Source organism: Dermacentor andersoni, chromosome 11 (genome assembly GCF_023375885.2).
Source record: "Dermacentor andersoni chromosome 11, qqDerAnde1_hic_scaffold, whole genome shotgun sequence".
Lineage (NCBI taxonomy): Eukaryota > Metazoa > Arthropoda > Arachnida > Ixodida > Ixodidae > Dermacentor > Dermacentor andersoni.
Window position 1 is genome coordinate 49,097,488 of NC_092824.1, and position 58,945 is coordinate 49,156,432.

The following is a 58,945-nucleotide window of genomic DNA, read 5'->3' on the forward strand; positions in this document are numbered from 1 at the left end:
CCTTTCCTATTATTCCGCTGATAAGACGAACTGCTGATAAGACGAACAAATTTTCACGGTCCTTCGGGTTCCTCTTAAAGGCAGTCTACTATAAAAAAAATTCCTTTTCGCCGTATCTGAACTCCATGTCGCCTTCTCTTCATTTGGAAACAGAAAAACTACTCGGCATTCGCTCTCGTCTGGGCTACCGCTGTTCGAATATACTATTCGGAAATTTGACCATTCGAACGAACTTTCTTTTATAATTTCGTAACGCAGGGGGCCACGATGTGCACGACTTTCCCGGCTTCTCGACGCTCACAGAACTCGAAAAGCAAAGCGTAAACGCACACATCTGAACGCGCGTACACGCTGACGCAGCCCGAGCACTGTCTTGTTTTCCGTGGATCGTCCTTGCAGCACACAGTATGTAAGGTCAGTTTTGGGGACCGAAACGGCGTCGTTGTACTTGGGGACTGACGCAACGATAAGTTGATCCCGCCGTATGGCTCTGTCTTCTTCCTCGGCATCAGCGTCGAGTCCGTCCGTCCATCCGTCAGTTCAACGTCCGCGTCGCATCACGCGGCGGAATACGCAACACGCAGCTGCGGGAGCGCGGAAATAAAATTAAGTCGGGAACCGCTGACCCTATTGCGGTGGCGGCGAACAGAAGGGACGAACAGTTGCATTCACGTGAAGGCGGCAGTCGGAGGTGCCAGCATAACTGCGCTGACGGTGGTTGCCACGTTCTGGTTCTCAGGTCGCCTTTCTCGTACTGCAGCCGGTCTTCGAACCTGCCCGGCTGCGGTAGATCGAAAGGAGTAGGACGGAATGACTCTCAGCGTCATCAAGCGCTGGGGAATCGGAATTGAAAGGGTTCGATCCGGGTTCACTCCGCCCAGGCCGTTCCTGGCGTCAATCTCGACTCTATCGGTGCCTTCCTTGCACCGAGAAAACCTACACGCGTTATGCCCCAATACGTCACACGTCTCAATAATAAAGGAAAGAAGCCCGGAAGATTTGTTTAACCTCGGAGAACTCGCAACACAGTTTCATGCAAAGCTATTACAATGCTAGTAATGCGGCTCACTGAGTCTCCATACTGTGAGCGTGTGCTGTGCTCATGAATGTATAAACCGCGATGTGACTGTCATAATAGTGCATCGAAAATGGGCGCAGATGCACAGACACTGAAGAAAACAACTGCGGCGCTGTCGTCTCTCCAGAGGCGATAAATGAGAAAAGTGAAGAGGACAGCCAGGAATATATATGATTAAAATAAATGCTAAAAGATGTGGAAACAAGACAAAAACGGAAAGCGACACTAGATACTATCATTCGCTTGAGTACGTACACACATTTTGCTTGAACAGAAATTACCGCTGTGTTCTTCACCCATTACTTACCACTGGGCTCCCATTCTTCGTGCCTGTGGCATCCGTAGGGAACGATTTCTCGAAGCGGACAATAATAATTCGCAGGCAATACATTGTTTCATTGGGAGGACGTGTACATCGTCCATTCTGTATTAGTCACTTCCTGTAAATCTAAAAATTTAATTATAATCCGAGGTTTTACGTGCCATAATCAAGATCTGATTATGAGGCACGCCGTAGTGGGGTACTACAAAAACTTGGACCACCTGGGGTTCATTAACATGCACCTAAATTTAAGTGCGCGGGTGTTTTCGCATTTCGCCCCCATTGAAATTCGGCCGCCGTGGCCGGGATGCTATCCCGCTACTTCGTGCTTAGAAGCCCAACACCACGACCGCTAAGCATTGCAGTCTTGATGTCACTCAATCCTACTGAGTATATTCTATAATAATTTTTCATGGGTATCCATGTACTTTACCGGTTCATGTCGTTACTCCTTTACCGGTTGATATCATTATTCCGACCTCACAGTGTTGTAGTGGTGAATGTCGGCAGGTTTTCTTTCCAAGGGAAGCCTATCGGTTCCCAGAAATCCTTAAGCATTGTTTTTGCCACGGTGAAATTTCGGGCGCATTCTTGGTCAGGTGAACCGCAGTCGCTACGGATTTATGCAGAAGATAACGACCAATTAGTAACTATCGGTTTAGTAGGAAAGGGTTTAGTAGGAAACCCTTTCTACGGGTGTCAAGCTACCATTTGTGACGTGCGCACTGTCCAAAATATGGCAGCCAACGTACTGCTAAAGCGCTTATTATTGCTAGGTGAGGGTGCTGCCGTTACTTCAGTGAATTCTTTTTTATCGTATGTTGTCGCACGAAAGCAAGAATAATTCAGTAGCTGCTCAGTATGGCAGCGTTATTACGAATTGCACATTGCGGGAAGGCCACTTAGAGTTCTATATTGCATTCTAGTGTATTTTCACACTGACTAGCATATGCACAAAGGCCCTCCTCATCGTGTTTTGTGTAAATAATTACGAATAATACGAAGGTGCGGCATTTTTCTGGCCGTTTATTTCAAATGAACAAATGAAGTCGCTATGGGAAGTATGGACGGATGATTTCGGTAAGCGGGCCTGTTCGTTCATGCCCATCAATTCCGGTGTAAGTTCTACAACTTCATAACGCAACAGCGGCTTCAAGTTTCGGCAACTGCCAACGTGTAATCTGAAAAGAAGATAGAGAGCGAAAGCTGTGACGTCGCTTGAGCACAACAAACGATGAAGCTGCTTGCGTGCAAGTCTAGGTGTGGAACAAAAGTTGCAGATGTCTCAGCACCGACTACACAGTAAACTCACCATTAATGGAAAAGTGTGTCTACTGAAAGGATTTTACGCGGCATGGCTCCCGTGTTTATTCTCGCTGTTTTTTCACGTCAAGCGTAATGAAACATTTACTTGCACCAACGCATCGCCCGTCCCCATTTCTCTGAAGAATGACGTGCCTTGAACAGATGTTCGCACATTTCAAAGATTTGGGTATACATAAAAGCACCTGGTACATTTCTTGCATGCTAAAGCTTATCAAGAAACTTTCAAGTTTAGGTTTAGGTTTAAGCCCATTACAGGTTTCCCGAGCACAGTCTCCAAGCTCAAGCCGCCTAAAGGCCGCACCACTTTCGTTACGCTGCTGACCCTGGCCAGGCGTATGACGTTCTTGCTAAAATACGCAGTTGATTTCCGCTAATACGACCCTTGCGGGACTGCGAGATCTGGTGGAATCGTTCGAAAGGCCGAGTTAACAAAACAAAGTAGTAAAATGAACAAATTCCGATAATTTTTTATTACTTTATGTAGTCTCTCGTCGTAGATACACTACTTCATCGCAGTACTACAGTAACTGTTCATGCCATCGCCTACCAGTGGCTCACAGACCGCAACACTGTCTTCGGCGTTGTCATCGGCGAAGTATTTCATAATAGACACAAGCGCCATCTCCCAAGCCAATCCGGATTAATAATGTGCTGGAGCAGCTTGGAAGACTCCACCCAAGCTAGAGTAATTCTAAGTGCAGTCGATTACGTGAACGTCGTCAGGAAAAACAAGGAGCACACGGCGCGCCGACAATTAAGGTTGCCTCACGTCTTTGAATATGAAGAAACTAAAGCGTCGTGTGCGCCGCGGCAGGAACCTCGCTTCACCCGGGACCACCTGACGAAAACTTTGGAAGCGTCCTCACTCACGAACGGGTCACTGCGAAGCGCATTGGGTCGTGCAGGCAACCTCGCGATAACAAACTTGCAATTACGTGTGCTTCCGTTTTCTATGTGGAAACGCAATGTTTTAAAAAAATGAAATGTGAGTACATGTACGTATCATCGCATATTGCATATCGTCGTCATAGCCTTAGTCCAGTTACTGCAGCCTCCGGAACTTACTGCTCTTTTAGACGCCCTCCACGACCCTTCCGCGACCCAGCTGCACAACATACTGCGGCCATAGTTTTCTGAAAAAGAAACTACTACAGGGAAGTTTGGTGCTAGTGTCTACGGAACCTGCAAGCGTGGCGGTTCAGTCAGCAGGGGAATGATGAATCTCTCTAAACTTCGTACTTATGGCCTGACGATGGTAGTGACTTTTCAAGTAGATCATTTTGTCAACGAAATCGCGGGTTATAGGTGTTACAGTTTCTCTACTATCATGCATTTCCACCGAGCTGTATTGCCTTCTGCGTCTATAAATATATTATTGCTTCAAGATGACCCAAACAAAGGCAAATAGGCCTCTCAGATAAGAACGTTTAAGTCTACAAGCACAAATATCACACAAATTTATGTATTCGACTATTATTATCACAGTAGCTTAGCAATCGCAGCGCATTAGTTTCAGATAGGAAACTGTATAATCAACACCGCTGATGGCCGCTCTCCTGTCGGGACACTGCGAACCTTCTATGAGGAAATAGCAAGCAACTTCTTTTGCATGGATTTTGCTTGCTTACCAAATAACTTACCCTATTTCGACGGCAGGACCTTCTAAGTCAAAATGATGTCAACGCTGGCGAACTTGGCAATGGAGGGTTTTCTGAACCGCGTCCTGCTGCTGGAGGAGTCACGCATTTTATTTTCTCTAGCAAGTCTTTATATGCAGATGTCAGGTCTTCGCTGGCCTGAAACGACAAGTTCAATCCCTTAATCAGCCAGTTCTGCTATAGCACACTTCTATTGCTACACTGCTATGGAGTTCAGGAAAGAGCCAGCCAACGTTGTATGGAACGTTGTATGGCCACAGGCGAGTCTATGCGTAGACACACACACGCAAAAAGAACAACTTTGTGTTCGAGATGTACTGTACGTGCGTGTTCAATGATACATATTGGGCAAAAATAGGGTATGTCCTTGACCTCAAGCTGCATGCGCTTGCGTTAAGTATGAATAGGTTTTTTCTTTCCTAGTGCTTCTTTTACTATGCCATAGGGAAGGCCGTTCTCAAAAAAAAAGTACGGTGTAATTACTGTTACTAGAGAACGTGTTGTCACTATTACGTGAATTCATTTCCTTCATTTCGTCATCATCAGGTGCGAACGCTCTCGGCAGCCGAGAACGCACTGTTATTTCTAATGTCTACAAGAAGCTCCTGGCTCGGCGCGCGGTAGTTTGTAGGGGTTTTCATGCCGCAAGAGAGCCCTACAGAAAGTTGAGAGGATAGCGACCAGTTCCATTACAGGCAGTTTCCCATCAGGTGGGTGTTCTGACGTAACCAGCAGTTCCACTGCTAGGTATGTGGGCGCGTTTCTGAAAATCTGCAGTTGCCTACAGGGCGAAGCGAGCGCAACCTGCGTTTCGGGAGCGTTCTGGGTGCAAACCGAGCAGGACGTGACCGCAGTCGAGCGGACCCTCCCAATTACACAAGCTTCCTTTTTACAGTGGGGCTGTTAGGACCTCGCTGGGTTTCTCTTGACGTCCGCAGCTTTGCCGAGCTGGGGAGAGACCTGAGAGAGAGGGGGAAAGCAGAGTATAAAAATAGCGTCATGCAGCATAGCGACACGGCGAAGGTGGGTGGTGCCTAGCGGGGGAGAAGGAGCGGCGCGGTGGAGACAAAGGTGGTGTGGCGTCATTGCTCTCCGATAAAAACCCGCGCGCTCGCTTTGGCGGCCCTCTTTCTCACGGTGGAAAAGAAATGCGTGGCTCTGCTATCGCAGGCACCCGAGACCAGCGGATCTGGGGGAAGCCCAGCAAAAGTTAGACTATGTGTGCGGTTTGGCACTAATTTACTGGCCTTCTCCCAGCTTCGGTGGCCTCTGGTGTTTGCGATAGCAGAGCCACGCATTGTTTATTGCGATATCAATTACATGGATGACAAACACAGTTGTCACGACAAATACAGCGCCTACCGTCTGCTTTTTTTTTTTTTTTGTCATAACACGGGCACCGGTGAATCACAGCTCACCTGAGCAAAAGGCTGGAGTTTCTTCACCAGGCCATTCAGCCTTGCGGGAGGCAATTTGGCATGCACATGCCACAGCAAGCGCATCAAATGCTTCGCAGTGATCCTCGTAGTCTGTAAAAGACGGCATACGCGACGAGGGAATAAAAAAATAAGACCGTTCGAGAATTCAAGATTTTGAATGCAAATCGAAGTCTTCTATGTTCGATTTGTATTCGGATTTGCCAATTCATTATTTGCAATGTTCGAATATTCATTTCAGTTCGACAATACAGGGTAAGAGACTGAAAAAGAAGAAAGGCAGGGAGATTACCCAGGTTGCACCTGGTTTGCTACCCTACATATTGTTGCCACACAACAGGCGCTTGCGAGACACGACGCAAGGGAAGACGAAGACGCGGGCATCTGGGCTTGGCACGAGATGGTTACCATCTTGGTCTCCGGTTGCTCTGCTCTTGTAAATGCATTGTAGTTACTTTGTATCTCTCTGCGCGTAACAATATTACACAATAAGACCGCTTACCGATGCACTGCCAGAAAGCAAATTGCAAGTAGTGATTGTTCCAAATGATACTGCGGCAGGGTTAACCGCGGCTGCTGTAGACAGGCCCCACTTCTTGAGCGGAACCACGAGTAGCTGATTTGCTCTCAATAGCTCCTCAATACACTTGCCCCGCCTCCAGTCAGCGCAAGAAATTGTTTCTCCTATTTATGAAAAGTAATCTGTTATTCGGGCGACCGCCCCTTGTCAGCTTTCTCCAAAACGATCTGCAGCGACGTAGCGTTGCAAGTGTAACCGCGTTACGTGTACAAAATCAAGTGAACAAGTCCACCTTCTTTTGTCTAACGGACACCACGCGGCCTTCATATTTCGCATCATATAGAAATATTTTAAAAAATATCTGTATTAGACTTGAAATCCGTGGGTCACTTACACCGAGTACTCGACTTTGATATTTGATTTGGTTCGGAAATCTCGTCATCCGGAAACTCCCCTTGTAAATATCGTATTCAGCATATATCTACACAAGTAGATGGGACTTATCAAAGGCATCGGCTGCTGCTCTACACTGATATGCAATTAAATGAAGTTCACGTAAACATCCCATAATTTTATGCAAGGCCTTCTAAAACTGAATTCCGACATCGCGTTTGTCTTGGGAACCGACACGCTGCCTTATGCGGTACAAAATAAAAAACAGCGTTGAGGCAGTTCAAACAAATAAAGCAAGCCCAAAGACGCCGCGGTGTTGGTTTTTAGCGGTGCCCGAAATCTCACATATTTGAGGATATTATATCGAAATACCACTTTCTTTCTTTGTCATTTGAGTATATTTTTAATCGTCTAATAGAACGTTTTAGCACTGTTTCACTTGGATTTCTGAAAGAGGGGGCAATTACTTGCACGATAAATCGCAGCGTCCAGGAAACTGGTTAAGGACACATATTGCATTCGCGAAGCTGAATCCTAGCAGTACAGTGACATCATGTCTACTTAACAGAAATCATCAGAACCAGCTCCATATTCTACATACATACATACCCCCCCAGAACATCCTAAGAGATTCATTGGCGTTACAGTTAACATTGTCGCGAGCTGCTCGAGAATAGGCTTTGCATAAAATGTTAATTCGAGCGCCAATGTATATTTCGTGGATAGAGGTATTTCACCTGATCGGCGGAAATGTGATAAGGGGGGGCTTGTAAGTACGTCGTGTAACCGTGACGTCGTTCAGCCTTCAATCACGCCGTGTACGAGGCGGTGGCTCGCTATAGTATTTCCATTTATATAATTTCAATGCTAGTTTTCCGGCAAAGTGAAAGCGAACGCTGTGATGTGCTGCGTACATGGGGGTCCTCGACTGGAAAAGTTAGACCGCAGGAATCCGTGAGAACATTAACTGAGATGATACGAGCGCTTGGTAAGCAACTCGGGTATCTGCCGCAAGAGAACGCGCACTACAGAAGCGGTGCTCACTACATTTCGGGCGAGAGATCACGTAAAATACATCGTATGCTCGTGACGTCACATCCGCTGCTGTCGTCTGCTTTCGCTACCTTCCGCCATCTTGGGCTACCTTATCAACAGGCGCGCGCATAGGCCTATAGGTTCCCCGATATAGCGCTGCCGTAAACCGTAAGTTGCGGAGTATCGTTGAATGACGTGCATACGGTATCAACTCTCTATCAACTGTCGGTATCAACTGTCTATCGAAGAACCAGCAACGCAGCCTGCGTCAAAGTCACGAAGCGGCCGTGTACAGGGTCCTGCATATTTCGCCGTGTACATTCTAAAGAAAAAAAGAACGGTTCTGCGCTCACTGCGGCACTGTTCTTGCTGAAATTTTGCTAAATGATCGCATTTTTGGAGTCTACATCGTTTAGCATAAACCTCGGCACAGTTATTTGCCTGGTTATTAAAATAAAAAAGTGCAAATTTGCCCGCCGCTGAAACCGAGCTGCTGCTGCCGCGACAGCGCAAGCGTAAACTTGTGATAAACTTGTGTCGCCACCTGCCGGCAGCTGCAGAAAACAGCATTTCCGGGAGGGCTGCCGCATGTTGCCGGCTGCACAACACCACACAAAAACAAAATAATCAGTAGCTATTGCCTACTGAAAGGGACACAACGCCCCTCCACCCGCTTTAAAACAACACACACAAGAAACTAGGTCATAAATTGACATTGCTGACTCTTAGAGATCATGACGTCACAGTGGGTGCCTGCACGTGCTTCCCGGGCGACCTGGCCACATTCACATTCATCCAAGTGACGTTTCTGCACCTCACGTCTCTTACAATCTTGTAATCGCATACACACCGCGACGCACTTGCGTACGCTCAACACAGCTCGAGCTTCCTTTTCGATACCTCCAGAGTGAGCGAAGTCCGTCTGTAATGCCACAAAGAAATGCGCGGCCGATGGTGAGATCAAACCTCCGTCTTCAAACTCGGTGGCCCAATGCTCCAACCATTAGGTCACGATCGCCCATATGCGTCTCTCGTGCCGAAGTCGCTCATTCGAAAGTTAAGGCTCGTGCCTCGCGTGTCAGTTTCTCACATTCTTCTCTCGTGGCGTTTTTGGGACCCTGCGTTAGGCTGCACTAAATGTGACTGAAGCTCGCCTTGAATGCTATCGCATTAAAACTGAGCAAGAGAGAGAACAAATGCACAGCGTTCACCCGTTCACGACGCTGCACTGGATGAGGGAAGTCGGGGCAAAAAAAAATTTAACGGGAAGACGAGAAAACACACAGGGGGTGGCAGGCACAGCCACAAAAGGACCATGCGCCCAATATATCCGGCGTACCTCGGCGTGCCTGTTGCCTTTCAGAGCGCTGCTTCTCAAGCCCCGGAGGAAGAAGTCATCGAAAATGACCATGCAGAAGTCCTCCCTGGCAAAGTGGTCAGCCATTTGAGTCAAGTGGCCAACCAGCGTGTGCAGGAACGGGTCCCGGTAAGCACGCCGGCCTTCGGCCGTGGCCAGGGTGCCCAGCACACGCAGCAGGCCCGTTCGGTCACGCTGACGAGCTGCGCGAACGCACGCGCCCGCGACTGTTGGCTGGGCAACTTCGACAACGTGACCAGGAGCTCAGGACAGTGGCCCTTCGGCCACCTGTCGAACTTCGACCCGAATGCGACAGCGTTAAGTCAACGGGCAACGTTTTCAAATAATCATGCTTTATACGATCGGCCGTATTTCAGCGACATTACGTTATCAACGTCGAGAAGGTAATGCCTTCTAATAACATGCGAATTTGCGGCACTTATTCGTAACTCCTCTGCAGCGCTGTGGCAGCATTTTGGCCGCCAGTAAGTGCACAGATGGAGGCATTCAAACAGTAGCGTTAACGAACCAAACACCATAACCGGAGAGGCTAAACTGTAGCAGCTGAACTGGGGAGGTATTCTGCAAGAGTCCATCTGGTGGACATGTCCATGTCGTCTGCTACTGCAGTGCTGGTTGGTTGTGACGCCTGGCTGCTGCGGACACGCAGCGCAGCCCAGCCAATCAGAACTTCAACAGCAGAGACGAAATGGACATGTCCACTCGGTGGACTCTTACATAATACCTCCCCAGTAATATCTTGCGCATTATCTACAGGTCACATTATTCAAGCCTCAACGTACAACACACAATTCATTGTATGATAAGAGGAGTAGCATTCTGGTATGAACTCTGTGAAGGAAAATCTCGCAATTCTGCGTTTCTGTTCGAATTGACCGGCTTTCATGATAGAACACGCGTACATTAACAACACAAATTGACCAAGAATCCGTAATGACAAACATAAATGTGGAATTACATAAACCAAGATACATGTGTACTAACCAACGTGCAAAACGTAGAACACTGCGAGCACACTGGCCATAGCATTCCCCTGAACGTACGCCTGAAACGTATCAGGAACTGGTCCCGAGTAATCAGTATTGGCGTTGGCTGACCCCTGATCATCCTGAGATTTCGTGCGGGAGTCCAGCTTTCGTAGCTGAAACATTAAAAGTAAAAAAAAATAGAATTAGAACAAACGCCATTGTTAGAAACTGTTTAAATTGTCGGTAAATAGTATGCCTACTGATACGATCTAGACCGGGTGAGGTGGGTCTTCAGCGCAGGAATCAGGAAACGACGACGAAGCCAGGCATCGAGATGATGATAAAAAAATTAAAAAAATTGTATTCACCTCATTGGTACATTGTTGTGATTCTCATCCAAGTCTCCAGCAGTTCTCATTAACGTGGGGGCCAGGGTGGCTTTAAATCGTTCCTGGCAGTCTTGTGGTCGTCGACGTCTTCGTAGGGAGCCTATGGAAGTAGGTTCTACTGTGGACGACCTCCTGCTCTTAAGGTTTTATTTCCGCCGTCCTTCGCTCCGTGTCAGCTCGGGGTATAAAATGGTTGACACTGTTTCTGAGAAGAGGGCAATTATGTTGACATGGAGGACGCCTGCTTGAACGCTTCTCACACTTGACAGGTCAAGCGTATACGGGGGCCATGAAGGCCTTAATTACCCCTTGCGGTCTGATGGTCATCGTTGCCTTCTTGGAGAGCCTGTGGAAGTAGGTTCTACCGTGGACGACCTCCTGCTCTTAAGGTTTTATTTCCGCCGTCCTTCGCTCCGTGTCAGCTCCGGGTATAAAATGGTTGACACTGTTTCTGAGAAGAGGGCAATTATGTTGACATGAGGACGCCTGCTTGAACGCTTCTCACACTTGACAGGTCAAGCGTATACGGGGGCCATGAAGGCCTTAATTACCCCTTGCGGTCTGGTGGTCATCGTTGCCTTCTTGGAGAGCCTGTGCAAGTAGGTTCTACCGTGGACGACCTCCTGCTCTTAAGGTTTTATTTCCGCCGTCCTTCGCTCCGTGTCAGCTCAGGGTATAAAATGGTTGACACTGTTTCTGAGAAGAGGGCAATTATGTTGACATGGAGGACGCCTGCTTGAACGCTTCTCACACTTGACAGGTCAAGCGTATACGGGGGCCATGAAGGCCTTAATTACCCCTTGCGGTCTGATGGTCATCGTTGCCTTCTTGGAGAGCCTGTGGAAGTAGGTTCTGCCGTCGGCGACGTCCTGCCCTTGGGGTTTTCTTTCCGTCGTCCTTCCCTCCATATCAGCTCCGGGAATAAAAGGGGTTGACATTGTTTTGGAGAAGAGGGTAATTATGTTGACATGGGGACGCCCGCTTGAATGCTTCTCACATTTGACAGGTCGAGGTCCAGGCATACCGAACAGCCTTTTCTGGGACGAGGGAAATCATCTTGACGTGGGAACGTACGCCTGAATGTCTCTAACTCTTGACAGGTCGATCATAAGAATATCTAGCCCACTAGAATGGCGCGTAAAGGTATACTGCAAGTTTAAAAAGATACTATACAATCAACATCTCGTCTATCGAAATGTACAACGACGGGTTCCCATCCCTGTCAATCAGTTTTCCCCCAGCAGTTGAACCAATTCAAGTCCAATAGTAACGCCTAGCAATAGCACAGTTACATCCAGGCATGCTCGTTTGCTTTAAAGGTCTTGACACTGCTGGTCGCAAGGCTAAAGCATTACATACTTTCGACATTGACGTAGTAGTATCCGCAGAACTAGTACATCATACTTTTGTCTTTGCTTCGAGTTGTTGATAAATTCGACTTCGCCCTGCCATCTGCTAGCCGCCTGGTTAGGTCAGATGGTAGAGCGGCTGGCCCGGAGACGCGGTGGGTGGTCCAAGGTCCAAGCCCCCGACCAGGACGAATTTTTCTACAACCGTGACGCTTTTCCTTCGAGGAACCCGTATGGGTTTCCTTTGTAGCACTTAGCTACGTTTGGTTGGATGTCTCATTTTGCCTTTATTAATTACCTTTAACATACCACTTTTAGAGCGAAGCTTTCTTTGCGAGCTCTGCCGGACTTTCTTTGCCGTGGCTACTTGGTGCTACGTACTGTCTTACCGAATAGGTCATGCCTAAAAAAAAGTTAAAATTACCTGACGGCGCGGCGGTCAGGCACGGCCTGCCCATCCCGACGTGGGAGCGGCCCGCAACGGCTCCTCCCTCGTAAGAGGGTTTCGGAGTCGCTCCTCAGGATCCGAATAAAGTTCATCGCCTGCCTGCCCGGCCGATGGTGAGATCGAAACTCGGTTCCCACAGCACCGCAGCCCCGATGCCCTAACCAATGAAGCCACAATCAGCTGTACACTTCAATCGTGCTAACGCCGACCAGATCTCTTGAGGCGATAACTGCGCGTGTCACGTAACGCGTGCCACAGGTGCGCGACGGAACGTGCGCCCGGGCCAGCTTCCCTCACCCCAAAGACGCAGGAACGAAACGGACAAATTTGTAGCATTTGAGTAGTCTAGGGTTCGACGAAAAGTTGGCCTGGTCAGGCGTAATTCATTGAGAGTCACCTTCACCACAACCAATACCTCTTTCAGGGACATCAAGAAGCTCCTTCTTTTCATTTCTACCCGGCGACGGGTGTCTCTTTTCCATGTGCCGGCACATCAGGGCGTCGAAGGTGGCGGACTTCCTCGCTAACTCCGCCGCCTCCCATGGTGTTTCTCGGTTCCTCATTGCCACTCCCTCATCCATAAAATCAAAGTTACGTGCCTGTTCCTTCGCCCAGTGAAATGTTCACTGGACGCGAGAGAACAGCGACACTGGACTCTTTAAGTGAATAAAAAGCGTCACTTGCATTCCCCCTTTCTTCCCACCGAAAAGACCCATTGTTCACCTCATCATCGCTCATGGCCGCTTCCATTTCTATTATTTCCGCTTTCATCTTTTATCTCACAGTAACTGTGCCTGTGGCAATCCTTGTACACACTTGCTCCATTATTTCAACGATTGTCCTCTTACTTCTCACGTTGCTAACCTCCTTAAAGATAATCACCCCACTACCGTAACACCTGATCTTTACCGCTCCCTTCTTACCGATCAAAGAAAGCGGGCACTTCTCATTCGTCTTTATCGCGTCATTTCTTCGTTCACTTTCCCGGACTCCTCCTAATATTTTTCTTCAACCATCCCTTATTTCTTCGTCGGTTTCCTTCCTCCCTCCTTTTTCCCTGTTTCCATTCCATATCCCTCACACCTAGCCCTTCGCCTTTCGCTTTATAGTGCCCTTAGTTATGCCAACTAAGGTGGAGTTCGTCTCCGGGGACACTATAGACGGAATGGCTGTTTTCTTGACTCGGCCCTTTAGTTTTTCCTCCATTCCCTGTCTGTAAACATTGCTAAATGCCCAAGATACACCAACTGAACCTGCTTGCCACCACTTTCAGGTCTCTTGCAGATCTTCAGTCGAGCTTCAGTCAAGCGGACTGCACTATGCTTCTGATACCTGACGTAAAGTCACACCCACCGGAGACCTCCGGTCACATGTACGAGAAGCACGCCATCCCACGAGCGTTCAAAAGCATACCCCTGCGTTTTGTCTAGAGGAACCTACTACACGCCAGTACGTCTCCAGGGTTGTGCAGCCCGGCCTACCCAAAGCTCTGCTCCAGATGCCCGGCATCCTGCTGGACCTGCAGGCCTCCTCTGGCCCTACCCTCTTCTGCCGTCCTAATTCTTTCTTCTTTCCTTTCCCTTTCCTTTGCTGTTTTTTCCTCATGTTCGGTGACTTAATAAAGAATTGGACGAATCCCGAGACGTCACACGCCACTTACTGCAGACAGGTATTCCGACATTCATTCCTGTCCCCTACTTGTAATTATATACATTTTCTGTCGGCTTACCACGTTTTTTTTTTTTTTCAGCCATTGGCTTTTCCTCAAATTATATTTCGGGTTTCAAGCCCTCTTCATTTAATTTTGATTGGCTTAAACCTGCTATACCTTGGTAGTGCGGGTTTCCCTCATTTTTATTTAGGCTATTTTTTCAATCTGAGGGGCTCAAAAATACGTCGTTAGGAGAGAGAGAAACAATCTTATTTGCCAATGCAAGGTTGGACGTTAGGTCAGGTAGGCCTAGTGTGGCTCCCAGGGGGAGCGACGTCTCGGGCCCACGAGACGAGTGCCACTTGTGTTTTCTTGTCTGCTCTTGTCAGCAGCTGGTTCCAACCCTCCTCGGAGGGAGCTGGCAGTAATGATTGTGGGGGAGGGTTACCCTCGCATACACAGAGAATGTGTTCCCGAGTGGCGAACACTCCCTGGTCGCACTTAGTACAGATGGGGCCGTAATCCACGCCAGTGATTAAATAAAGCCTAGAATCACTGAGAACAGAATGGGTCTGCAGTCTGCGTTGAAGTTCAACGCGGTCAATTGACCAAACCTGAAGAAAGGTCCGACGTTTCTGAACTGCGCATGGCGTTCCTTGTGAAGTCGGTGAACAAAAGGAAACTCGCGCGCGGTTCCGAAACGTCGGTTCTTTCTTCAGACTTGGCTCAGTTTACCGTGATAAAAATTCAGCATTTGAATAACCACTTCACGAGAGCTTCGCTTCACGTAGATTCCAAGATGTCCATTGCATATGCGTAATTTTTTTTGAAATTTCGGAATCCATTTTACCTTTCGCTTATGTCTAGAAACACTTAATTATTTTTGTGCGGTTAATTTTGTCCACTGTATCTTTTTTTACGTTTGCCTAACATCGCATACATAATAATAATTTTGTGCCTTCTTATTAACACTCCTTTACGGTAATATGTAACACCGCTCCTTTGTGCGAGCTCTCTTGACAGGGTAGAACTGATTAAATAAACAATCGTATCCATTTTTACTTATCATTAAAGTTCACGTTGTACTACTACTACTGCGACGTGTTTCTATAAAGATAATTGGCGTACTGGTACGTCTCGAAGTATGTTGCGCATGGGAAACTTCGATAAGAACAATGCACAGAGTATTTCTCACCTGATCATCAACCATGAGGCACATGAGAGATGGCAGAAACTTTGTGACGAGCTGCACGTCCTGCATCAAACACGCCACGTACAAACAAAATGATCGTGATTATAGCGAAACCTATGTCAAGAACACGCCTATACCACCTACAGCATCTTTCTTATCTGAGCTTCAAAATGTCGGCGACAAAGACTAGCAACACGGAAATTTCGACCCGCCCAAAATTGTCTGCTAGTCTGCTTCTAAGGAGAAGTCTTAGTCTTCGTTATTCGATTCGTATACCATTCAGAAATTTGGCATTCAATATGCTCCAGTATACTAATATCTTTATAGCAATAATGCGGACGTTCGAAGTGCATCGGCGATCACGCGCTTCGAGTGGTCTCGAGTGACCAAGTAAGCACAGCGGCGGCCTCGTGGTTGAACATCCGCCTCGTATGCGGGATGCACAAGGATGACCCGTGGCCAGGTGCAACGGTTCCTTGTGGAAGATCGCTTCGTGGTAGCTGGTCCTATAAAAATGTCTAGGCTTGGTCTCTTGACCCCAACCCAACTCTTCCCCAACCGCAGACGACCTTGTCGTAGAAGATCCGCTACGACTTCGGGAGGCAGAATGGAGCCGTCACCGGGTGCCTACCGGCAAAATAAAACACAAGTGTAATCGCGGCCAGATCCGTGGCTCTCGCGGAACCTCAACGCTTATAGCAGGGTGCGTCTCCAAAACCGGATAGCATCCCAAATTAATAGGTGCTTTGGGTTTCCACATGAAAAATTGCCGCAATCGGATCCGAGCAGGGCTCTGTTATGGCCACAGGGTCCGGCCGGGATTCGTATGGCACGGTATCCTTACCTGTTGTTCACCCCTAAAGAAAGCCGAGAGTCGAGCCGGAACACGCCTGTGCTTCGCTTGGATAACCCGTATATTACCGACAGGCGACGACCTTCACGCAGCTCAAGCCTACGCTCCTACACGAGGCTAGAGCGTATACTAGAAATATTCTAGTACACTGTAACGGAGCCACAGCTGCGGCTACTCATCTGCGCAGTCGCCACGCTCCGTCGCAAACACCGGAGTGCAGGGCGCATGCACGGCCTAGACCGACGAGCTCGCTCGGCTCAATCGCTGTGCGTCGAAGGTCATGTGATCTACTGCGGGATCGACGGATAGCATGTGAGAGCGAGCGAGAAGGCTGGTGTGGCTTGATGCGCGCCGTCTTCTCGCGCGCCATACGTTGGAGGTTACGCGATCTTCCGTGGGTGCTAAGGTAATAAGAGAGAGAGAGAAAGCTCTTTATTGAGAGAGCAGAGTAAATCAAGTATGCATGCTAACAAAGGCGCGCGTTGGCATTGTACCGACGATAAAACTTAAGCTGCAACAGATATTTATCGACCAACAGTATTGCTGGCAAGTGAGGCAGTATCGATTTACGCAGATGAATAAACTGCATCTCTTCTACGTAGACGGCCAAACATAACGATCTGACTGATCCGAACGACGTGATACAGGCGTGTAAGCGCGGAATTAGAAAAAAAAGAAAACCTACCAATAAATTATAAGCACCTAGGACAATATCGCTTCACATGAACAAACTAACTAGCTGTCGATTTACGAGATACAACGCTTTGCCAGATGCATTACTTGCTGAATTAGTCTCGCGTATCTCGCTTCACCTATTCGACAGATGAACTCTTGCGGGTGCGAGTTGTTATTTCGTACATGTATATGCCGCTCTTTAAAATTTGTCGCCAGGATTTAACCCCGGTCGAGCCTCTCTAAAAGCAGCCGTGCTTTTTATTCCTGTGATGGTACACGAAGAGCAGAACCTAACCCCCAAGGGCACGAAGAAACCACCGGATTCTCTCACACAGTGCATGAAACCTCAAACTAAAAACAAAGAACAAGCGCTATTGCGCAAAGCTACTATAAAAAAAAGAAAGCGATATTCCGCGGCAGTATGATGAAAAACCAAATACGCGACGGTGCTGAAGCAGACGCTCCGGCACGTGATCCAACTTTACATGTCATTCCGGTGTTGCCAGCAGGTGGCGCCGCCGTGTGTTCTCACCCCCCCCCCCCTCCGATGCTGTTCCATTTAAAATTCTCAATTTGCGCTCGTTCCGCGGACCTCAGCTCACCAGCTTCGGCTCCGTGTAGTTCTCGGTGTTCAACATCGTCCACGCCTCCATGCCCAGAGCCAGCATGCGCAGCAATAGCACCAAAACATGGTTGTCCTGCGCACGTTGAATGCATCAGCTCTCCAATACGTAAAAAATAATAAAAAGAGTGCATCGTGACAAAAAAAATTATGCATAGTGTGTGTGTGTGTGTGTGTGTGTTTTTTCGCAGCATACGTATGCAGCCGTATACATAGAAATCACAGTATAAAATTTCAATTCTCCATACATGCGAAGGAATGTTGGCGCATATTTCCGTTTAGAGAGAATTCCAGTCCCGCGGAGAAGTACGGATGTCCGCATTTCTGCCCAAAAACACCCAGGTAGTGTGATGCGAAGCGAGGAAAGCGATATAATATTCCATTGTCACTTGGCTTCAAAGACAACGGTTGCGGACAACAGCAGTCGCCTGGACCTCTTAACTGTTTGACACCACATGTGCACTGAGTAAATTTAAGCCTGAGAAGTGCAGGTTGATACGCGAGGCTTTTTACACACTGAAAGTCGATAACTTCTAGAAGCTGATTGATCCGGAAATGACGGAATCAAGACTGGGCCAACGCCAGACACTGTGTAATAAAATGTGCGGATATTGTGGCGCCTATCCTGACACGAGAGCAGGACAGATATATATTTCCTCCCAATGTTTTAATGTGGGTAGTAATGCTTCTGGACCAGGAGGAAGTGCAATCATGATAATTCATATAATGCTCCCGCATTACAGTCCGTCAAGTGCGGCTTACCCTAGAGTGCTTGAATCTTGCCCGGGGTTAGACATCGAGTAGTCGTAGCAGGAAGCGAAGAAGGAGGATGGGGAGGGAAAGATCTCTCACACTCGCTAGTGCGAGTAAATGATCACACAGGTCGAAAATAAGATACATATTTGCACGCATAGCATGTATTTTTGCACTTAATTTGTTTGAAACGATTCGAGAATAATTCGCTTAACGTATGTAGCAACAATTTCGTCGCCTCCGACGTAATTTTCGTGTGTTCTACTCCACAACAACAAGCTCTGTGCAACACGGAAACCCTTCCAGCACGTTATAGTTCACTCGAACGTCACATCATCAAAGCTGAGCGTGTGGGATATGCAAATGGTCCGAATTTGGGGCGCGTTTGTAAGAGGGCAGCTCGTAGTTCTCCGAGTCTGTTGGCATCTATCAGAAATCTGGTGGTTGTTGGCACAACAGGTCGTACATCTCATACTAGTCGGAATCGCGCTGTGTGTCGTCTTCAATGGTGCGTAAGTCTACGGTATCACGTGTCCGCATTTCTGAAACTATCTGTTAGGGCCGCTATCCATCTGCACTGCCGCGAGTGAAGAGTTCATGGTGATGCAGAACAGAGCATGACATCGACCACAGGTGGTTATCAAATGACTCACAATGGGAACCCAGCAGGGTACGAGCTTCTGAAGCAGACGTTATTGTACGTTAGCCGTCCGTGAGCAGCCCTCGCAAAACTTCCTTGAAGCTCCGTTTTGAGACAGTCGCCTATTTAATACAGCATGTAATATCGTATGCTCTGGTGTATTTCCGCGAGACAAGATGCAGTATTGTGGGCTGAAAGTGGGGAAAAAAACTGCTCGTGTTCACTTGACGGGCTCCGAAATCCGCTCGCAATTTCACAGCGAAAATTCCCTTCATGCAATGCTCGCTTCTGAAACTCCGCTGAAGGTATTGTGTAGACACGCGAATCAATACACATGAATCGAACAATACAAACACATGGAGTTCGAAATAGTCTGCAGTTACTCACCCTCGGCATGCCTTCGACGTTAATGAGGTGGGTCACGCTCTTCAGAGCTGACTGGCCAAGAAAGTTGATAGCGTACGGGTCACACAGCGTCATGGCGAGGTCGCTGAAATTTTTTAAAGATTTCGTTGCTATATGCAATTTTTCCTTGTGTTGTTGTTATGTGAATTCCTTGTATTTGATCAAAGTGGTTTAAACACGGTCGAGGAAACAGCTTTCCCAATACCCGGACTACATTGAGATGCAACGAATTATTGACTCTAGAGTGACCTCTGAACATACTCAAACATATCTTGTTCGCGCTAGTAGACGCCGAGTATCGTAACATGACTTGCCACGTGCGCTCAACCGTAGAGTAAACGCATGCACCGTCCTATATGTACACAGTGTTCACTGCACACGATCCTGTAAGAATCGTGTACAGTGGTTAATCTAGTATGTTCACGACCAGTGGTGTGAAGCAGAAAGTGGAAACTAGAGCGCTCGTCACTGCTAAAAACGCTTATATATATATATATATATATATATATATATATATATATATATATTGGTGTGTGTGTGTCGTGCCCTCTAGACAACAGATGCAGATCTCCAAGATCATGCTCCCGCGGGTTCCATGCAGCCGTGTTGCAAGAGCAGGAAACAGGTCATGAACGACGGGTTTTGGACACCCACTGATTGGCTCCGCCACGGGATAAATTTACGCTGCCCTGCAGCCCAACGCCTTTGGCGCGCTAACAAGGTCCACATTTCCTGCACCATTTCCGAATGCTGCGCCTGAAATATCTACATTTGGTAACTCATTTTTGCCGCAGTAACAGCACCACCTCACGAAAGGAAAAGTAAATTGATCGTTTCAGCCATGGCCTACAATATCAAAAAAGAAAGAAGAGGAGACCGCCACTCGATCTCGGAAGCCATGTTTGATCTCGTTTGACTAGCGAGCGGTGATCTCGAAACCCACACAAACGCCTCATCCTTAAACCGTTGTTTCACGGGTAACACAACGCGCGGCGACTCTGAAGCGCGAGTGGGCCAGGCCGTAGAGTTTCCTACAATAATTACTAGAGAGAACTCTGGTGCTGCAATCGTTCAGCCCCCATGGCAATGATGGAAAGTACGTGCATTTGTCCAATCTTTATGCTTGTTGATTCATGCGTTCTTGTGACTTGGCTTATTGCGCTTTATCTTCCTTCACTGTCCCGAATCCCAGAGCAACCAACACTTTCCGAAGTGAAGCAGGCGCTGCGAACACGCACAATCGCTACTAACTGCAACGGTCCATCTTGCCGAAGTGGCCCAATCAAAACGCACCAAGCGTCTCGAGGCACTGGCCTGTCCGCAACAAATTCATGACGACGTTTTATGACGCTTGCCACTGCATGTGTCCGTGGCGTGACGGTTTCAATATCTGGCATCTGTGTTAGAGGCTCTCTGTTCGAATCATTTATTACGCAATATTTTGTTCAAAATGACGAGTTTAGAAAGTCGCGTAGCCGTTTGCAGCCAGAAAGACGAAGTTTAGCCAAGTCCATGTACCTCGCGTAATTCCCATGCAAGCTGAACCGCTTCCATTGCAGCGCCCTGTAGACACTACCGCCAGAGTCCCCTCTACAATTATTGCATGAAACCCTATGGGCCGGGCGACACAGAGGGATAGTTTATGCCATTGCATATAAGCACAAGTGGCTCATGTCACGCGGCCTCAGAGACAGTGCCTGAACACGCCTCAAGCGCAGAAGTCGATTCGAGAGAGCCACATTGCGTACCACAGTTTAAGTAAGCTGCGCAGTGGACACCAGAGCGGCTCTAATGGCGGACACGTACCACAGGAGTTCTTCTTGCCCGCGTTTGACCTCCAGGATGGCCTGAAGCTCTCGAGACCTCTTGGCATCCATGCTCTTCTCCCGGATGCAGGCATCGAGGCACCAGGCGAACTTGTGGGAACGGTCTATAGCCGTGATTTCCTGGATCTGCATTCGGGGTATAACTTTCCCTCTGCGTCGGTTACGTCAGAAACAGAAGCTCGCGTGCAAAACTCTATAGCCAGGGGAAATGTGGCCCGTACTTTCTCGAACTCGTCGAATGGAAAACACGATTTATTAAGTTGGAACGGCGCCACTAAATTTGCGGCGATATGCTAGGTGCTCTACTAGTTTCTGTATCAAACCTTCCTTTGCAGCCGTACGGGACAAGTTTGATGAGAATGCCAACGTATTCGGTCGCGCATATCGGGAATGGCTGTCCCGAAACTGGTACTGGGCTCTAAATTACCTCTAAATGTATATGCCTTGCGAACTCACCCGTTCGAATTCCTAAATTGCTATATCTCCGCCTGAAGCGTGCGTTTAAAAGGTAACCAGCGGATTCTCGATAACAAGTCAAACGTCCACTCTTTTCGTTACGAAATAACGCTCGTCTCTTCGAGTAATCTAGCCTACCGAGTAAATTTGTGTGCAATCTCCCACAGCCAACATGTGGGTAAACTGTGTTTAGATTTTTTTTATTCGGCAGAATCACTTAGGATTACTTATGTATGGGTACGCGAAAGCGTATTATATCGTTTGCAGAGCTCAGAACTCACGAACGCGCTTATCTAATGTGCTCGTGACGTGGCGCCACCTCCTCCCCATTGGCTGCGCCATCACGTGCCCAATGACGCACGCACTAGGCCACACCTTCAGACGCTTCTCGGCCTTCTGGGCTTTAGAACGCTGCCCCTCAGACGAGAATAAGTCTTATCAGACACCACCGACATCGCTGGCGTCATGTGACTGCGACGCGGACCTCCACGGAGATCCCCTCTGGCGCCTGCTTCCACGGAACCACCAGTCTGCTGCCGCTCGGCACGCCACCTGCCAAGCCGTAGAGCAATCCGCGACGTGAAGTGCGCAATGACGCACGCACTAGGCCCACATTTAGTCAACCAGAACCGCGGAGCCGCCATAGCGTACGGGATACGAGGTCGTTATTCATCCCGGGTTGAATTGCCGACCCAACCAAAATGTCCTGTTTTTTTTTTTTTTTTCAAGGACATTATTTCGTTTATAGAAACCGCTTTGAGAAATTTCGAAGAAATCCGAGCATATGTTTACGGGTTTTTTACTATTTTGCTGTCGGCCATTTCCGGTACCATCTTTCGGTCACGGCGACTACGATGACTTTTCCCGTGATGGGGCATATAATGCGCTCCCGTTATTAATCTAGAAACATTTTTTGGTAATTTATGTTACCGAAAAACTACGCCTACAATCACGCCACTTATAAACGACTTGTATTGGCCGGGCTGGTGGACGCAGTACTAGCTATATATACTATGCCATGCAGCTTTGAACAAAGCTGCGCGACGATACGAAGTAATATAGGGTGCTATACATTCACTGACACGCAAACAGGAACACGCGAGGCACAGTTCGTGATGCGCCGGGTCGAAGAAATCGACTCCAGCAATCGCCCTGCCTATATGTTTTCTTCCACTGCCTTTACCGCACTTTCAAAGCGCGCGAAATCAGCGCGGCACTCGTGTACCTAACGCCCCCCTGAACACAACGACGTGAAACCGCCCCTCACGCCAATTCGTCAAGGACAGCGCTCCAAGGTGCCATTCCAGGAACCAGGGCAATGCCGGTTCATGAGCCGACTGCGGAATGACCCGCAATCATTATTGCACTTGCACGCGGTGGTTTAGCGTACCCAAATGCGATGCCCAGTAATGTAATGTCCAGTAATACTGCTGTTATAAACATGTGCCCTTTTGTGAGGCTTTAAATCGAGCCTACACTGTTCATGATTTCCTTCGGTGCCCATGTGGTGCTGAAACAGCCTGTGTTTTTCAGGGCATTTCTAACTCGTTAGCTTTACTTGGCTCGTTGCTCAATTGCTTGGTTTTTGTATCACTGAATGCGTATCCGTAATAAGCCTACTACTGAAACTTTCTGGCGATATCGAAGAAAACCCAGGATCTAAGGATAGTATGCTTGAGCAGCTCATGCTGTCTCAAAAAGAACTACTTGAGAAAGTGACTGAAATTAGAGATAAGCAGGCAGCATCAGAGGCTTTCCTCTCGCAGGTTGACAGCAGACTTCAAGCTATTGAAAAAAAAAGCTTGAATCCTTAGACGATGTTCATAAGCATCTTTCGGTGCTTGATTGTGCTGTAAGTAAATTTGATGGTGAGATGGGCAAGTTGGCTAAAAAAATTGATGATATAGAAAACCACTCAAGGCGAAATAACCTTATAATTAGGGGTATAGCAGAAGAAGACAAAGAAACAGACGAAGATCTTATGCGCAAAGTAAATTCTGACATTTTTGAGCAAATACTGAAAGTGAAGTTGAACTCGATTGAACGTATCCACAGGCTTGGTAAGAAGATAGACGGAAGAAACAGGCCGGTTATTTTGCGCTTCGCTGATTTCAGGGAAAAAAAGAAGGTACTGAGCAATTGTTCGAAGCTTAGGGGAACACAGTTTAATGTCCAGGAAGATTTTTCTATGAGAGTTAATAGCGCGGGCAAAGGCCTGTGGAACTCGGCACTCGAGGAAAGAAAGAGGGGTGCTAAATTTAAGCTCATATTTGATAACATAAAAATTAATAACACCGTATACGCTTGGGATGACGTAAATCATAAACGGTACGCGTGCTCGGATCCTTCAATAAGCAGGGATGCGTGACTTCAACCAAACGACCTTGCATGTTTAAAGACCATAAATCTTAACGCCCGCAGCATACTGAATAAATTAGATGTGTTAGAAAGTATTCTACTCGAGCGTGAGCCAGATATTGTTGGCATTACGTAAACACGGCTCTGCGATGACATTTCTGATGCTGAGGTTACTCCCTGCGGTTACACTCTTTTGAGAAAGGACCGATGCAGTAGACGAGGGGGCGTAGGATTACTTGTAAAAAATTCCATTACGTACACAGTATTGCCGGATTTCAGAAATATCGAAGCTCTATGGATTAAAGTAAAGCTTTCAAACCGTTCACTTTGCATAGGTGTATTTTACAGACCTCCTGGCTCAACCGACAGCGTAATGGGAAACCTTAGAGCATTTATGGAAGCAAGTCTTTGCCACACAGATAATATATGCTTGATTGGTGACTTTAATTTACCTGGAATCAATTAGGTAACAATGGATCCAGGCTCATCTTAACCTCGATCCTGTGAAGAACTGCTTAATTTGACCTTCTGCTTTAATTTATCCCAGATTGTCTCAGAACATACTAGGGTGTGTGCGGCTACTTCCTCAATCCTAGATCTTGTATTTCTTTCTGGGTGGTTACATCCCTATCTTTCCAGCTGCTCGGTTGAGGATGGAATGTCTGACCACAAAATGGTTATCACATGCTTTAGGCTTGATGCAAGGATCTCGGAGGACCGCTTGCGAAAGTTGATCCCGAATTTTAAAGATGCTAATGATGTATGCATATTAGATCACCTTGCCTTATCAGTTGAAGACTTCATTACTATGCACCGTTCTGCTGAGAGCATTGACAAACTCTGGGATCATTTTTCCAACGTGGTTCAACGTTGCATAAAGTGCTATGTTCCGCACCGCCTTAAGACCACTGGAAAAAGAAATCCATGGATAACCACCAGAGACAATATTCATGCAAAAAGGAGATTAAAGCGAAGGCGTCAGGTGCTTGGACAGTCTGGTAGCCCACATTCCATTAATGTTACCAAGAATATGAGCCAGGAATTTAAGCAACTTATTAAAGATTCAAAAACTAACTCCTTCAACACTACCTTGCTACCATTCCTCGAAAATGCTCCTAGTAAATTCTGGAGATATGTCAACGCCTCGCCTCGCACTGACTGTAAGGATAATACTTTAGACAGAGCTCAGTCTCTTAACAGTTTTTTTTTTTCTACCGTTTATACTAAAGACGATTGCTCCACACCTAATTTTGACGAAGTTCCCAATCAACCCCCAATGAATGACATTGAAATAAATGAACAGTGTGTATTAAATCTCATATTGAACATAGACAGCAAGAAGAGCCCAGGAGCCGATAACATTCCTAATGAGTTTTTGTATAGATATGCATAGTGAACCGTTAAATACCTCACAGTTATCTATCAATCCTCACTTTCTACTGGCTGCTTCCCATCTGCTTGGAAGTGTGCGAAAATTGTTCCGATTCATAAAAGTGGTAATAAATTGGATGTTAATAACTATAGACCTATTTCATTAATTAGTACATGTGCCAAAATACTAGAACATATTGCATCCAAACAATTATCCGTATACCTCGCTGATTTAAATATCCTAAATCGCTGCCAACATGGTTTCTGTAAGCAGCACTCTACAATAACTCAGTGGGTTGAATTAACATATGATCTCGCAAGTGCCTCGAACGAACGCAAACAAGTAGACATAATATTCCTTGACTTTGCCAAAGCTTTTGATAAAGTTTCCCACCCTAAACTGCTCCTAAAGATTGGTAAAAATTTCAAAAATCCGATGATCACTAAATGGTTTTTATCCTATCTCTCCAACAGAGAACAATACGTTGTGCTTGAAAACTGTCGCTCTGATCCCTCAGGGGTACTATCCGGTGTACCTCAGGGCAGCGTTTTGGGTCCGCTCCTTTTTTTTATTTTTATTAATGATATGCCCAATTATACTACAGTACCCATTCGGCTGTTCGCAGACGATTGTGTCATGTGTAATAAGGTAGAAAAACCCGATGACCAGACTCTTCTTGAAATAAATTTGCAAAAGATTAAAACCTGATGTGACACATTTTTTTTCTTTAATGCAAGGATAAATGCCTCAGGGCATACAAGGGTATGTGATGGGGGTGAATAAGGATGATTAAATGAATGAAATAATGTGACACATGGCAAATGGTATTAAACACAAACAAAACTGTTGTCATGACGGTTACGAGAAAAAATAAACCTCTGTTTTATACGTAGTCCATTGAGAACACTTCCTTAACAAGGGTTTCCGCTCATAAATATATTGTTGTTACTATTGCGTCCGACTTAAGATGGAATGCTCATATCGATGACGCGTGTACCAAATCACGCAATGCACTATGGTCCTTAAGAAGACGCATTCACAGCGCAACTCCTGAAATAAAAATTCTGGCATACAAAACGTTCATTAGACCAATCTTGGAGTACGCCAAAATAATATGGGACCCTTACACGGTAACGAATAAATCTAAACTAGATGAAATTCAACGCATCGCTTTAAGGTTTTTTTTTTACAATAAGTATCGGCGGCATGACTCCCCCTTAGAACTTAACGAAATTGCCAATCTACCCTCTCTAGGATCTAGAACTTTCCTCGAAAGACTAAAATTTATCTTTCTTGTTATTCATGATCTCGCTAGCATAAATAAAAACGATTACTTTATCATCCACCCGGACACCTATTTTAGGCATAGACACTGTATGTACATTCCCCCTCCCTCTGTCTTTATTGATTCTTTTAAATTTAGTTTTTTCCCTAGGGCTATCAATGAATGGAACGGGCTACCAGACACTATAGTGAAACTATCATCAATAGGTGAATTTCAGGAAAAAGTTAAGTCTACATATTTTACATAATTTGTCCCCTGTGACCTTAATTTGTTCATGAGTACACCTCTATAGTGCGTCTTCCAGAAAGTGTTCGTTCGTTAGAATATTTGCTCAACATTGTAGACAGTATTAGAAGTGCAATGTTCCGATCAGACCGTACGTTACTTTTGCTAAGGTCTGGACACACTTTGTATGTCTTTCTAGGCATTACCTATGCATGCCCCTTTGAGTGCCTTCGTGTACAACACACTTTCTTGATCTTGTATACCTAGTTTTCATCTGAAAGAATATTCTTGTACCTAGAAAATCAACATTGATGTATGATGCTCCACTACCCGCCAAGGAATGTAACACTTTGTATGTTCTTTCTGTACTTGTTCCACTCCTGTAATGACCCATTGTGGGTGGACAGTATTAATAAAAATAGTAATTTTTCGCCATTAGCTGTGGCGCGATCCCGAATATTTGCACTCTGCAGGCCCCATCGGTTGCACCGCTGAGTATGTGCCACTCGGCAAGTCGTCAGGCCACTATTTGTGTGTCATCAACGTCAGGCCGTCATCGTCTAGCTGTAGTCGCTCCGCTGTCGTCATCACACGGTCATCATCACGTCATCGTCGTCATACAGTTGTGTCCAGGCCATCGTTGTCATACAGTTGTCACGCCATCAATTAGACGAACCACGATGCAAATTTTGAGACCAGTGGTTGTCCTACAATTGCCGTTATACAATCGACGTCATACAGCCGTCCTCACGCCGTCTTCGTCATATGGCCTTCTTCGTTCATCTCGCTGTCATTTTTTTTGTGATTCCATTGTAATCGTGCTGTCGTCATTCAATCGTGATTGCGCCGGCGTTATCATGTCGGAATTGGAATGCATTACGTAACCGCGCAAACGACAACGGACGAAGAGGAAAACGCACAGGACAAGCGCGGAACTTCAACAACCGGAATTGAAGTTCCGCGCTTGTCCTGTGTGTTTCCTTCTTCGTCCGTTGTCGTATGCGCGGTTACATAATGCATTCCAATATCCACCACTAAGTAGCCCGCCTGTCCCTGGTAAATATGTTGTCATGTCATCGTCGTCGTGGCGTCGTCATCATACTGTCAGTGTCATGCGAGCGCTGTCATACCATCGTTGTGCTGCAGTCGTAACAGTTCCATTGTCATAATTCCAGCTTCATCACCCGATTCTAGTCATAGCGTTGTCGTCAGGCCGTCATCGTTATGTCCTTGTCCTCATCTCATTGTCCTCAAGCCGTCGTTGTCCCGCTGTCCTCGTTACACTGTCTTCAAGATTTCATAATCGTCATTCCGTTGCCATGCCGTCGTCGCCATAGCACACTCGGTTGCGCCAGTACCTGCTTAGAAAGCCGGCCAGTGCTCAAGCGTCGGAGAGGAGCGTAATGGCTCAAACGACAATGCTATAAAACATTGGCCTGGTTTTAACCGACAGGAAAAAATGTTACTGCGCCGCCTGCGAGTAGGAGTTTCTTTCACAAACGCCTACTCATTCCTAATTCGAATGCATTGCAATCACATTGAAATCATCTCCTGTGTGACTGTACCAGATGCGAAGATGAGAGGAGTGCTCTTCGGACAGGCCCTTCGCAGAGGAGGTAGAGTTTTGGGCCCGTGGACTCTTGCGTCTGCTATGTGCAAGGCCACAAAGGCGGTGGCGGGTTTCTTGAAATTTACCAGCCTATGTGACCTTTTGTGACCGACTCAGCGATGAACGCTTGTGTGTGTAACAGTACAAATTGTCAACTTCTTTCTTCTTTCTTCCCTTTCAACCCATTTTCCCCCTTCCCAAGTGCAGGGCAGCCTACCGGGCTCAGCCTGGTTAACCTCCCTGCCTTTCCCCTTATGACTTCTCTCTCTCTCTGAAACATGCTTTACACTGGAATGTCATGTAAAAAAGCGGAACCTTCAGACCCCCAAGCGATTCGGTGAGCTCGAGATCGGGAGCGAAAACGCCAAGCCCACTCCACAGCCCCCGCCCCCTCCCCATAACGCCTAAACATTCGCATTACACACCCGTAACCGTTCTGAGAGTTTGGAGGGCTTGATAACCTGTTGCAGAATGAACACTAGACATTTCTTTTCTTTTTCTTGTTACGTACAAACACGATCCTCCCAGAGATGTCGCCTACACAGGCTCCACCAATAAAGTTAACTAAAACAAATAACAACAAACACAACTCCGCAGAAGGAGCCACCAACCTCCAAGTCGTGCAGCGCCATGAGCAGGTCGACGCGCAGCGTGCAGTAGTGGGCGTTCTGCGTTCGAAGGAACATGTTGCGCGCGAACTGCACAACCATTTTGTACAGAACCAAGCTGCGGTCCACCATCGCCAGGAGGCGCTGCACGACGGCCCCCTGGCGGCGCTGTTTGGGCGTCGGTCCGAAGAATGCGGAGGGCGACTCGCCCGCCACCGAAGCAGCCAGGCCCCCCAGGGCCTCCTCTTTCTCGCTCACGTACTGGGACAGCAGAGGGAGAACTTCGTCCGCGAAGAGGTCCTTGTTGTCGTGCCAGATCTGACGCTTCACCTGCGCGCGAAAGAAATTAAACGGGGGTAATTGAGGCGAGGGAGGAATCCACCTCCCGGATGCAATGACGGTGCACCGCGTGACGACGACAACGATGACGTCACGTCTTCGTCAGGCGGCGAGGCCTTAACAAGAAATGGTGGAGCCTTCCCTCCCGGGCTACGAACACTTCACGAAAGGTCGACGGGAGGGAGAAGTGCTCAGACTTCGGCGCACGTTATCTGCTAGGCAGCGGCGCGCGATCTAGCTGCTCGATGGAGAGACTCGAGAGACACGAGGGAGAGAAGGAGAGGCTCAGCGGACACGACTTCACGGATGGTACTGCCCCTTAGCACCGGCAGCTGTCCCCTGTGCGTGGGTACCTCTCAAGGGTCTGCGAATTCACCTGAAACCGAGGACAAACCCGCTAATCCGCGCCCACGACATCCGCACACCGGTCGGTCCTGACGTTTTCTTCAGCGGCATAGTTAGGAGAACTAGGAGTCCGATTCCTGATTAATAAGAATATAGCTGGTAACATACAGGAATTCTATAGCATTAACGAGAGGGTGGCATGTCTTGTTCTGAAACTTAATAAGAGGTACAAAATGAAGGTTGTACAGGTCTACGCTCCTACATCCAGTCATGATGACCAGGAAGTCGAAAGCTTCTATGAAGACGTGGAATCGGCGATGGGTAGAGTGAGAACAAAATACACTATACTGATGGGCGATTTCAATGCCAAGGTAGGCAAGAAGCAGGCTGGAGACAAGGCAGTGGGGGAATACGGCATAGGCACTAGGAATAGCAGGGGAGAGTTATTAGTAGAGTTTGCGGAACAGTATAATATGCGGATAATGAATACCTTCTTCCGCAAGCGGGATAGCCGAAAGTGGACGTGGAGGAGCCCGAACGGCGAGACTAGAAATGAAATAGACTTCATACTTTACGCTAACCCTGGCATCATACAAGATGTGGACGTGCTCGGTAAGGTGCGCTGCAGTGACCACAGAATGGTAAGAACTCGAATTAGCCTACACTTGAGGAGGGAACGGAATAAACTGGTACATAAGAAGTCGATCAATGAGTTAGCGGTAAGAGTGAAAATAGAGGAATTCCAGATCAAGCTACAGAACAGGTATTCGGCTTTAACTCAGGAAGAGGACCTTAGTGTTGAAGCAATGAACGACAATCTTGTGGGCATCATTAAGGAGTGTGCAATGGAAGTCGGCGGTAGCTCTGTTAGACAGGATACCAGTAAGCTATCGCAGGAGACGAAAGATCTGATCAAGAAACGCCAATGTATGAAAGCCTCTAACCCTACAGCTAGAATAGAACTGGCAGAACTTTCGAAGTTAATCAACAAGCGTAAGACAGCTGACATAAGGAAGTATAATATGGATAAAATTGAACAAGCTCTCAGGAACGGAGGAAGCCTAAAAGCAGAGAAGAAGAAACTAGGAATTGGCAAGAATCAGATGTATGTGTTAAGAGACAAAGCCGGCAAGTCTAGAGGAATTCGAAATCCCACAAGTAACGCCGGAAGAAGTAAGGAAAGCCTTGGGAGCTATGCAAAGGGGGAAGGCAGCTGGGGAGGATCAGGTAACAGCAGATTTGTTGAAGGACGGTGGGCAGATTGTTCTAGAAAAACTGGCCACCCTGTTTACACAATGCCTCATGACCTCGAGCGTACCGGAATCTTGGAAGAACGCTAACAAAATCCTAATCCATAAGAAAGGGGACGCCAAAGACTTGAAAAATTATAGACCGATCAGCTTACTGTCCGTTGCCTACAAAGTATTTACTAAGGTAATTGCAAATAGAATCAGGAACACCTTAGACTTCCGTCAACCAAAGGACCAGGCAGGATTCCGTAAAGGCTACAAGATCATATTCACACTATCAATCAGGTGATAGAAAAATGTGCGGAATATAACCAACCATTATATATAGCTTTCATTGATTATGAGAAAGCGTTTGATTCAGTCGAAACCTCAGCAGTCATGGAGGCATTGCGGAATCAGGGTGTAGACGAGCCGTACGTAAAAATACTGAAAGATATCTATAGCGGCTCCACAGCCACTGTAGTCCTCCATAAAGAAAGCAACAAAATCCCTATAAAGAAAGGCGTCAGGCAGGGAGATACGATATCTCCAATGCTATTCACAGCATGTTTACAGGAGGTATTCAGAGACCTGGATTGGGAAGAATTGGGGATAAGAGTAAATGGAGAATACCTTAGTAACTTGCGCTTCGCTGATGATATTGCCTTGCTTAGTAACTCAGGGGACCAGCTGCAATGCATGCTCACTGACCTGGAGAGGCAGAGCAGAAGGGTGGGACTAAAAATTAATCTGCAGAAAACTAAAGTAATGTTTAACAGTCTCGGAAGGGAACAGCAGTTTACGATAGGTACCGAGGCACTGGAAGTGGTAAGGGAATACATCTACTTAGGACAGGTAGTGACTGCTGATCCGGATCATGAGAGTGAAATAATCAGAAGAATAAGAATGGGCTGGGGTGCATTTGGCAGGCATTCTGAGATCATGAACAGCAGGTTGCCATTATCCCTCAAGAGAAAAGTTTATAACAGCTGTGTCTTACCAGTACTCACGTACGGGGCAGAAACCTGGAGGCTTACGAAAAGGGTTCTACTTAAATTGAGGACGACGCAACGAGCTATGGAAAGAAGAATGATAGGTGTAACATTAAGGGATAAGAAAAGAGCAGATTGGGTGAGGGAACAAACGCGCGTTAATGACATCTTAGTTGAAATCAAGAAAAAGAAATGGGCATGGGCAGGACATGTAATGAGGAGGGAAGATAACCGATGGTCATTAAGGGTTACGGACTGGATTCCGAGGGAAGGGAAGCGTAGAAGGGGGCGACAGAAAGTTAGGTGGGCAGATGAGATTAGGAAGTTTGGTACATGACCGGGGCAGTTGGAGAAGTATGGGAGAGGCCTTTGCCCTGCAGTGGGCGTAACCAGGCTGATGATGATGATGATAAATCGCAGACTAGAATCGCTATAACGCAAAGCTATTCCATTCATATTTTATTCCAATCTCATGACGTCAAAGGATCGCCAACGCAACCACGGGCTGTTACCCGCAGCGTTTTTTAAACAGCCCAGCCAAATGCACTTCTCACTTGTAGGAGACGACCTTCGTTTGGTGTGAAAGCGATTAGCATCGCATACGGCGACAGTTTTTTTTTTTTTTTTTAATCTAACTGGTTGGTAAGACACACCATATCGCGGAGCTGCAGATTAGTTCTTTAAGGAGCAGCTGAATGCACGCACACGGGCGCTCTCTTATTCCGTCTCCATGTAAACGCGGCTTCTGTGGCCGGGAGTCGCACTCGCTACCTAGCGCTCAACAGCATACCGCCATAGACAGAGGAACTATATTTGCTCTTTTTAATAAACCAGAGCTCACTCATACTCAGTCACAAACTGTACCTTTAAATTAAAGGTTCACTAAGGGTCAAACTAACCAAGATCAAACCCAGGCACCTCACCCGGACTTGAACTTACCGGAAATCACACTCAGGTGATCAGTTGAGGCACACAAACTCAGCCTCACTCGGACGCACTGGCACAGACACAGAATCACTGAACCATGAAATCGCGGACTCGACGCCATTTCTCGGTGCACATGCACAGGATGTGCACAGGGCGCATGGTTCACTTGGAATCTCGTGGGCTTAGCCTGGCCCGAATTGTAGGGAGCTCAACAACTAAACTATCGGAGTCACGCGGTTAAAACTTGAACTCTGGCTCGCAATCTTACAACGATTCATAATACGATAAGCTCGAGCATGTACAAAATCATCCTGGCTACAATAGTACAGCAAGTGCAACGCACGTGAAACACTCGATCCCTTTAACCTTACAACGCATATGAACTGACTTCAAGCAATCACTTATCTATCTGTTCCATAAGTTACACCCTATCACAACCAATACCTGCACTCTCTTCTATAGTTTCCCCAGCATTCATATAATAGTGCTTTGAACATGCAGATAAGGCTCTTGTTCCCCACTGCAAAACTGCAGGCGTTTTGGAATTTATTCTATCCCAAAGCCTGCAATGCATGGAACCAGCTAACGCCTACTATCGTGAGTATCTTGAAGCGATGTTTTTTTCTCACACGTTTTAACTAATGTCAATGCGCATGAAGAAATTGACACGACAATCTTGTGTGAATGAATTTCTTTCTTTTTTTACCTACCAGTACCTTGAACTTTTTGCGTAGTATTCTGTATTAGTGTCATGTGATCTTTAACAAAGTATTTTTTGAGCTTTATTAATGTAGGCCCGTGGTCAGAAGTATGAGTACCTGGGATTTACGAAGAAATCGAATATTTTTTTCGGTGCCTTAGCGCGTAACCAGAAAATATAGGCTGCCGTTCAGACTTGGTATTGCAAACATCACAGCCAATTATCAGCTTCATGTGGCCTGGCTGAGTTACCGAGAAACTCAGTTAGCAAGAAACCTGTAAAGGCCCATTCTGTAATTTCCATAGGCCCAATGTGTCTGTGTGCGTCTTTTTTTTAAGACTTTCCTCTGTCCTCTTTCTAACCCATATGTCCCAACTCCAGTGTAGGGTAGCAAACCGGAGGCTAATATCTGGTTAACCTCCCTGCCTTTTCTCTCTCTTTCTCTCTCTCTCTCTCTCTCTCTCTCTCTCTCTCTCTCTCTCTCTCTCTCAAAAGGCCCAAACGGTAAAATACATAAAATGAAAGCTCTGCTTTGTTAGGTCTCGCTCGGTCTCATACTTACGCTCACTTCGATTTGGTTCAGACTCACACTTACGTGGACTCTCACTCAGCCTCCGAAAATGAAAGCTTGGGAAACGCTTACCTGGATGTCGCATTCTTTGTAAAGTGACTTGTCACTGACCAGCAGCTTGATGTACTTCTCGTCCATGGACTTCATATTCTTGAGTATGCACATGACCACTGGACGAAGGGCTGGGTCCTGTCGGAAGGCAAAGATATTTGAAAAATAAGGAAAATCTGCAATATTGGTAAGGTCGTCAACACCGTTCTCTGCGAACATAAGAATTGTAGAAGGTGTTCTTTTTTTGCTGTTGCTATAGCACCTATAATGACACTCGAGGCGCACTTTTATCGTCGGCGTCGCCGTGATGTTCCACATAAAGTCCAAGGGCAATAACACCATCACCACGCGTCGTATGCTATATATGCGAGTAAAAGCACGCGAGGGAAGCCGACGACCGCGGCTCAATGTGGCGCGCGCGGAGGAATAAAGCGAGGAGAAAACGCGCCATCTTTCGTAGCGCGAAAGGCCGTGGAGGGATGGAAGGGAGGGAGGGAGGCGGGCGTACGTCGCACGGCCGCGCGCGCCGTAACTTGAAAGGGATCTGCAGGCGGCTCACACGTTCGTACGCGCCGAGTTCTCGTCGCTCTTGCGTTGAAGCGATAGACCGCACGAAGGTCGCTTCGCTCGCTGCTGCTGCCACGCTTGCTCACACCAGCGTTTTCACAGCTAGTGTCCGCGCTCATAGAGTGTGATGTATTCATGTTTGCTTATGCGCGCTGACACCATGCATGGTATTTCAGTTAGTAAGCGAATGTTTCCAAGTGTATACAGCCGATAAAACTGACTAAATGACTTCGTGTACTGAGTCGCCTACTGATTTGCTATCTCAATCGATGCTTCGCCTTTATCCGCAAAACTATAGCGCGACTGGCCGCTAGAGGCACTTTGCGTGTATTCGCGGGCTACTTTCACGCTCGGAAATACACTTTTATGCAGCACGTATTGGTCAACAGAAAGCTGTATCGGGAGTTTTTGACGTAGCTCTAAAATTTTCTCATTAACACTTCTCATCAAATTATCCTACTTGAGGTGTTGATTAATTAATTAAGACTACCTATGTAAATAGGCGGAATGCAAAAAATAATCTGAGCATTTACAAGCTATGGCAAACAACATTACCTTGATTCTGTCCAGCTGAGTGGCATTTGCATATTTTTTAATCTCGATGCATGGTAGTTGGGACACCCTTTACATGGAACATCACATGAAGGCGAAAATTCGCCTGGAATGTTCATATACTCTCCGTCACAACAAACAAATGCCTCAGTGCATCCACCGTCGTCTCCCTCTGTCTCTACAACGTCCCTGAGACTGTGCTTTTGCCCTTCAATTTCCTCGACTGTTTATAGCCTTCACTTCGCTTTCATAAAGGGAAAAACATGGTGCGCTACAGAAGTGACAGTGTTCATTGAACTTTGATCGAAGCCCTAACAGCAGCCCCAGAAACAGATTTGTACATGTTACAGAAAAACAGTAATCGATTACGATTACTTCATTCAAAATGTAATTGATTACAGTTACCAATTACAGCCTCATGAAAGTAACTAAGCAATTACTCAAAAGTAATCAATTGGTTTAATTTCCACCCTAAATCGATTACCATTGCACAAATACAGTACATATAGAACGAGCTGGACCAGCTCTTTCAATGCGTTTTCCTCAGCCCTTCACACGTTATTTATCTTCTATAAAGGTATTGCTTTTCCAAATCTTCAATAGGTAATCTCTCCGTGTCCTATTGTGAAGACATCTGCAGAGACATTGAAAGCTCGCTCGATGCGCGCGCTGCAGAGAATGGCTGTGCTGTAACGCGCGAACACCTCCCTCGCAAGTTTGGGTTTGGTAATACACCAGCATGGTTATTTAAGACAGGACGTGTCGATTCAACTGTACTGCATGCGAAGAGACAGAAGAGACAGGTCTTGCTCAAAATACCAAGAAGAAAGGGACGCTCTCCTCGAGAACCTGCAAAAGGAAGAACCTTCCTTATTCGAACCACGCAGCGCTTTGCGTGCCAAGAAAGGTCAGTTATAGCTCGCAAAGGAGCTTCTTGCATTCTTAAGAGACTTGTTTGATGAGCGTGTGGTGATGTGCCGTGGTAACATTGCAAGAGACTCTCGCGCAGAGCAGTTGCCAGCCTCAATCGCCACGCTCACCCTGCTTGTAGCTACAACTCACCACCACATGATTCCGGTTAATGAATGCCGCGATGCTCGCGGTCGGTGTGCTCTGGAGCCAAGTGCTTCATTGCTGATGGGGCTAGGGGAAGCAGCTCCCGATAGGGACACAGAAAATCTGAAAATTCCCCATACGTGACTCGCTGGCACCACCGTCCGAAGTGGCCATCGCTGATGAGATATAAAAGCAGTTTCAATTTGTCCGTCAATGCCTGGTGGACCTCCACCCGGTGCCCTTTACTTGTTATCTATTTAGTCTTAAACGACTAATTGTAACGGACGCCAGAAAACGTCCCCGATCTTCGAAAAGGTGGCCAAACCCGTCATGTAATTTAATATACAGCTGCGTATTCATCAGCACGAAAGGTACTAGTTGTTCCTGCGTTGCAATCGCGAGAAATATTTGTATATTAGTCTTGTATATATCAAACAGATAGAAACACCAACGCTTAATGGCAAGACATTTGTCTATGTCAGAGAAGTCGTAGAATACACTAAGGGAAAAAAATAACTAATCAGCAGCTCTTACAACCTGTGAAGGCGTCTTAAAAGCACTTACAGGAGAGATAGAGCGCTAGAAATTCATTATAGAATAAAGGCTCAGAGGCCGGACACCCAAGAGGGTTTTGCGAATCTGCAAGACCACCATGTTCAGGTGACCCAGGCGTAGCTGCAGGACGTTGATTGTGGAAATGAGGTGTTTTCATCCCTCTGGACACTGGAGTTCCCGCCAAATTTAGGTTCTCAAACCTGGGAAATGTAACTGGTTGCACGTAACTGGTTACTGAAAAAAAACAATTAAATTACAGTGAGCGTTACCGAATAGACAAATTCATCATTAAATTACAAAACTACCAAAACGTAATTGATTTCAAGTAATTAATGACATGTAGTTCGCCACGTACAAGTCTGCTTAGGAACAGTATGGCACCGCGCGCAACGTTGTGCGCTTCTCCTTTGTACCATTGCGTTCTGCGCAGAGTACGCTTTACAGGCAAACTTTAGAGGAAGTTTTACTTCGAGGCCGACTCCAATTTACCTATTAAAAAAACGTGTGAAACACACAAGCACCCTCATTAAACAAACAGCTGAACCAATTTGAACGAAATATTTTAAGGAACGCAGCTGAATTCTACAGGCCGCAGTGCTCTTATGCATATAAATCGCAATTTCTGACGTAAAACTTTCTCTTAAAACGTTGTTGCTGTCGGCGGCGGCGGCGGCGGTGGCGGCGGCGGTGGCGGTGGCGGTGGTGGTGGTGGTGGTGGTGGTGGTAGTAGTAGTAGTACTAGTAGTAGTAGTAGTAGTAGTAGTAGTAGTAGTAGTAGTAGTAGTAGTAGTAGTAGTAGTAGTAGACTCCGAGGTCACGACCGAAGATCGACGCTTCGGGCAACCTGACAGCTGGTAACCCTCGGGTGGAATCTCTTGGCGCCGGAGGTGTCTGCTACGTCTCAACACGGACAAGGGAATTAGACGTTTGCCACGAGGCAACCCCACCCATCCATCAGCACCTATCCAGAATCCAACGCAGCGTTGACACCTACCGTTGACAGGTCCACAAAATGCCCCTCTACCAGCACCTGACAACCTGAAGTGATGATGAAAAGGGGCGAACGTTGAATGCTACCGTGAGAACGGGTTCGACCTTGCATTCCCAGGTTGCTACCCTGTCACCTGTACCGTACCATCGGAGGTGGAGTGCTGCGAAACGATGAGATATCTAGATGAGATATCACCTATTCGACGATTGTGATTGGTCGCGATACAGTCACATCAGATTCCCTAGTCGAGTCGCCTAGGGAAGATGAGGTTAATAAAGTGGAGACATTTCGTGCAGTGAGGCTGACGTGTCCTGATGTGAACTCAGTCGTTTAATATGCTCCTATGTGGAACTGCCTTTCGTATCTGGAGGCAGTGTAACTAACGTAACATAAAACCTTTTTTTCCCCTCATTTCTACTGCTGGACGTACTCGTCGATGGGCTTGGTGGATTCCTGGTCCAAATGCCACCTCGAGCCGCAACAGCCGCTACTTCTCAACGCGACACACGACAAGCCACTGTCGACCAGGTCGTGCCAATATGAACTTGTCAATCTCGCTGCAAAACTCGTGAACGCGATAATAACGCACGTTTTAATTCAGAAAGTGTGCAGTACTTCAAGCGCTGTTACTCAAACGCGTGTTCGCTAGATCACCCCTTGTCGTCGCCCGCCGTGGTGACCATGCTGTTGCGCTAATTATCCCGAGGTCACGGGATCAAAGCCCGGCCGCGGCGGCCGCATTTCGGTAGGGGCGAAATGCAAAAGAACCCGCGTTACCGTGCACTTCGTGCACGTTAAAAAACCCCAGGTGGTCAAAATTTAGTCCGGGATCCCCCCACTGCGACGTGCCTCATAATCATATCCTGATTTTGGCCGTATAAAACCGATATTTTTTTTTACCCTTGCCGTTCTCCCATACCTTACGCAGATCTTACATTGCATAGGATCTACGAACTTCATTTAACGCATCTTGTTAAGTGCAAGACTGAGCAGCAAGAAGAGGGCATGTAGAAAAGGAGACAACAAAAGCGCCGACTCCCAGGAGACTGGCTTTTTTTACCAGCCTCCTATGTATCCACAAATACCCAGCATGGGAGGCGTTATCAGTTATTAGTGTGTCACGTCGAGGGGTTTTGCTGCTGTACAGTATGCGCAGTCGGAGAACAATGTCGCGTAGGGGACCATCTGTGAGCAACCCGGTCTTCACTGCGCAGTTCTTTCTGGAACGTAGTGCGCACGGCAAACATCGGTCATTTGTGTTTTCCGCTAGGGAATATGACCGTCCAATGATACTACAAGACGCAGATCATAGTTTTTTCGACAGAATGTATTGCCCGTTCGTGATAGAATGAAAAGAATTATTTATGCAAATCAAAATCTCACAAGAAAAACCGCGCCAAAATAAATATCAGGAAGTACTGAACTACCAACTGTACTGAACAGCCGCGAGATCTTGGCGTTTCAGGGTGTCCAGATATTTAACAATAACCGCTAATTTACACGCACGCGCGCGCACATGCATACACACCGCCCACAGAATAAGCAAGGTTTTCAGCAATGCTACAGCGCATTCGTTCAGTTTTAAAACACTCCAAGCAGAAAGGAAAATCAGCATACAAATGTTAAGATAGAAAATATGCACTCCAAATTCACTTGTAATTTTGAGCATCAAGAGCTCGAGAGAGAGACAGAGAGAGAGACTGTAGGAAACTCTTAGTAGTTCATTAACAAACGTCGGTGGCGCCTGACTAAACAAAACAAAAAGTATAGGCTGCAAATACTGCGCATCCCCCATTACTCGACCACGGTTTTACTCAAAACAAGAGTGCAGAGGAATACTAACGACATACTCTGGCAGCACTCTTGCATATCTCAACGGTCACACACCGCACTAATTTTCCGATTACTGAAGAAACGTACCGTGTAGCTGTTTTACGGACGCGTCGGTATCGCTACGAACATTGTGATAAGTTTTTCTGTCGGGCATTCACCTTCCACATTTTTTTTCTATACTACAACGAAGCACCAGCAGCAGTATGTGAAATCACTTTGGCTATCCACCAAAGCCCTAGCAGGGGCGCCACAGAACAACCAGACAATTTTCCGCAAAGGCTACAGTGCTACAAATATGTCTCTGTCTTAGATAAAATAAATGCCTGGCACATTTCAAGCAGTCCATAATAAATTGTAGATATCACTCGACAGCAAAATCTTAATGCGATCCCACTCTGAGAAAAAAGGATGACCAGCGAAGCTGTGTTGTGGGCCCCTTAACGGCGAACTGCACCTCCACCCAGGGGTCGGCCCCGCTTTGCACTAGCTTAGGCATCTGCCCGCGTATGGAGAATGCTTAACGCCTGCTCCAGCTCCGTTGCGGGTCGGTCCGGCATCGTACTTTCTTCGTGATCGGCCCACGTATGGGGCGTGCTCAACGCCTGCATCCCCTCAGCCGCGGGTCGGCCCGGCATTTCACTATCTTCGGGACCGGCCCACGTATGGGGAGTGCTTAACCGCTGCGTCCCCTCTGCCAGCCCGGCATTGTGCTATCTTCGGTATCGGCCCATGTATGGGGAGTACTTAACGCCTGCGTCCCCTCTGCCGCGGGTCGGCGCGGCATTTCACTATCTTCGGAACCGGCCCACGTATGGGGAGTGCTTAACCGCTGCATCCCCTCTGCCAGCCCGGCATTGTGCTATCTTCGGTATCGGCCCATGTATGGGGAGTACTTAACGCCTGCGTCCCCTCTGCCGCGGGTCGGCGCGGCATTTCCCTATCTTCGGTATCGGCCTATGTATGGGGAGTACTTAACGCCTGCGTCCCCTCTGCCGCGGGTCGGCGCGGCATTTCATTATCTTCAGGACCGGCCCACGTATGGGGAGTGCTTAACGCCTGCGTCTCTTCCGCCAGCCCGAAATTTCGCTAACTTCGGGATCGGCCTACGTACGGACAGTACTTAACGCCTGCGTCCCCTCCGCCGCGGGTCGGCCCGACAGCTCACTATCTTCGGGATCGGTCCACGTATGGGGAGTACTTTACGCCTGCGTCGCCTCTGCCGCGGGTCGGCCCGGCAGTTCACTATCTTCGGGATCGGCCCATGTATGGGGAATACTTAACGCCTGCTTCCCGCCTGCCGCGGGTCGGCCCGACATTTCACTATCTTCGGGATCGGACCACGTATGGGGTGTACTTAACACCTGCGTCCCCTCTGCCGCGGGTCGGCCCGGCATTTCACTATCTTAGGGACCGGCCCACGTATGAGGAGTGCTTAACGCCTGCGTCCCTTCCGCCAGCCCGGCGTTTCGCTATCTTCGGGATCGGCCTACGTACGGGGAGTACTTAACGCCTGCGTCCCTTCCGCCGCGGGTCGGGCCGGCATGGCACTATCTTCGGGATCGGGGCACGTATGGGGAGTTTTGTGTCTGCACACGGACACGATCCTTGGGGAAGTAGCGCTTAACAGCTTCGCTGTAAAATTGGTTACGTCTTTGTTTTTAATTAACTAATTATGACGGCGACGTTGGACCCAATCCTGACGATGATATTTTCGTGCCTACACACGGACATGATCCCGGGGGAACTACCCCTTAACAGCATTGCTGTAAATTTGTTTATCGTTTCGCTCTTTGAGGTATGTCAGTGACTGCGTTCCAATTTTCCGGGAAGTCCAGTGACACAAGTCGATGGCAACTGCCATCGAAACGCTCATTCACATAGCACCATAGAGCTTCTTACTATAACACGTAGAGCGACATCTGGCGCCACCGTCTATGGGAGTTTCTTAAGGGGGCACCGTGCCTTCATGGGAATGACGATATACATGTGTCTGCGAGGCTCGTGTTGGCTGGTGTTGTAAGAGGCTTCGTCTAAAACGTGGATATGGCTACACAAATAAGGCTTTCTCAAAGTAAAATCTTCATAAAATGTTTCCATTCACGCATAACACATCTTTACTCTCCTACAATGCATGACCAAGCGAAGAAAAGCAAGAACAGGCGACCAACTGTTTCAAAGCGAGCGCGAACCTTGTCGTCTGTCCTCCAACTTTAGCGGCCCACTGATACTTTTTATGTAACATATAGTCGTACACGCAATAAGTTCTCATAGTTAAACAAAACATGTTTTCGCGTAATAATAAAGCTAAAACAGCTTTTCACGTGCTGTTTTAGTAGAAAATGAATCATTGTGACAGACGGAACTGTACTTGCCAAGCTCGTCTTCAAGGTGTCCTGTCTCTCCGAGAACGATGCCATACCGAAGTCACAATATACCGGCATTCCCGTGCATACCACAGCGCAGCAGCACCAGATTTCCATCTAGGTAGTGTAGTGAGAAACTCTACGCATAGCACCAATTGAGCCCTGCACCCCCGCATCGATATCAGTGCAGAGGTCGGTATGCACGGGTGATCACTTTCGGACATACGTTTTCGCAAGATTTCGCGCGACTATTGCAGGGACCTTGTATGCTCAACGTCTGCTAAGTTCACAGCAGCGACAGAACACGCGGCCTAGCGAACGGAAGTATGGAGGGACGCGATTCCGAATTGCGACGACGCTTGCGGACGCTCGCTGCGTGGAAAGGGTCGCGCTCGAACGCAGCAGCAGCAGTACGAGCGTTCCGAATCTTGAGCTTTAAACTGCCCACTCGGACAAACATCTCTTGCCGTTTGAAAAGTCGTTTCATCTCATAATGCCTCTTCATCGCAGCCCTAGCAACGCCTCCCAGCGGCTGGCGTCGACACCACTGGCGTGATCAATGAGATTCGTACAGGCCTGCGTATTATGCAGGGTGCCCATAGCGCTAGGCATCAACTCGCGACCGCGTTCTGTGCACGGTGCTAAAGATTGCGTGCTCGGCGTTATGCCAGGAACGCCGTCCTGTAGACGTCGACGCGTCTCACGTAAGCGCGCCTGATGTAATATAGTACGCGAAATGTCGCGAAAGCATCTCCGAAGGTGATCGCCCGAGAAAGCGTCCCCCTAGACTGGCGATACTACAGGTATTTTCGAGCACGTCCGACTTATACTTTCGACTCATCTCTTATGCTGGTGCCACTTTCGATCGCGATATCGAGCGCAACAGGAATCGAATTTCCTGAACGCAATTGCTTCTTTGTGCGAGCTACGGAAGGGAGCCAATTGCGATCGAGAATATTTATCACGATCGGGCTCGATTGCAGACGAAAGTGCCGCGTGGTACCGGGAATTTGGCGTCCCGATCGCGCTGGAGAGTTCTCAGAAGACTGCCTTCTTATCAGATTGAATGTGTGCATGTGAAAGCAGTACAATACCCCTGCGTTGCACAGACACATACGAGAATGCTCGAGTCAACACTGATGTAACGCGAATCAAGCGCTGCTATGCCCGTCATTACTAAGTACACCTGGCTCCGGAGCCCGTAAACCCGATCGCGCACCCTTGTGCTTGGACTGAGCTCTAATTTTTCGATGCAGCTTCACTTCCATCAGCACGGAAACAGTCCCAGTGAAAAGGTGTATTACCATCCCTATACGTTCAACACAGAGACGGAACACTGCATGTTGCCCTCGTACCTTGATGTATGGGAAGCTTTTCTCCAGCATGTCCTTGAGCTTCTTCTGCTTCTCGTGGCCTTCTTGCTTGGCCAGAGTCTCGATCTGTCGCATGAGATGTCCCTTGAGTTCATCCCGCACGGATGTGTGGAAGTCCAGTCGCCGAACACCGTGGATGTCTAGCAGTGATAACATCGGGCGCAAAGAAGGCAAGAGGATCGCATTCTCCTCTTGAAACTCTTCTATTGCTCGCAGCGGATCTGTGCAGTTGGTCAAGGCTTCGCGGAGAGCCTCCCGACCTGGAAGGCCAACTTCCTTGAGACCGGCCATGGATGAAGACGGAAAATTCAGCCGGATATGTTATATCCAACAGGAGCTGTAGAAGGCAGGGGAACCGATGGAGGTGGGGATGCGTTGAACTCGGAGACAGCTTCTTGGTACAGTCACCCTCTTCGTTCTTTGCTGTCGAGAAGCCTAACTTTGGTCCCCGCAGCACTGGAAGCACGGCTGAAGAGGCTGTTTATACGAGGATCCCGTATCTCTATAGAAGCTGTCTAACTATACAGCCGCGACGTCGTCGACCTCGCGGCTAGTCACACAGACTTCGGCGTCCAGCCTCCACCGGAACGTTCGACCATGTGCAACTTCAAACGCACACCAAGCGCGACGCGAAAATGGGTGACGTCGAGCGGGAAGAAAACGAGCACCGAGGAACGCGCGATGCGATGGACGGCGCACGAGCGTTAGAAACGGTGAAACGCTGTCGCAAAGTCGCTGAGCAGAGTGCTCGCGACGCTGTGAGCCTGCGTCTCGTGCAGACCCTGTGGCTTGTTCGCACGTGCGGGACTTAGGCCGCCAGCTCCGTGGGCGAAGAGTTTCATCGAGGTGCCTCTATGGAGCGTTTCCAGCGATCGCTTGCGCGGATCGTTACCATGGTACGAAAATTCCCAAAGGGGGCTTTTGCGGTTAGCTCGCTGCCTACAGACAAACCTGACGCCAAAACATTTCATATATTAGAACAAATATGCCTTTCGCAACGCACTTCTGCTTGCGAGGCACTTCAATTTTGTCTTTCTTGAGGGCTACTGGCCTATCTGAATGCATTTAGCTTGCTCAGACCCTCCACGTGCTTGTGCGAACTCACCACTGCTTTCCTCCCCCTCCCCTACCTCTCTCTATCTCATCACTCTATTCCCTCTTTCCCGTCCCCCAGAGTAGGGTAGCCAACCAGACGCATTTCTGGTTAACATCCCTGCCTTCTCTCTTCTTTTCCTCTCCTCCTCCTTCGCCACTGAAACCAATGACGGCTGCAATACGACGGAACGGTAGCTAAGGCAAGTTTGAAGTCTGGGCAGAGCAGAGGGAGAGTGTACAATGTGCAGAGGGAAGCAGACAATGTCTCGTGTTCCTTACTGTGGTGGACATTGTCGAATTGCACAATATTGTCCAGTTTGCGATCCGGTCAGCTCCGATTTAATGGCTCGATCAGCATGCCGCCATTAAAACATCTTACAATACGTCTGAATTTGACAATGCACAGAATAGCAGCCCCATTTATCCCCTTAGACATGAACCAAGTAGCTCACAATATAGCCTCCGAGAGTGTGTCTTGTGTCGCAGCCAAATCAACCTCGCGCGCTAGTATGGTGACGCTGCCGCTCCGTAAACTCCGTTATCACTAGCGCCACCACGAGGCCTAGCGGGAAAGTTCGCGTATGTTCAGTCGCAGACGTTATACCATAGAGTTTCCTACAGAAATTTTTGTAGGAAACTCTATGTGTTATACCAACGCGCTAACGCGAGAAAATCAGTTACTCAGGCGCTTCGGCAACAAAGAAAACAACTATCGACATCCTTCAACTAGGCGCGACAACCCCCTCCTCCTCTCGCAATGCCTTGACGCTCTCGCTGCCTTCTTAGACGCTCTCTCTCTCTCTCTCTCTCTCTCTCTCTCTCTCTCTCTCTCTCTCTCTACGATTATGAATCTTTTTCGGCAACCACGGAGACCAACGGCAGAACCGGCAGAAATCGCTTTTCATCGTGTGTGGCTTCGTTCGATTACCCCGGAGGCTCGGACGTTACGACGATTATCTTGTGCTTATACGCTCTGTGCAAAACGTAGCTGCGCTGTAGTTGTAGCAAAGAAAATTATCGGACGATTTAGTTCAAAACGAATTAGGATAAAAGAGAAGCGTAGAATAAACGTGGACGAGGCGAGTACACGGTACTGTTTGAAAGCGCTGTTAGAAAATTCTTGCCGATCGCGATCTGAATATCCAGGTAGGGCGTCTAAAAGCCGCAAAATAAAGAGAAAAAGAAATCGAGTACACCTAAGCACTTCCGAGTTTCGAATACGAAAGCATTAATGCCGAATTGAAGGCCGCTGAGCACTCCTTCGAGTTACTCCTGGCAGACAAGCGACCGCGTTGAGATGCTTGGCGCGTTTTGATTTGGCCTTACCGACACGCACTTACTGGCCCTTTTCGCGAAGCAGTTTGCTCTAGAGAAACGAGATGGCGCTTTCGGCGGCGCGCAGCACGTTGCCTCAGCGAAAGCGCACGAATACGAAACCATTTCCTCTTCTGCCCAATCAACTGTCGGAAATGCAACTAGGTTTTCGTTTCATTCATGCTGCGAAATATGGAGCGGTGGGGTGAAGACATTTGCAGTAGTTGGCTGCAAAAATTGTGACTGGCATATTAAGGAATGGAATGTATCTGTGTCCCCAAGTTCACAGACCGCTGCCACGTAAGGACTGCCTGTGTTGCCAGCTCTTCGCGATACACGGCTTCCCTCGAGGATAGAAAAGATCACTCATTCGCTCGCGTTGTAGCGCTAGCCTCCTAGTGAAGGACTTGAATCCCGGAACGTCTGCACCAGTGAGTATACCGCTCGTTATACGGTGACAAAGGAAGTAGCACCGCTTCTTGACATATATTAAGTTTCTCTCACGTTATCTACACACACACACCCCAACTCACACATGAACTTACGCCCACTCTATCGCCAACGTATCAAGAATAACTGAACGGGCGTACACTTCAATTAATGCTCCGAAGCATGGGTGACGGCGACTACATCGACAGCACATTAATGCCCGAAGCTGAACGTTTCGTAACGGCCAGTCCACACAGTAAGCGAGTGGCTAGCAGTAATATGTATTTGCTATAAGTTATGACACCGAACAGAACATATACGTCACAAGCCTTGTGTCCAGAAAGAACAAACATATCGCAACGGGGCGTACCCGCGAGCGATCAGGCAGAAACTAAACAATCATATATTGACCGTCCGAGGAACTTTACCGATTCAGAAACGTGACCAACCGCTGCATAAAAGTATTCGCTATATAAAGAAAGAAGAACGAAATACACTCATACCGATTCAATTCATGAGAGGAAAATTAGGATAGTTCGTAATAAATTTTCAGCCCGGGCCCCTTTTGTTACAAGCACCGTATACGCTGCTCGCTCCGTTTCGACAAAGCGTAATGAGCTCTGAAAGCGCTTACATGTCCTTTGAAGCTGTAACCAAAGATTCGCGTGTCGTCCACCCAGTCACCGTCCACCATATCCGCCGAAACAGAGGTTTGCAGAGCCGCACCGGGGGTCATGTACATCCATTGTGAACTAAGAGGCAACGGAGGCAGCTGAGGCTAGCAATGGACGCATCACCACGTGATCAAACATGCCAGTGTCCACGGGATCTGCGTGAAAAAGGCCAATAACACAGGCGAGAGCTTGCGTCGAGAGCGAGAGGGAAGGTTACTCCCCCTCTCGGGGAGTGGCCACCATCACCACGTTGATCGCTGTCGACGCCTGCAAGATCCCAGTCGCATCTTGGTAGAACCGAGCGTCACCGTTCCCACCTGAAGTGCAGCTTTTATTTTTAAAAAATGGCAGAGGCCTTTGTGACTTAGATTTAAAAGGGGGGTTGTACACGTGCTTTCGTTGTGATTGAAGGCCACTCGTGTCTCGATATCTCTCGTTGCATCCTGGTTTTCAACGATAGTGGCTTCGCGGTGACCTACATTCATTCTGTATACTAGAACTCCTCTCCTAAATAAAATTTCCAGTCGCCAGTAGTGCTTTGTCCTGTGTTCTTCCTAAGTCTCCGTTTTCGCAGCGTTTTTCCATCATTAAGTTTACCAACACGCCAAACTGACAGCTATACTGAAACCCCTAAAGGATGTAAAAGTAGCACCATCTCCTTTCCTCCTCCTCCTGCGCCGGCGTTCACTCTCTCTTCTGTCGGCCGTGGCTGCCTCTACGCGGTGCTGAACTAGCAGACCATCTCCGAATCAAACGCTGTCGCTACGTATCGCTCGGGCTTTCTAGGTCGTATTTTGATAGGGATCTCATTTCACATTGTGACTGGCTGCCGAAACGTCAAGAGAGGACGTCCGAATGTTGTTGCCCTTGGTTGGCTCAACTACTAGCGGTGAGACACTAAACTACGCCGAGCGTGACCTCGGCGTTAGCCGATTTACCGCCGTCGCCTTCACGCTTCAGCAGCTTCAGTCCCTCGTCGGCAAGCGGCCAACGTACACAGCAAACCTTTAGCATTATGACCAGGCTGCGAGAGCGAATGCTCGACCAGCGGTATATATGTAGTTGCCTTAAAAGTTTTCACTGACTAGTGAGCTACCGATCAATCGGCGGAAGCGACCCCACTAATAATGAGGCACAAGTGGCTTCGGTCGCTTGCAGGGTAGCTTACGCCACTCGACACATTTTCTTTTTTTGTGTGTGGACTTGAGAATCGCCGCAGCAGTCACCTCACAGGTGCGTGCAAGGCTGCAACTGCGGGTCATGTCGCCGCTTGCATGCGTGTTCTGCGCTGCGTGTTCTATCCACTATCTTATCAAAATGAATGCAGAGTAAAAAAGCGCTGCGTTAACATTCAAGCTTGTCCTGGCCACTGAGAGTCAGGCGGGAATTAGCTTGCTCTAGAATCGAGAGCCTTGCGATGTGGATAGCATTACCAGCAGTTTTCTTTTTTTTTTTCGAGAGATTGTTTGTTTTCGAATATTGGATAACTGAATGAATGCACCCGCAACACGCGATCTGACATTTATATAAAGTGGAGGAGCACGCTGTCACAATATTGATCCCCGGTTATTTGAAATGTGGAGCCAATATTTTTTTTTTTTTCATCCATGCGTACGAGCGTTTGGCAGAAGACGTGACATCAATCAGATCTACTTACGTCATGCGCACCACTTCTCCTACGCTGTTTCTACATTTACAGTCACATACAACTCAAAAGCGTCTTTCCACAGGTAAGCGTCCCTTTTACAGCAAAGCTGTATACCTCTACCGTCCAACGAAATTTTCATGCCGTTGGCGTGATAAGCAAAAAACTCATTGGCCCGACCCCGGACATAGTACAATGCCGGGCCGACCTGTGGCGGAGGTGAAGCAGGCGTTAAGCACTCCGCATACGTTGGCCGATCTGGAAGATAGTGCCATGCAGGGCCGACCCGTGGTGGAGATGAAGCAGGCGCTAAGCATTTCCCATACGTGGGCCGATACCGAAGTTAGTGCAATGCCGGGCCGACCCGCGGCGGAGGTGAAGCAGGCGTTAAGCACTCCGCATACGTTGGCCGATCTGGAAGATAGTGCCATGCAGGGCCGACCCGTGGTGGAGATGAAGCAGGCGCTAAGCACTTCCCATACGTGGGCCGATACCGAAGTTAGTGCAATGCCGGGCCGACCCGCGGCGGAGGTGAAGCAGGCGTTAAGCACTCCCCATACGTGGGCCGATCTGGAAGATAGTGCCATGCAGGGCCGACCCGTGGTGGAGATGAAGCAGGCGCTAAGCATTTCCCATACGTGGGCCGATACCGAAGTTAGTGCAATGCCGGGCCGACCCGCGGCGGAGGTGAAGCAGGCGTTAAGCACTCCCCATACGTGGGCCGATCAGGAAGATAGTGTCATGCAGGGCCGACCCGTGGTGGAGGTGAAGCAGGCGCTAAGCACTCCCTATACGTGAGCCGATTCCGAAGATAGTGCAATGCCGGGCTGACCCGAGGCGGAGGTGCAGTTCGCCATTAAGGGGCCCAGATACACAGCTTCGCTGGTCATCCTTCCTCACAGAGTGGAAGAGCACTGAGTTTTTTTTTTTTTTTTTTTTTTTTTGCCTACGTACCGTCACCGCTTCGTAACGTACGGCGATAGACCCAAAAGGTGCTGTGCGCATACTTACAGGTCAAACAAAGACCAGGTCATAGAATATATGACTTAGAAGACAAATAGCGCGTGCGTTTGCAGACGACTTGATTGAAGTCGGGCACGAAAGTTGCAAATTAACGCAGCGCGAACATGCGGCACTTAGGAGAGCGAAAAACCAACGAAGCCGCGTACAGCAAGCGGCAGCATGTGAGATTAGTGATGAGCGAAGAATCGCTCCCTTCCTTCACAGAGCCGTGACCATTGCGTTGGGTTGAAATCAGCCCGGCTGATTCTTTGAAGTGAGACCTTGCTCTGCGCCGCGTCTCGCTTGGCAGATGGAGCACGGAGTTGTCGCTTGCCATCCCTTTCACTTGTGCTGCACCCGAAGGCACAGCGAAACGGCAACGCGAACACAGAACTGCGCTGCAAAAGCACAAAAGATGCGCGAAACGCGGCGCCTGCGTACTCCGCTCTCAAGTTTTAGCACCGCGATGTCGGTGCAAGCAAAAAACGATCAACAAAAACGCGCCAGAGCACGTGATGGCGTTCCGCCAATGGGAGGGCCGGGCGTGCAGGGAAAGCGCTGGGAAGGACGACGGCGGCATTCTTCAAAAAATGGCACTACTTTATTTTTATTTAGGTGCTTTAAGGGTTACGAGGCGTGGTGACGATGCCCTCTCCCCTCACGCAACACCTGGTGCGCTATCGCAGCAGCAGCTGTTCCCTTTCGCCCACTCTGCTACGTCGAGGCGTGCTCGTGACGTGGCGTCGCAGCCAACGGGAATTTACCTGCAGTTTCGCTGCTACATACTTCACACCGGCTTTTCCGTTCAATGGGCCACTTGACGCTTTCGCATCAAAACCTAGTTCCCGGCGTATGCGTACCCATTTGATCCTTGACGGAAAATCTTACGTAGGACATGTTGGAAAACGTTTGATTAGAGGCCGAGAGAGCCCAAGTATTCAATTAAGAATAACTGGGGAGGGAACGGGGTTCGGGTGCGGGTGCATCCCGGAAAGTGCGCGCAGTACTTTTTGGTTGTCGACACAGAGCTTCCTTTCTTTAGCGCATGTGCATCTTTTGTGTAATGCCTACTACGTTATCTCCCGCAACAAATTACGCAAGCCTGACAGATACTATACTTTGAGAGAATCGCAACTTACCTCGAATATTCGTGTGGATGATGTTGGTCTGAAGTTCTCCCTCCCAAGACAGTCCTTCCAGCCAGGATTTGAGTTCAGACAAATATGATTGCAAAATTTGATTCAACGTATTGATGTCCCGCGATGAGGAGAAAAATGAAATGTCGTTGGCGTAGAGATGGAGTTGCACATCCTGATGAGCTGGGACAGAAGATAACAAAGTATAAAACAAAAGCGGAGAAACAACTGGTTCATATAACACGCCTCTCGTTTGTTTAATACGCACCCTATGTCGCCCAGTCCTCGAAACAAAAGAATTGTCTACCAGAGAGGAACTCTTGTACCCAGGCAACTACATAGTTTGGAACAGCACAGCTTGCTAATCTAGAAATTAAAATTCCACGTTTCGACACTGTCATAACTTCTTGAAATAACTTACTACCGCCAAGACAACTCCTAATTGTCTTGCGAGTCGAATTCAGCTTTCTAAGTCAACATGAGCCGACCATATTGAACATTCAGATGTAAACCTTATTCGTCTCGAGCACAGAACGCACCGAGAAGCAAAATCATTTAGCCGAACTTTGATTACTTCTTCAGTTATTTTGACTAGATTCGATGTACAGGAATGTTGTTCAATAAATATCTGAGGTTCTGATTTTCAAGTAAAAGCACAATTTCTGCACTTTTCCTAGAGTTCGGAATCCATGTATATTGTATTGAACAGTTAAATACATTCAAAAGTTCATTTGGGATGAGTTAAAGAATAGTTTAATCATAGCAACTGTAATTCCAGGAAGCTGATTGATGTGCAGTTGACATCGGATAATTCGATCGTTATAACTTCTACAAAAGCTGATGTTGAACTTTAAAACTTCCTTAATCTAGGACACTGAGAAAAAAACTGTGCTTCGAGTCCCTTCGCGATAACATCTAGCGAATCAGCTGCTTATGTGGGGTATAGAACCGCACAATGTAAGCACACGGACTGTTAACAAGCCTTTTCGCTCCGTAAAAACATAAAGCATGCCAATCTTCTGGTTCTGACAAAAATTAATGCAATCCATTCTTTTCGTAGCTCTTTAGCTATTGTCACAGTTCGTTTAAACACAGCTGCACAGAACTTATAGTCCATCCAACTTTTTTGGTAAATGATTATGCTGGAGACTTTTCCAAACTGATTTTCTTCGCCTGTAATCCTGTGCGCCTGCCTCATTCCAACAAGCTGAGTTTCAGTTATAGCGATTATACTTACAATTAATAGCAATTATATTGACACTCCAAGCGAATATTTGCCGTCATCGTTGCCGTGAGGCTTCGCATATATGTAGGTGTAAGGAAAGAAGGAAGGAAAATGTGGAGAAGGAAAGGCAGGGAGGTTAACCAGTTTAGCTCAATCGGTTTGCTACCCTACAAATGGGAGCGGGATGGCGGGAATGAAAGATGGGGAGAGCAGAGAGAGAGAGAGCATATAGCACAGCACACACATCGTCAGTTACAGTCCGTCACTCTTGCATGGTACATGACATCACTGTCACAGCCGCTTGTCCAAGCCCATCTCTTTCAAAAACCGAAGTAGCCCCTTCGTCGCCTTCAGCTGCGATGTCTTCTGTCGGCGGCATGTGAAAATCGTTTCAACTGACAATGGTCTATTGTCAAGGTGCGCCAGAACGGACGCCAGGGACTGTCTCTGAACATTATATTCAGGACAGTCGCACAGTATGTGTTCTATCGTGTCCTCGCAAAGACAGGTATTGCAGAGAGCGTTGTCGGCCATTCCAATGCGAAATGAGTAATATTTCGTGAATGCCACCCCTAGCCATAAGCGATGAAGCAGAGTGGCCTCTCTTCGGCGGAGTCCAGTTGGCATACAGAGATGCAATATGTAGGTGTATGTATGCTATGAGCTTATCCATACGCAGGTTACATTGATACACTACTACTCCGTCACTAAAGTTGCTCATAGCACGTTTTACGTTCTCGCCTACATTATTCCTCAGGATTTTAAGAAGGCACCTCGCAAACAAATCTAATGAATTATCGTTCACACCACATGCCTTTTATCTTAAATCTTCTCACGCTATTAAATATTAATAGCGCGAAACAATATTTGTGCTCGCCATCTCAAAGCGATCTAATTTCACTGGCGCCGCTCTTTACAGGCAGCTCAGTGGCACCTGAGCGATGTCATTAGAGGCCCCACACGCTGTGTTATCGCTTTTAAGAGTGCCAGAAATTTTGGAACACCGGCGTATGTCACGTCTGCGTTTGTCGGACATGCGTACAATTAGAGCAACATCCGAGAAGTTCCCAGCGCAACGCTAACCCTTGCTATCACAGTCAATGCTTCGCCCTTTTCAAGCCCCTGCTTCCGCTTGCGGCCACAAGCAACAGTGACGAAGGTTGGCCTGAGAGAGGACCTAGCTGGCATCAAATAGGTTCTCTGAAGAGCGGTCCAAGGTGGTACAACGGTTGGCTTCAAACATGGTTCCCTCAGCACAGCAGCTCGACGATCTACCCAATTAAACCCCAGGTTATCCAGTGACAAACAACCCGGTAAGTGTGTGCAATATCCAAAGAAGGCTAATCGCATAAAAAGATATTTTGCGGGAACCCTGAGATTCAAGCTTGCAATATCAAAGATATGTGCCTTATCTGAAGCATTCCGATTTCTCTAATCCATCCGCTACAAAGAGTCAGAGCCGATGAGACAAAAACCAATAGCTAGCAATGTCTGCGACCCTGTAAAGTTTTCGTTTGCAAGCTCAATATTAAGCGTCAGTATTTTGGGCTTACAACGCCATCCCAAGAATTGGGACATTGCAAAGGTACCAAATTTGGTAGCACCAAACGTCATATCGTAGTGTTACAAAATAAAAATATGCACAAACAGGTGACAGAAGCAAGCAAAGCAGCAAAAGCAGGCACCAAACCAAGCGGTTATCGTGTTCACTCCCTGCTTTAATAAAGCAAGCAACGGGGGCTGGTGGTCAACTCATTAAGAAATAAAAGCATTACAAAAATTGATGCAGCCAATCAAATTGCAAGGTGGAAGGAGGCACTGGCTGCACTCATATCTAACGATCCGGCTCTAAGACTGCAAGGGCATCCAGCCACAGAGATCAAAACATTATCACAGCACCATAATAGTGTTGAGCAGGTTGAGCTATATATGAGCACACGGATGTGTTCACTTACCGAGAATTGTTTCAGATCATGGTTGGACAAATGTGACAGGTCTGCAGCTTGGAGAGCAACTGCATGCTTTGGTGCAGTACACCTCGCTGATTGTGGACACATGCAACGAAGAAATAGTGCTTACGGTATCGTGTGTCAACCATTGACTATTCGAATGCACAGATGTCTGTGGGTGCATACGAACTTCGCGATAACAGGTCCATTGCCCCCTTAAAAATTATCCACTCAGAGAAAAAGCAAGATATATGAACTGTCTCTTGCAAACAACAGGTCGCTTAAGAATTCTTGCCAGAGCTCGAACGCATGCCTTGACACCACTCGGAGATAGCTTGAAAAGTCATTTGCACAGGGGGAGGCTGCAAAAGTGGCAATCACAGAAGCGGTGAAGATGATAACATCAAATGCAAACCGTCACAGTGCTGCGCTGTGCACAAATTCCGCCTACTTTTGCTGCTCCAGTTGTTTTCGCGTCCAAATGTGAACGAGGCTTAAAGAACTCTCACCTGGCCCCATTGCAAATTTCGGTTACACACTGGAAGCTGTGAAGGCCGTCTAAGGGGCATATAATCTAAATAACTTTCAAATCGACTCATTATTGGAGGTGACAGAAGAAATTAACTATCCTGACACCATGCTTCGAGGGAGTGAACGGACGTCGCTGCCTAGCAGAGGCATACTCTACCTCTAATGGCATTTCCAAGCAGTGTTCCTTGCCCGTCTTCACCCGTACCAGAGCTGAGGGACGTACAGCCGGCAAAAGCCCCACGTAATTTCTCGCGGCATTGCGAAGTCCTGCAGATAGCGAGTCTTCACGAAGCGGGCCGCTCCCACGTGGGAACCGGAAGGCCCACGTGGGAGCGACCCGCTTCGTGAAGACTCACGATCTGCAGGACTTCAACAAAGTCTTACTATACCATACCATACCATTGCGCTTTCCGCTTTGCATAATTAGTCATGGTGAGGGACGATACACGCGCTGCGAAGAGAAGTGTGTGATCAGTGGCGTAGCTAGGTCGTCTGGCACCCGGGGCCCATAGGACTTCTGTCACACCCCCCCCCCCCCCCCCTTCGCGTGTAGCTCGCGGAAAGGGGGATGTCTTCAGACGTATATGACAACCCCCCCCCCCCCCACTGGCCCCTTGCACCCGGGGCCCACGGCCCCCCGGCCCCCATTGTTGCTACGCCATTGTGTGTGATTGTGGCCGTGGCTCTCTGGCTGGGAGCGCGGCATTTGCTTTGAAATTTCTGCTGTTTTCGCAGCACACAGCACCGTAATACTTCTTTGCGGACACGATTGTCAGCATGTCATGTATACGCGCACGCTCGTTTCTTAAAAGTGGCTAAATCTGGTGATGGCACCCTTTAAGAATGTGCATTGAAGTACAAGTTGTTAGCAGGACCACAGACTCAAGTGAAGTGGCAGACTCACAATAATTAGATTCCTCTGGAAATTGTTGTCGACTCTAACCATATAAAGCATGTCCCCTTATACGCGTCATGGAGATATTTTTAAACGTGTGACGATTTCAGATATGTAATTTGGAGCATGTGGCTAAATTAGCAATTTCAATTATTATTACCTTTACCTTGTTCTTATAAGGCCCCTCACCAGGTCTGGCCATCTTCAGCTGACAAGCACAGTGCATACAATGTGCGCTAACGATCATGTCTGTTAACTATTACATCCCTACGTGCCACAAAAAGAGCTCACATTTCAAATCGAACGCCGTTGGCCCTTCTCGCGGGCGCCGTGCCCCAACCGGAGATTAGACGTCAAGTGCTTCTACTTAGATGGCAGTTCCGTGACGTCTCACATCTGGATCCCTTGATAAATTGAAAGTAGCGACACTCTCCGCCCCGAAGCGCTTTCCTCCTCGCTATTCCTCGCGCGCCGGCTGGGCGCGCTGCGCACGGCACGCTTTTTCTCCTTGGCTACCGCGGACGAAAGCATTCGATAGAGGCCCCTGATATTGGGCCGTTTGCACGTCCCAGTGGCATGAAAGATTTTGAAAAATGGTGATGACACCTTGTAGAATGCTGAAGGTAACGTTTATGAGGAGGTTGGCTACTTCGTGAAGCCCTACGAATGGAGCATACTGATTTAAAAGGAGCTTTGAGGAGAGTTTTAAACTCCAGACATTTTTTTCTGCTACATAAAATGCTTTATTTTGTGCCTCTGATCTAGTATTGCTTGCGACAGATCCCCCTGTGTTTGGCTTTTTTTTTTCTTGCCTGCGCGCGCATGTGCACCGCAGGTATTATATTAAGCGTGCCTACTTATAATGAAATAGTCTTATACATCAGATTACACCAGTTTGCCCATGCCCAAATTTCAAATTGGCCCACCTCCAAATTTAAGTTTGAACACACCAAATTTCAGTTCACCATCCCCCAAATTTAGGTTGGCTCACTCCAAAATTTCATTTTCCCAACCCTAAATTTAAAGTTATCCCACCCCCACATTTAGGCTGGCCAACCCCCACATCTAAATTCACCCATTGGCAAAGTTCAAGTTGGCCCACCCCCACATCTAAATTCACCCATTGGCAAATTTCAAGTTGGCCCACACCAAAATTTGTTTGCCCTCCCCCCCATTTCAGTTGGCCCACCCCTACTACAGGCTTCCAAGTGCATTTTTATGGAGCCCTATGTATTTCTATGGGAATTCTCTCTGATAAAGTTTATTTGATTTTGATTGTTCCATATCGCCTAAAAGCTTCCATATGAATTTATGCTATTATAACAATGAATGTTGTAAATTTGCAAATTATGCATTTTTGTGCAAATACAAGGCATTACACTTTCCACGTGACGGGCTGGGGCACTCACTAAAAAATGCTTACACATTAAAAATGTAGCATTAGGAGACGCTTTGATAGGAGCAATAAGGTGCCTTACCTCACAAACAACACTGTTCTTTGTCGGAACAAAGTTCTCTCAGCCAATGTTGTACAGCCACTGCTTCTTGCGCAAGCCATCACGATTCGATTGTGGTACCATAAAAACTGCATAAGCATCTTCAGACTTTGTGCTGCAGTTATATGCGCTACAGCACAGCCTAGCGCTAGCACAACACTGCAGTAAACACAGCATGCAACATTCACTGCACCAAGCCAGCCGAGCTAAGGAGAAAAATGGCGCCAACGAAAAAAAAAAAAACACAAGCAAAATTCAAGACCTGCGTATTTCCAAGGGCAACGGCAAGGAAGCCAATCGTCGTGCAGAAAAATGGGTGCAAAACTGTTTCTCGCGGAGGGGACACGCAAGAGGTCACATGGCGGTGGCAGAGTTCGAAGAGTGGCTGTACTTTTATTTTATCTTCATTTATTTCAACATACTGCAGGTCTAACGACCCAAGTAGGACTTTAGTCTCACAGTAACTTTCAAATTATGAAGGGACTTTAGTCTCACAATAACAAATGGCCGAGTATTCAAGGCAACATCAGTTATTTGCTTAATATGTTGCTTCAATAGACCAATTAAAGTTTACAGAATTAAAACGTACAAACCAGATTTCTGAATGTTTATGTTTTACTTTGTGCCGTAGCAAGAGAGATCTAGTAGTACTTTAGTTTCATCTGCTCGTTTCCATGCTTGCATGCAGAAAACAAAACTACCTCATTTTCTACTACCATGCTCTAATGCTGCGATCATGCTCTTTCATCCTCTTGTGTCTGCCTCACTGCTCGTGACTGTGGAAGTGACTTATACCGCTAATCAGGTGTTCTTGTGCAGAGCACGCAAAATCATCCGCTGCCGGAAACGAGACAAATGCAACAGCTCACGTGCGAGACTGTCACCGGAAGTGCACCACTCAGAAGTAAACATGAGAGAAAAAAGACGGCAGAACCCGTGATGCATTTGTCACACAATACTCCGGTATGGGAGAATGCAGGGAAGGAATTTCGCTTGCGGAGACTAGATGGGGAATGTGGAGAGAGTGTCTATGTTGGCAGTGACGCTCGCCTCTTGAAATTATGGGTTCACGGCACTTCAAATATTTCTATCTCTGCTATTAATGAATTAATTTGAAATATTATTGCGGTAGAACACTCCATACAAGGCACATAACTTCCAGCGTATAAGCGAAATTTGCTGTGTGGCCTGGTGAGGGGTCCTTTAGACAACTCTCCCTTCAGCACAGCATTACGATGCATGCTCAAGGACGCAGTAGCTGACATAGCATTCACGAAAATGCAGCTGAAAGAATGCAACACCTGGGACGTAAAGGCCATTACAGTTGACTCCCTTTATAATGAAAAGCTTGAGGCCTCCAAGTCAGTTGTTATACAGATAACTGCGTTGTAAAGGCCAGACATCGCACTACTCGCAGTAGAACCGGAACAGAATTATTCCTTCATCAAACAGGTGATTTCATTGTAGAGGTGTTCGACTGTATTGCAATAATTTTGCTGCTTGTTCGGTTTATTGTGAAATTAAGTGCAGGAAGGATCCCGAACAACTGCAAAACAACCTTGACTCAAAAATAAAGCGGTGTAGTAAATGGAAAATGAAGCTCAATGTGTCAAAAAGCAGTGTCGTTAGGTTTACAAAAAAAAAAAAAGCAGCCTCTGCTTATAGATTACTGCATGGAACAGACACTGCTACGTGTCACGGAATATTCGTACCTGGGGTTTCTCATTAACAGCACACTTTCCTGAAATGATCATGTCCATAATATATCAGCAAAGGCCAGTCGCATGTTAAACTTTCTACAACGTAATGTCAGGAAAGCACCTTCGGTTCTTACAAAAAACTCTCTACTTAACAAATGCATGCCCAATTTTGGAATATGCCTGCACCGCGTCGGACCCAGCAACTTAAGTTAATATCAACGAACTGGAGCGCGTCCACAAACGTGCCACCAAGTTTGTGACGGCAATTACAACTTCACCAGAAGCTCAAGCAAAATTGTCAACGAATTGGGATGGCCATTACTGTCATCAAGGCGTAAATATCTCAGCTTATGTCTCTTGAACATATTAAACGACAAAACAGGGATCGATAAATGCAACTACATACAGTCACCTAGCTACATCTTATCACGAAGGGACCATCCTTTGAAAGTATGCGAGGATATGTGTCAAACAAACGCATTTGGAAATGCATTTTTTTCTAAAACAATACATGAGTGGAACAGCCTCCCGGTGCGGATTGTTACTGCCCCACACAGTGTTTTCATTTTTAAAAATAGCA

General features: G+C 47.5%; 1 protein-coding gene across 1 annotated transcript; it reads right to left on the bottom strand.

Moving 5' to 3' along the window:
- Positions 1–2,409: 2,409 nt before the first annotated feature.
- LOC126517819 (negative elongation factor B-like) lies at positions 2,410–44,000 on the bottom strand. The gene is made up of 12 exons (XM_050167619.3): positions 43,257–44,000; positions 34,006–34,122; positions 28,834–29,160; positions 20,898–21,043; positions 19,074–19,176; positions 17,274–17,369; positions 15,147–15,206; positions 10,131–10,287; positions 9,108–9,328; positions 5,803–5,913; positions 4,367–4,522; positions 2,410–2,581 (listed from the first exon to the last, which is right to left on the bottom strand). Exons 1-11 carry the CDS (start codon positions 43,563–43,565, stop codon positions 4,394–4,396), a joined length of 1,776 nt encoding a protein of 591 aa, XP_050023576.1. The 5' UTR covers positions 43,566–44,000; the 3' UTR covers positions 2,410–2,581; positions 4,367–4,393.
- Positions 44,001–58,945: the final 14,945 nt, after the last annotated feature.

What these genes read in the sequence shown, in the direction of transcription:
- LOC126517819 (XM_050167619.3), bottom strand. Translation starts at nt 43,565, where the DNA reads ATGGCCGGTCTCAAGGAAGTTGGCCTTCCAGGTCGGGAGGCTCTCCGC. An exon ending in ACAAAGAATGCGACATCCAG is followed by an intron (nt 29,161 to 34,005) that starts GTAAGCGTTTCC and finishes TTTCGCGCGCAG; the next exon opens with GTGAAGCGTCAGATCTGGCA. An exon ending in AACTCCAGCCTTTTGCTCAG is followed by an intron (nt 4,523 to 5,802) that starts GTGAGCTGTGAT and finishes TTGTCGTTTCAG; the next exon opens with GCCAGCGAAGACCTGACATC.